Source organism: Cryptomeria japonica, chromosome 3 (genome assembly GCF_030272615.1).
Source record: "Cryptomeria japonica chromosome 3, Sugi_1.0, whole genome shotgun sequence".
In the NCBI taxonomy this organism is placed as follows: domain Eukaryota; kingdom Viridiplantae; phylum Streptophyta; class Pinopsida; order Cupressales; family Cupressaceae; genus Cryptomeria; species Cryptomeria japonica.
The window spans coordinates 854,820,197-854,892,285 of NC_081407.1; the positions used below are offsets into that span (position 1 = coordinate 854,820,197).

Here is a 72,089-nt window from a genome sequence, read left to right on the forward strand (position 1 = left end):
TTCAAAAGACATTATTTATTTTTATTTTTATTCCCAATTATGGCACATGTTGTAGGAGAAATTAGAAGCTTCTAGAGGAATCTTCAATACCTTGCATGTAACTCCCCTACTAGGATATTAATCAATTTTGCATGGGTCCAATATTGGAAAAGAATCTCATTCTTAATTAATTTCTCTAGATAGTGGAATTAAGGGATTTTTCCTATATATTGTATGCAAGTTTTCAAAAAAGGGTGTTGGTGATTCTTTGAAGAAAGTTTTCTCAAATAGTTTGTTTTTAGTAGTCATATTTTCATTTTTGGAGAATAGTTAAGTTTGTTTTGAAGAATTTTTCCAAGCTTGCAAGGAAGGATCAAGGAAGGCTAGGCTTGAAGATTTGGGAGGATTCAACAATCAAAAGGCTTCTCCAGGTTCCCTCTCTTTTTGTATTTGATATTTCTTTATGTAAATTTTTATATTTCAAAGGAAATATCTCCTCCTAGATTCTTTAGTTGAATATTGTTTTCTGAAAGAAATCATTTCTTAATTGTTAGATAGAAAGGAAATCTATTTTTCATTAAATAAATGCATTGATAAAAAAATAAATAAAAAAATTCTTTTCTTTTTAAAAATGCAAATGCAGATTTCTCTTTCATTGTTAATCTATTATTTAATCTATTTAAAAGAAAGAAATCAGATTCTACTTTTCTGTTTTTTTTTTTGAAATCTAGAGAAGATCTTGAATCAAAAAAAGAGGAAAATAAATCATGTTTTTTTTTCAACATCTCTATTCTTTTTTTTGAAAAACTTAAATTCTTTTATCTCTATAAATAATCTTTTTTCCTATGCATATAATCATTTGTATTTAGGAATCTCACTATGTGAAATAGCATATCAAATATGATTTCTTCTCATTGTTGTTGTATAAAATCCTTGTGGGAAATATTGTCTTGTTATTTAAATTAATTTCAGAAATCTCTCTCTGTGAATATCAATTTTCTAGAAATCTCATCAAGAATTTTATTATCTCAAAGACAGATTTGTTGAATATGATCTCTGTGAAATCAAATTTAAGCATTTACCTATCTCTGTGACCGGGGAGTGGTACTCTCCACTACCCCCTGTGGTCACTGCTATGATAGTGGCCGCAGAGGGAGTGGAGGGGACCACAGTTGTCCCCTCATCACTGCGGGCCTGTAGTCGCAGGTCCGCAGTGGTGATGGGACCCGTGGGCCCCACTCCCACTTGGCTTTTAAAAGCCACTACAAAAAAAATTCAAACTCGTCGCAACTTGGATTTTGTTAACTTTTTTTTTTAATCCAAATTTTGGTTTAATAAAAATTTAACTTAGGTAAATTTGAAATTTAATCATCTTTAGTAAATTTATAATTAATTTATCTTTAGCAAATTTATAATTGTAAATTAAATTATATCAAAATTTATAATTAGAATATTAAAAACTATTTAAGATTCATTGGGTCACGTAGTTGGCATTTTAGACTCATTAAAAGCAATTAATTCATATTAATGTGATTTGAACCAAATGTCTAAGCTAATTGCTATTTTTGGGACTAGTGACTTTATAAGTGATTATTCTCATGGTAGAAATCAACACATTGCTTAACCTTGCATGTAACTTACACTATCCTTGCTTCATGTGAATCACTCATACATTATTTGCATTTATTAATGACAAAGTTACATTTTCGTCGTCTTCATGCAAGTTACACGTTTAATTATTAATGTGCGAGTTTCATAATTGTCATTATTATGCAAGTTATATTTCAAGTTTTGAATATTAAATAATTTAGTTATGGTTTTTATTCCACGTGGTTCATCAAGTAGTTATTTCAATTAATTAAGCTTTGCAATGTCTAATTATGCACGTTCAATTCATAACTGGTTTCAAGCATGATGTTTTTCATAGCTTCTTAGTTAAGAAAACTAAGTAAAGGAAGTCAGAAAACCAAAACCTAGCAGCATTCGGTATTTATGGTGCCTCTGGGTCACGCTTAGGGTAATGTCGTCGTGTTGAACTACTGCACTTAACGCCTAATAAAGCTTGCATCAACGACATTTGTGGCATCGTCCCTATAAATCATCGGGGAGTAATAAGGGACACTTGGAAGTTAAAATCCAAGGGGTGGGTAATCCCCCTTGGATCAATAATCTAATAAGATAATCCTTAAATGATTTTACATAGGCTGAGTTAAATCATAGTAAACCCCCTTAAGGTTGATTGAGTGAAATGCTTTTATAAAAATTGATTTAATCTTGAAGAGTTGTTGACGATTTGGTCAAGGGTGACGCTTATGATAGGTATTAGGTCAAGCTCTGGTAAAGTAATATGTAATTATTCTTTCAATTCTTTCACCAGTCTTTGGCATTGATGCCAAAGGGGGAGTGTATATTATGTGAAAAATATGTATATAATCCTAGGGGGAGGATATCGAATAGAGATTATATTGCAAACATAGTCAATCAGCTCAGGGGGAGCATGTTTTAGTTGAACCGACAGGGAATCCATTTTTCACATGAGTGTTGCCATCAAAGCCAAAGGGTGAGATTGTTGGCAATTGACACTCATTGGATTCATATGTTATCATTGATGGCAACAAGATTCTATTGAAGGCATATACCGGCATTGGAGGCATACACTAGCAGATATCGACATTGAATTAATCAGGGTCATCACCAACACCGACATCGGCATCCAACACTTCATTGAAGCCAACATCAGTCTGGGATCCAAAAAGTTTTATTTGTAAAATCATCTTGTAATTATTGTTGTAATTATTGTATAGGGTCGACATTAAATATCTTTTGTATTGTAAGCCGACATAAGGCATATTGTTTGAAAAGGGTATAAAAGTCAGTCTATTAGGTCATTTTGATATATGGACAAGGAAGTAGAATAGTGTGATGTGAAGGATATGTATGGAGGTCATTTGTATGCGAAAGTTATATCATGCAATGATTAGTAGATGGTTTGTAGAGAATTCTTGGAGGAAAGGAAATACCGATAGAAGGGTTCAGGGTTTATGAACCAGTACATAACAAAGCTTTAACCAAAACTCTTTTTGGCATTGCAAATGCATTTTGTGAGTTCACCATTACTGTTTTATCTTAGCAGAAGCTTGTAGTTAGTGAGACTCTTTTGTGTTGAGCAGTGTGCTCTAGGCAGTGTGCCTTCCTGCATGTGCAAGCCCCCATGCTATGTAATATCTTTCATATGGCCAGTGAATTGATATTGTGGGTCACAAATCCCACCATGGTTTTTTCTCTGAGGTTTTCCATGTATAAAATTTTGTGTGTTATGGTGCTCATTCATGTGGCTGGTTTATTTACTTCATGTTATATGTTTCTTCCTTTACCGGTTTATATGTGTATGCTGTAATAAGGTAAAATCTTATATTACCGGCATAACACTGATTCACCCCCCCCCTCTAAGTGTTCTTGGATTCCAACAATATATATGTATATACATATATATACATGTATCTATATATATATGTGTGTGTGTGTGTGTGTGTACACACACATATGTGTGTATATATATACACATATACATATATATGTGTGTGTATGTATGTCTGTATGTATGTATGTATGTATGTATGTATGTATTTACACACACACACACACAAACATATTTCAAATATTTTATGATGATGTGAGAGAGGACCCGAGTGTATATATATGTATGTATGTATGTATGTATTTACACACACACACAAACACTAAATTTAAGCATGTAGAAGCACAATATTTTATGACGTTTTCACCCTAAAAAAAAGAAAAGAATTTGAGGCTTCTCATTTTTGAAAACTTAGACTAAAACACAAGAAGTAAGAGAACTAAAGCAAAGATCAAATGTACATGTCAATATTTTCAAATTCAAAAAAGATCTTTGCTTCATTGGGATTTATTCCTTTCCCTAGTTAAATGTACTTAACATGTTTTTAAAAAGAAACATTTTCCTTCCCAAGATGCCAATAAAATTTCCTCCCAATCCAATTCATTCTCTTGATGACAACCTTGGACTATTATGGACTAACTTCTCAAGTTGTTAGTGTGACTGACACTTTTGATTCTATGTTGAATAAAAAGTTTAGAATCTTCTATCCAACAAATTATTTTTCATGCTCTCAAATCAAAGGTACTCAAGTTTTTTTTTCTTTGTTGGACTTAGAAATGTGTTCCAGTCTCTTGCTTGCCATACTTCAAGCTAATTGTGCCTATGTTGTTATTTGGTAATGTGAATTCTATGTTGAGTTAAATTTTTGTTACAATCATTAGTGCAACAAACTGTTTGTCATGCTCACATATCAAAGGTAAACAAGTTTCATTTCTCTTTGTTGTATCAACATACATATTAATGAATTTAAGGCATTGATTCTCTATTCCCATAAAAATTACTGAGTTTTAAGTCAATTATTAAAATTTCTCTTGCATGGAAAGTCCTATTACTTTGTTGAATCCTGCAAAGTACCTTGTGAGCACCAACCAAATAAACCTAATGCCCATAAAAATATTGTATACATGAGTCATATCATTTTTTTTGTAACACCCAAACATCACATATAAATAACTTAGTAATATAAAGTTTAAATGCATTCAACAACCACCCAAATATCTTACAAAAATAACCTGTAAATGTTAAGTGTAGATTCATTCTAGAAACATCCAAATATTCCATACAAATAACTCATGAATATAAGGTATAGATTTATTTCAGAAGCCCCAAAACTTCTCACACAAATAACTTGATTATTTAAGGTGTAGTCCTTTCCTCATATACCCAAATATCTCATACAAATAAGCAATGTAGTTTAGATCCATTTTAGAAATATCCAAACTTCTCACACAAATAATCTAACAATGTTACTAGGTGTAAATGCATTCCAAAACATCATAACATCTCATACAAATAACCCAACAATGTACAGTGTACGGTCATTCTAGACACACCCAGACTTTCACACAGATAACCCAACAATATAAGGTGTAGATTTATTTCAATATGAAGTATGATTTATTTCCAAGCACACCAAAACAAACTTGTGACAATTTTAGAGCCCTAAAAAATTAGGCAAAAATTCTGTGAACTCAAATTTATGATATAAAAAATTAGGCTTGAAAAAATAGATGGTACAAAGTACATATCCATGAGGCCCTTGCTTGAAGATCCCTTATTTTCTTAATGGCTAAACAATAGAAAAAATATTATGTATATACAACTAAGAAAAGTTGTCTATCTTGACTAGATAATCAATAGTAAAACCCCTATATTATGCCACATGTAGATCAAAAGTAGACAAGCCATATGTAATAACAAATCCATTTGATTAAACCTCTTGGTAATCAAAATAACATTGAGTGGAAATGTGAGATCCCACAAAACCAAGTGCTAAATATGACACCCCCATTGAATAAGCAACACCTATAATCACGTATGGGCTAGGCACATCTACCTCCACAATAAAAAAAATAATGATATCATCGTTACCATCATTGTCACAACCAAAAGTAGAGCATAAATGTTATTTCATGTTTCTCTTGCCATCTCCATATCACATCCATTTTGTTGATGACAATCCTGGACTATTCTGGACTAAATTCTCAAGTTATTGGTGTGATTAACACTTCTAATTTTGCGTTGAATCAATTTTTTGTTGGACCTAGTGTATAGTTATTGGTCATCTAAGGACCAAAATAGGCATTCTCTCTCTTTACAATCCACACATAAAAAATCTATAGCATGTTAGGTTCATTAATTCATAAAACCACTGTGTTTTAGAAATTATATTAGCTACTACTCTCTTATTAGTATGTACATTTTAATAAGATACTATTGTATTTAAAACAAAGAAGTATAAATCAAGATTTTTAAAAAATATTAGGATTAATAAATGAATAGAAAAAATTATAGCTTTTCCCCTATAAAATGTGAGTTCAAAAAAATTTTGATCAATAATTTCGATTTGCTTTTCGAGTTTTTGTAGATTTTTTTTTACTACAAATGTGATTTTTTGGAGTTTTATGTGCCACATTTGAAAGGAAAAATAACATCCTCTGATTATTCATTCAACACAAGCTTAATCAATCAACATTTATCACTAAAAATATCTTCACATATTTGGACAACCCCAACCAAAAACAATTCTTTCTTGTCTCCTCAGTTATCTCAAATGAACCATATTAATGAGCTTTTATCTTCTATGAAATCATTATTGTTTCTCTTTACCCAAGTACACTTAGACCATGTCTCCAACATAAAACTTATGCTCAATCTTGTGTTCTACATTCACAAGGATTGCAACTTGCATATAGTTTAGCACTAATATTCATGCACCCACCATGTCATAGTTTTAACACTTAATGCCCCCTTCGTGAATTCCCCTTCTGTATTTTATCATGTATCTTTCTCTCTCCATCTCTACTCTCCATTTGTCTCTCTCTTCATCTCCCTTTGTCCCCCTCTTTATTTGTCCTTATATTTTTATCTCTCTATCACTATATATATATATATATATCAATTTTTCTCTCTCGCTCTATCTTCATCTCTACCTCTATCTTCCCCTCTCCCCCTCTATCTTTAGACATCTTTCTCTCTCTCTCTCTCTCTCTCTCTCTCTAACTAAATGTCCAATGAATTAACCTCATCTACTACACAAACGTATGGATAAAAATAGGTCAAAAATTTCTTAGATTGACATTCGACAACTCTTCAGTATCCATTGCACACCAAGATGCTATTGCTAATATATTTATAATTGAATATTATATTGTCAAAAAATAGAACCTAGGCTAAGCTATCAACTCTTATCCCCACCATACATGCCCACTCCACCATCCGACCCTCTCCCCTAACAAATCCTAGATCATTAGTTCTCAATTCACTCAAACTAATACATATAATATTTATTTATCTATTTAAAAATAAGATAAGAAGCACCATTTACAAGTTTTCATGGATCACTCAAGGAGGAGGATAATCAATAATAAAAAATACATTCTATTTTGACTAGAAAATCATTGACTTTTATACTAGAAAAATATACTGTAATAAAACCCCAGAAAAATTTGAAAGTCTTAGGTAATCAAAGATGGTTTTTTTTTTAATGACATGGATAGATTTTTTTTTTTTTTTTCAACATTTGCAAGCCAGTTCACCTGCATCGTCTATGCTTCTAGTTCCACATTGTGCATGCACTCAGCCCACAAAAACACATTCTTAAAACATGCTGATCAAGGGCGTCTGAAACAATCTCTACCCTTTTGAAGGATATCCATATCTATTGGGAAAAATGTAACCATTTTTGTATGAGGGCAGATGGAGCTAGGCTTGGCTGGATGCGTTAGGGTTGCAAGTTTGGCGGTGGCCTGTTAAGCAGACTCACGCAGCCAGAATGCTGGCAAGTATTGGGGAGTTTGGCTTTACGCCTGCCTATTGCATTTACTTGTAAGTTTCTAAATCCTTTCCAACATATTCTCTGCATAACCTGCAATTACTGTTTTCCATGGAAGCGGCATAACATGGCGATTAAGCAGATAAGGTTCTTCATATACCTTAAATCGTTGATTTACATCTAAAATATATATATCTTTTGGTATTGAGTTTTATTTAATTGCATTTGCTTTAAAGTTCCTACACCATTCCCCAATCCCATTTTATGCATATCATTATCCCATTCGAAGCTCTATGTTTACGCAGGCTGATTTTCTGTCATTAAATATGAGATATTTGTTGAGGATTTGTTGTACCTCCCTTTGTCATGCTACATACACACTTGTGTAGTAATGTTTCCACATGACTTCAAATCTTGTAATAGCTCTACATATTGTCTAGGGCATTGTTTTTATAGCTATATGAAGGAGATGTTACTCACATGATACATAGCCAACCGAACCTTTATTTATTTATTTGGATTGATTTTGCTGTATAGACCGTGACCATTTTTTTTTAATGCGCAAGCTTGGAATTTGTTATACTTCTTGGGAATATGAAGCCCAACGGTCACATGACCATTCAACTTCCCCAAACTATTCATTTCACAGCTGAATGTGATTGTATAAATAACTGAGTGCAGTCATGTATGATGTAATTTTGGATATCAGTTAATAGAAGTTATTCCCTGCTTGCGAGTGGACGTAGCCATTTTTATGGTGAACCATGTAAATAGTTGTGTTATATGTTATTTGTGTTTGTTTTAATTTGATTTCTATTGTTTTGTGTTCATTATATGTTTTTCTCTGCTCGATTTAAACTAACAATTGATATCAGAGCCGTGGTTGGCTTGAGCAAAGATGAAAGAAGAAGAAGGTAAAATTCATAACTTGTATGGTATCATGTGCTTTAAGCATCGTGTACATTGGTGGGATGGCTGGAGGAAAGAGGGGAACTTAGTTGAAGAGGAGGATCCAACAAAAGAGAAGGATGTTGGGATTCTTATTTGCTCCTCTCTTGATCCAGCTTTGGCACTTATTGGCCAAACTGTTAATGGTCGGGAAGTTGTTGGCATTTGTGTGGTGAAGGTTGAACCCTATGATGGCTTGGTTGGAATTTCTTTGCAGAAAGATGCTGGAAAAGAAGTTGTTAAAAGATTTTGGGAGGAAGAGTGTATGCCATCGGAAACCCAAGTTGAATCTGCAGTTGATTTTGCCTCTCGGGATGAGGAGGATGCAGATTGGAGTGAGGTAGCAGGGCAAGAAAGCTTGGGATTGATTGTGGCTTCAGAGGGCTCTGCAGATGGCATGGCCTTAGCTAAGATAACGAGGCACTCCCATGAAGACTACGAGCCCATGGATTTGGATGACGTAGTACAAGATAAAAGATGGTTTTCTGATTTGAAGCAAAAGCAACCATTGACAGGAGCAGAGGACAATGGGCATCGCTCCAAGCGATTTCAGGCGTCACAAGGAGAGAAGGGAGATATGGTTCACCAACCTGATTAGATGGATATTGATGATTGTGTCGACGAGGATTATGAGTAGAATAACGAGAAACCTTTGCATGTTTTTGTGGAGTCGAGAGGGATTTTGATGAATCCGCCCCTCTTGGGTCTGGAGGCTGCTCTGGAAAAGGTCAAGCCTAGGGTCATGAACGAGTTTGTGGAGGAGTTTTTGAAATTGTCCTATAGCGTCGAGTCTGAAGCAAATTCTCTTGGGAAGGGCGTTGTCACATCCCATCTCCATTGTGGCGCTTCCCCTATGCCAAATTTGGGTATGAATACATGTTGGCCCTCAGCTTCTCCCACGTTACAGTTTGAATCTACTGTTCAGATAGGTTTCCCTTTCTATGAAGGCGGGCCTCGATACAGTCCTAAGCTAATATTTAAAGAGAGAGGTAACAGAGAGAGTGAGCAACAAAAATCTGGAATTGGTAAAGTGATGAGATGTTCGGATTCTGCCAAACTGCAGAAGTTTTTCGAGCCCTTGGAGATAGAAAACAGTAAAGATTGTGGAAACAAGGTTCAGTTACTAGAGGAAGGGATCGATAATCAGTGCAACAACCCTACCGGCATTGACAGTCTAGTTTATTTGATCACCAATCTGATAAGCCTCATCTGCTATAGAAAATGCGTCTTGTTTGGCGTCACCAACATGGAAACGGCCAGCCAAATTGTGGCCAGTGATTTGTGGGACCTAGAATGGAGCCAAAGGGTCAGGGCAGTTGAAGAGGCATTAGAAGCTTTGTCGGTGGTGAAGATTATAACATTATTTTTCTTATTCTGTGAGGTGTTTTTGGAGAGGGAAGTGAGGTGTTGCAAGGATAACAGATACAGTGTCCTAGGCGTTCTTGCCACCTCTCGTCCATTTCCTATCGATTTCCCATCATTATTTGAAACTGCTGCGTCTGCAGTGTTAGAAGTGTCCATTGGTGACAAGCCGGACCGAGCATATGAAGCCACATGTATTCAGAATTACAGAATTCGTGGTCTTTTCGAGGTCTGCACATTTGACCATGTGGCTTGAATGGATGCTTTTCAAACCCAAATTCGTGAGTGCATGCAATCGGATGCAAGATGGAAGCAGATTCAACATGAATCAAACCACAGTAGCTCAGTATATTACTCTCTTCTTTTGGGGGCGAAGCACTTAGACGTTCTGGAGTTGATCATCGACATTGCAGGACAAAAGGCCCAACGGAACTTGTTTGCTGTGCAGAATATTGAGGTCTCCACCTTCCTCGATATTTTCGTTGGCATCTCCATCCCTCGTTCACTTTTCCATCCCAAGGCTGCCTCATCTGCGTTGGAAGATTTTGCAATTGCTAAATACTATGGTGTTGCTGACTCGGATGATAGGCTAGAGGTTGTTGAGCTCGGAAATGATGCCAAGAAGGGGATTACTAAATTGTTTTCAATTCTGAAATTGGTGTTCGATCTGGCAGTGCAAGGTTGTGACATGTCTGGCTGAGCCAGAATAAGAACTGGAAATAATGTGGAGATGAAAAAGAATTCCCTGTGTTTGTGTGTGGAGAGGGTGAGAGGGGGGAATATTTCTGCAGTTGAGGTACATAAGGGGATGTCCACACAGATGGATAACTCAAAACTTACAACACATGTATCTGAAGTGAGTGTTTCAGATATTGGCACTGTTGTTTTGCTGAGTGTGGAGGATTGGTCTACATCTCATGAGGTTATGGAGACCACAAAGAAGGAGATTATGCGTTGGGTTGCGAAGATCCCTGGGCTGGAGAAGCTATATGTGGATTATTTGGTTGTGGTGGATGCTCCTTTGGAGGAGAGGACCTTGCTGCAGGGGTGGAGTCATGCATTGGTTCCCGACGAGGAAAAAAATCTTGGAGCTGTTGTTAGCTATGCTAACATTGCAGTGTTTGTGGAAGATGTCAGTTTTTTAGATTTTCTATTACGGGGGAGCAATGGAGCAGGTGGTAATGATACAAGAATGTTTTTTGAACCTGCTGGAAGTAGTGTTCCTGTTTATGGCTTACCGGGTGAAGTAGTCAAAGAAGATGTTTTTACCTCCGATTTAATTTGGAGAAGATTAATTCGCAGTGTTCATGAACAGTCTCTGGCGAAGTTAAAATCTTCCATGGGCCTGGTTGCGATATGAGAATTGAAATGGAAGCAGGGATGTCGTTGTGCATGGCTGTGCCAGTTGGTCTTCACGGGGGAGATTGCTGGGAATATGAAGCCCAATGGTCACATGACCATTCGACTTCCCCAAACTCTTCATTTCACAGCTGAATGTGATTGTATAAATAACTGAGTGTAGTCATGTATGATGTAATTTTGGATATCAGTTAATAGAAGTTATTCACTGCTTGCGAGTGGACGTAGCCATTTTTATGGTGAACCACGTAAAGAGTTGTGTTATGTGTTATTTGTGTTTGTCTTAATTTGATTTCTATTGTTTTGTGTTCATTATATGTTTTTCTCTGCTCGATTTAAACTAACAATACTGTCCCATGATGTTTTCTATGTATCCATGGGCAGATTCTCTGCACAGTAGTTATTCTTTAATGCTGGGCCATTTAAAAAATTGAAAATATTATCATTGACAATTTAAGAATGTATTAATTCATATTAGTAATGTTAATACCATTAATAATATAATGATTAATCATGAATACTTTATATTTTAAAAAGTGAAGTCTGTAGTTCTTTAGTTTCCAGTTTAAACTAGTCTCTCAGATATGTATGAAAATATAATTTTTACAGTTATGAAATTATTGTCATAGAGCTGAGGCATGCGTTCATTATATGGCAGTTTTATTCCAAGTAATTTTGTGGTTTCTTATCTTAGAGATGAATTAATAATAGAAGTATATGTAAAATGTTCAAAGTTCCAGTGAGTTTTGCAAACTAGACAAACAAAACAACATGCATGCCAACAAGAAAACAACACCAACAAACAAAACAACATGCATGCCAACAAGAAAACAACACCAACAAACAAAACAAAGAGGCATTAAAGATCACCACAACTTTAATACAACACCCAATACAGACATTCGTATATATAGGATTAATTTCTGACTTCAAAACTTATACATTTTTCAACATATTTCTGAAATGATAATCGATATATTACAAAGGAGTAAAGGATTCCTTAAATGAGAGATTACAAGAATCTTTCCATAATGGAAACGATCGACAACTAATAAAAGCAAACAAGACAAAGAAACAAAAAAAAGTTTCTAAATACAGTCCTAATAACTAAATTGACCATTATAAACTGAATATAGCAATATTATTCTAAATACCCTCCCTTAATGGTGAAACTACTAACTACACCAAGTTTGTCCCAAAATTTTACAAATTTGTCTGGACTCAAGGACTTGGTAAGAATTTCTGCAGTTTGATCCTTGTCGGAACGTACTGCAACATCATTGATCCATCTTTTACAAGGTGGTGTATGAAGTGACAGTGAAGCTCTACATGTTTTGTATGCTCGTGGAAGACTGAATTTTTGGCAAGCTTGAGCACCCCTTGGTTGTCACAAAACAAGGGTGAATGACTTGCTCGAGACATTCTCATGTCAAAAGCATCCTTTGAAGCCATACTGCCTCACATGCTGCTTTAACAGTTCCCCGATACTTTGCTTAGGTCGAGGAAAGAGCTACTGCCTGTTGATTCTTATTGGTCCATGTGACTGCACTCATACCAAGACTGAAAACATTCTAGAAGTAGACTTTTTGTCATCAACAAAACCTGCCCAATTTGAATTTGTAAAACCAATCAGCCAAGAATCTTTGCTTCTACCGTATAGAATGCCAAAATCAAGTGTCCCTTTCACATATCTCAGTACTTGCTTCGCTGCAACCCAATGTTTTGCCTTAGGGGCTGTCATGAAACAAGAAATGTAACTCATAGCATAACTTAAATCAGGTCTAGTGGCTGTAAGATAGATGAGCTTGCCTACTGGTTGCCTAAAATTTGACACATTGACCACTGGTGAGTCTGATTTGGTTGAAAGTTTTAGCCCTTTCTCCATAGGTGTAGACAAGATTTTGCAATCTGTCATTTTGAACTTGTCTAGCAAACTCTTGACATATTTAGATTGAGAAATGAAAATACTACCACTTGTCTGCTAAACTTCTACACCTAGACAATAATGCAGAAGGCCTAAATCTGTAATATAGTAATATCAAAAGCTTGACACAAGTTCAATTTGATTTGGTCAAGCAAATGTGATCCACTACCAGTAATGATAATATCATCCACATAGATGGAAGAAGAATGATGCCAATACCAGTGCTTTTGATGTAAAATTTTGAATCTCAAGGACTACGTTGAAATCTCTGTGCATCCAAATACTTGTCAATATTTATGTACCATGCCTTGGGGGCTTGCTTTAGGCCATAAAGAGCCTTCACTAGTTTGCATGCTTGATGCTCTGTGCTTGCAACCTGTTGTGACGTTTTCACACATCGCCCCATTGCAAATGGGGACCCCTGTTTTTTGCTTTTTAGGGTTTTTTTTTTAGGTCTTTTAGGGTTTTGTCAGTTGGCTTTTGCATTTTTGAGTGCTGTCAGGGAAATCAATAGGATAGCAGGTCCTGCTGGAGTGAAGTCCTGATCCTGAAAATTTGGCTAAGTCTGAAAGTCCTGATCCTGAAATTTGGCTAAGTCTGGAATGTCCTGATCTTGAAATTTGACTAAGTCTGGAAACTGAAAAACCTCAAAAAACTAGATTTTGCAATATAACTCCTGGAGGTCTCAAACCACTCTCAAACATCCTGAAAGTATATATGGAATATAACTTAAAGTATAAGTGACATTTCCTTCTTATACTTAAATGTTATATTCCATAAAAATTATCTTGATAGAGAGTTCAAAAAGTCAAATTTCGCTCCTGTCCTTCACTGAGGATCCAGAGCGAATTTCGCTCCTGTCCCTCTCCAAGGGACCAAGGCAAAGCGCTCCTGTCCCTCACCAAGGGTCCAGGGCGAAAAGGCTTATTTGAGTCATTCCTGACCTTGTTTGGTCAAATTGGAACATCAAAGGCATGGTGGAGGACAAAATGAACGTGATAGAGCATCCGGATTTGATTAAAAACAATGAAATGATGAAGTTTTTGCCTAGAAGGTCAAAAGTGCTCCTGTCCCTCACTGAAGGACCAGAGCGCTTTTCTTTATATGCACAATTTTAGACCTTTTTTGGACATTAACTTTTATTCATAGCATGAAGTAAGGTGAAATCTTCCCTAGCAAAGGAATTTCGAGATGAAAAGTGAAAAGATTTGGCCTAGAGGGCAAAATTCGCTCCTGTCCCTCGCTGAAGGACCGGAGCTTGAATTTCAAAATTTGCATTATCCTTGCAAGATTAAAGTGATTTTACGATTTGAAGAGGTCAAGGGAGGCATGTTTTGTCCGTTGAATATAACTTGAGTGGACCACAAAGGAGGGAATCAACCCAAAAGACAATAATCGCTCCTGTCCATCTCCAAGGGACCAGGGTGAAAATCTTGGGAGAGCCTATTTTGCCTTGAGGAAACGAGTTAAGCATGCATAGAATGAACAATGGGGATCATTGCTTACCCCACAACATGAATTGGCAATTTAAAAGATAAAGATCAAGGACAAAAGTAGAAAATCGCTCCTGTCCCTCACCAAGGGACCAGGGCGAAAATGTTCTAAGGCACGCTCCTTCTAAAGATCAAGTGAATTAAACTCAAAGTTCCAAATAAAAATGCCATTTTGGACGCCAAGGATGAGGTTTTGAATGTGAAAGCAAGGAATGCAAGGCTTAAAATGCAAGAGCGCTCCTGTCCCTCTCCAAGGGACCAGAGCGAGGTTATTTATATTCGTTATTTTTTACCATGCTTGGGCGTTAATATCCTCCAAATCGCATTAGATGCCAAGTTCGCTAAAAACTTCGAAATATTTGAAAAAATTAAATTAAATTGGCATTTAATAAATTGATTTTAGGCCTTAAAAAAAATCGAACTTTTATTGTGAAGGCATTTAAAATTAATTTTTATTAAATTAAAATTGAAAATGGGGCGCTTGAGTTATCATGTTTTATTATTTTATTAGGTCGGCCTCTTGTTTTTGCAAATTTATTTATTTTTTGGCCTATTTTGCCAAGTCGGCCTATGGAGAGATGTAGAAGGTGAGCGCTCTATATATTGGAGGTGTTGTTTCACAATTCAAATCATTCAATCATCCTTTCAAGTGCGAAATTGGAGAGCAATTTGAGTAGCGAAATCCAGAGGAGTGGAGCGAATTTCTACTAAGTGTGGAGAAGCTAGTGGAGGGCGAAATTCATCTTGAAAGCTATTGGAGAGGCGAATTTCTAGCTAGATTGGAGGATAATTTCCAGATTTTTTGAAGACATTTGAAGGCGAATTTCCAGATTTTTGAAGAGGCTAGTGGAGTTTATTCTTTTTCAAACTAGAGGAGGTGTACTTCATCCAAGGAAGGACTATAAATCTTGCCCAACAAAATCCGGTCCTCTTCCTTCATTTTTCAAGGTTTTGTACTTAAATACTCAAAGGGAAGGTATGAAGAATCATTTTTTGAAGTTCTTATTCAAGACTTATTATGATCCCATTGCAATTTTGTAAAGTCTAAGTCTTGAAGATCCAAATTCCATTCATTATTAATTTGAAAATGTGTAGTTCTTGATTTATCATGACTTTTTTCAAATTAATATCTTAAGTTTTACCGTTGAAAGGTCTTAAATTTCATGCTTTGAGGTTTGATGCTCAAAAGACTAATTTTAATATTTTGTGTAGGCATCAAATGGAGATCCTGGAGTTGTAAAATCAAGCCAGATCAAGGACGGTCTCCTCCAAGGACGATCAAGCAAGGACAAGGGCGACCTCCTCCAGTCTAGCATCAACAAGGACAACCTTCTTCGATCCAGCATCATCAAGATAAGGGCGACCTCTTCCAATCTAGCATTCCAAGGCGAGGTACATCAATCATCCTGCACATCAAGGACACAAGAAGTCAGAGCAAAGGGTTCGTTGAAGAAGCAGATAGTTCCAGATGAATTAATTAAAGCTAGCTTCTCAACAACATCAAGTTGAATATCTACCAAGTTACAAGTGTCAGACGAGGTGGCATCCTAGTCATCACTTCTCCAGTCAGTGTGGTCCACCTCAGCATTTCCAGATTCAATGTACCTAACTCATGGAAGGTGGCACAAACTCTGATGTACCTACCCCAGCTATCCATTGGTGGAATTTTCTAGAGAGGACATGTGTCCAAGCAATACAATTTTATCATTGGTCAAGCATTAAATGTTATGTAATGGTTGTAACAAACCCTAATTAGGGTTTTCATTGTTGAATCTTGGCCATTGATCTCAAATTGATCTAAGCCATCGAATTGTATTGAGGGCACTATATAAGCCCTGGCATTTCATTTTGTAAAGGCAGTTAGAATATAGTTGGAAATAGTTAGAATATAGTTGGAAGCAGTTAGAAGACAGATAGAGAGTAGTTAGAAGGTGATTAGCTAGTTGATAGAATAGCAATTAGAGTAGAGTAGAGAGAGAAGGCAAAGATTGTTGCCAAGATGTTGTTGTAAAAGACTTGTAACTTCATTGAAGAAATGGTGAAATTTATGGGTCGATTCGACAATTTGCATGGTCTCTATACTTCTCGTATTTGATTTCATGTTATTAGATGAGTGGAAGAAATGTGCTTGATTGATGGTGGAATTCGTATATCCATACTACTAGCAGTTTGTTGATTGTAGACTTGCCTTGTGTAGTCAACTGGAATCATTCAGCTTAAGCTTAACTTCAATTGTCGCTTCTTCATTGATATGCATCAACCTGATGGTGTCTATGCCTGCAGTGATGATTTGAACATCATAAAGCTTTCCTTCGAAGATCGCACTAACCTTGTGGAGATGGTCCTGGGATGTCAAAACAAGACTTAGTTAGAATTTCATCAAAGATCATTCATTGCTCCTACATTCTTAGTATTAGAATTAGATCCTTTCCTCGCCCTCGTCTTTTTTCCTTTTTTTAAATCAAAGCTAGTGAAATCCTATGTTCCAGCAATATTCAAAGCAAATCAGAAGTTCAGTCATCAAATGTAAGTCCCCTTGTGATTCCAGCAAATCACATCATACCACAAAGAGCTTATCCACACGTAGAGATCCTACATCGAAGAACCTTGAAGTCATTCTGATTGATCCTTTTCGCGATATCTTCAGCATTCAGAGACTTTATTCAAGAGAGGATAAGGTACCCTTGGGTATTTTATTCTGTGTTTGATAGTGTACAAAATACACGTCAACACAACCTTAGAACCTTATGGCTGCATCATGTGTACTTCTTCCTCCAAATCTCCATTGAGGAAGGCACTCTTCACGTCCATTTGATGGACTTTCTAGCCAAACTGAGATGCAATGGCTAGAACAAGATGGATGGTGCTCATCTTTGCTATAGGAGCAAAGGTCTCCTCATAGTCTATGCTTTCTCTCTATGAGAATCCTTTAGCCACCAACCGTGTGTTGTATTTGTCAAGGGTTCCATTAGCTTTGTACTTGACTTTGTACACCCATTTGCAACCAATAGGTTTTCTTCCTTGGTAGAAGATTTGAAAGAACCCATTTATTGTTCTTCAAAAGACTATGATTAGATTCCATAGTCTTTTCCCATTTAGGTTTACCTTATGCCTTTGAATATTTCTAGGGCTCATAAACATTTTGAATGTTGGCCATAAGAGAAAAGTTCACTGTACTTTGCTTGCTCTTGCCTCAGGATGATCCACCTTCAACCAGTCTATTATCCCAAACATCACCAATGAGCTTTTCCCACCACTTAGGTTGTAGGGTGTAATGTCCTTTTTTTTGGGAGGATCCAAGATCTTGCCCTAAAATCACAAATTTAATTGAAATAAGGAATGTAATATAGTTATCAACATAAGCCTTGATTTAGTTCACCATGTTAGATAATTTTTGAAATATAATTTATAATACCAATTATTTCTATTTAGGGTTAGGGATTTTAATCAACAGTTATAAGCAATTATCTAACAATAATTATCTTACTGTATTTAGATAAATCATACAATAATCATCCATGGTTCCAATCTCATAATTAATCATATTTACGGTTTGGAGAGGAAATCCACAAAGGGTTCTCGATTACTGTTTAACTCAATTAAGCCCAAGAGCGTGCAATGCCAGACCAAGACAACTCCCCCCTTGGCCCACAAGCGATAGGAGCATCCCATGATGATTCCATCCCTTGGGGTGGGCTACTTAGTTTGAGGGAACCGGGGTCATAGAGGAAGTTCGTTCAGCCCAATTAAGCCCAAGAGTGTGCTGCGCTTGACCAAGACAACTCGCCCCTTGGCCCACCAGCGGCAGGAATATCCTGTGATTATTCCATCCCTTGGAGTGGGCTACTTAATTCGGGGGAACCTATGTCTACCACCTCTCCCTAACATATTTCCTTCCATTCCCATATGATTGCTTATGGAGACAGATTAAGAGCATAACGAGTTTATTAATATCTAGCAAGAGATAAATAAATAGCATAGATGTATAAGATAACATTTGTCCACATTGCATAGATTAATCATGCATATCAAACATATACTCAAGGCATACCACCAAGGAACAAGAATGCTACTGCCTGCAATAAGTAGTAACCTCTGATCTAATCTATGGTCTGATTGCTGATATATTATGAATTGATCTGCTTTTTATGAGCACCGATACTAATTCAATTGCTTTCCTTGATGAATGCAGATCCTTTGTATAAGAACTTCTGCTCCTATTCCATTTTCTTCGATTGCTTCTTCTCTAAACCTGCTTTAGGTCTGCTCTAGAGTGTTCATGTTCATATGTTCTTTATCATCATTCTTTTCATATATTTCTTCTTAGATTTTCTGGTAAGACTGCCTTGAATTGACTTATAAATTTGCCTTACTTCCCATGATATTCCCTTTTCTGTTTCTTCTCCTTTTCGATATCCTCTTCTTAAATCAAACTCAGATTTTAGAATTTCTGATCAATCTCTGTTTTTTTGCTCTGCCTCGTTGTCTCATAATCCTCTTCACAACTCTTCTTATACCCTCACCAAGTTAGGCAACCTTTTTGGAGGGAGATCATGCTTCCAAATAAGATGACCCTTCATTATTTTATACCCTTTAAATGCATCTTTTAATTGCAGATTTGGGTGCTTCATAAGGGGTCAACCCCACTAAATAAATAAAGGTTTATTTAATTTGCAATGTAAAACTCCTAGTTTGGGCGCTAAATTCGTAGGGTCGGCCCTTCCTATTGGTTGGTCCTAAGCAATTATATTTATTATCAGTTTTGAGTCGGCCTCCATAATGATTTGTTATTCAATGCCTAGGTTCAACGTTAATAAGCGTTGTGATTTGATAACCAAGGGAGCAATTCCTCTAACATGGTGGGAGTATGATGCCAGATCGGCCCTTTACCTTGCAAACCACTATCATTATTATTGATAAGGGCCACGATCTGAGTTAGGGACATGACATAGGGTAGATGCATCTTCTTCCAAATTAGGATGATCATCATGACTTGGGCTGCCTGGAATGAAATCATTTGGATGCTGATCTAGGTTGTCTTGAGGAAAATTTGCTGGGTACTTGCCTAGGAGATTCCAAAAGGTTAAAATCGTTAGAATCCCCCCTTCAGGTGGAGCTAAAGGAAGCGGAACAACCAAATCTTTAGCCTGCAGAGGCTGATCTTCAGGACTTTTGATGTTAGAGGAGAGCTGAAAAGGTTCACTTTCTTCATCAATTACAACATCCCTGCTGAATGTTAGACGATCAGTATCCACATCAATCAACCAATAGGCCTTATGATTGTCACTATATCCTGTAAGCATTAACTTTTGACTTTTGGAATCTAGTTTGTTTCTCTTAGCATCGGAAATCCAAACGTATGCAGTGGAACCAAAAACCTTAAGATGGCCGATTCTTAGTTTCCTCCTAGACCAAGCTTCCTTTGGGGTCATCTTCTTGACGACTTGTGTGGGAGACCTGTTAAGAAGGTATACTATAGTGCAAATTGCGTCAACCCAAAACTTCTGTGGAACACTCTTGTTTTTTAACATACATCGAGCCATGTCCGTAATAGTATGGTTCCTCCTCTCAACTACACCATTTTGTTGAGGGGTATAGGGTGTGGTGAGCTAACGTTTGATACCGTGTTTAGAACAGAAGTCAATTAATTTGTTTGAACACCCCCATTATCTGACCTAAGAGTGATGATTGGACATCCTAACTCTTTTTCAACTAAGTTTTTAAACTTTTGAAATTCATTAAACACATCTGATTTTGCTTTGAGGAAAAACACCTACATTTTCTTACTGAAATCATCAACAAACAAGTGAAAATACTTGGCACTAGTAATGGATGCAGTATTCGTTGGTCCACAAACATCGCAATGAACCAGTTGAAGGACCTTCAATACTCTCCAAGCTTGTCCTTTTGAAAATGGAGTTCGATGCTGCTTCCCTGCTTTGCAAGCTTGGTGCACACACCTTGTGTCTACTGTTGAATCTTAGGTAAGTCTTCTACCATTTTCTCTCAAGCCAACTGAGAGAGATAAGATTGGTTGAGATGCCCATAACGCTGATGCCAAAGAGTACCGATGGAAGAGCTCTTTGTAGCCAATGCATGTTTTTGAGACTTGCTAGTATCAACCAGTTGATACAACTCATGATCTTCTATTCCAATTGCAATCGTTTTCTTGGATTCCTTGTCAACATTATGACACTTATGTGCATTGAAGGTGACATCCAACTTGGGACAGTGGCGCATAATCTGACTCACTGAGAGCAAAGTGGGCTCCATTCGTGGAACATAGTATACATTGAAAAAAATGAGATTTCTCTTGCCATAAGTAATCTGAATATTGCAAGCCTTATACTTTGTAAACCAATCCATCTTGTGTGTAAAATGATGAGATGCTCTAGAATTGATATACCATGCAAAAGACTCTGCATGATTTGCTGGTCATTTGGCCTTGAACGCATAGAAGGCAGGCTCTTGCTCTAAATGCTCTACAACATAAGCCTTTTGTTGAGACCCTCCCTAGTTAAATTTTTGATCAGCCAACCTCTTTATGCAGTGCTTCTTCATATGACCAAGTTTACCACAATAATGAGATGTGATATTTCTTCAAATTCTTGGAAGTATCATAAGATTTTCTTTGTTCTTTTTGTCGAGAGGACTTGCCTTTGCCTTTGTCTTTGTCAACAAAAGCATGTTCTACACAGACCGTATTGTTGTTGCTACCAAGTTGCTTTTTCCATCTGTCCTGTTGTAAAAGCTTGTTGCACAGATCATCAAACTGCAGATCAACATTGGTAGAGGTGATTTTGAGAGTTTCGATAAAGTGCTCATAGGATTGTGGTAAGCTTTTCAGTGTGATAACCACCATATCCTCTTCTTCCTTCTTGCAACCAATGGCCTCTAATTTATTGCAAATGTCTTTGATCTTCATTAAATGATCCTGCAAAGACATCTTGTCATCCATCACAATTGAGAACCACATATTTTTAAGGAAGAAAGCTCTTCTTTTATCTGACGTCTCTTGAGATTCTTTAAGTGAGTCCAAATTTTTACAGTAGTCTTGCCAAATGAACTTTTGGAAGCATCTCATTGGTGACAAATTACTTGAGCAGCATAACTGCTTTGTGATTACGCTCATAAAACTTGTCTTGGTCTTTGCTTGTAGCTGTTGGACGAGTGTATGTACCAAGGACAATTTGGTCAAGGCACCGGTACTCGAAAATGGTGAGCACCTGCTGTTTCTAGGTATTATAATTCTTGTCATTGAACCTTTGTCTGCCTTCCAACATAATGTTAGGTGATGAAGCCATCCCTCCTACTTCAATTTTTATTGATTAAAAAATCGTTTAAAAGTAGAGGCTGAAAGTCAAAAAATCGTCAAAAATTCTGCAAATACTAGAAGCCTTGTTCTGAAAACCCTAGGTTCGCGGCTTGACATAAGCAAAAAACTCTTGAAAATGCCACGATTTTTGATAAAAATTCATGTAGAACAGAACATCAGGCTGCCATGATTTTTTTTTTGACAAATCGTGTGATTTTTGAGTTTAAAACACTGTGATTTTGTAGAAAGACACCTGCAGATTTCCTTTGAGGAAAAAACACAATTTTCAGAAAGAAAGAGCCCGCAATTTTGCTTCAAAGGTCAACGCGGTTTTCAGCAGAGAAAAATGATGCGATTTTCAGACAAAGCCTGCAATTTGCACAGAAAAAAATCAACTGGATTTTACATAAGAAAACCCTCGATTTCAAGCAGAAATAAATCCCATTTTTTTTACAAAATTGTTCCATAAACTTCTGAAAAACTTTCACAAAATTTTCAGGTAAAAAACTGCAATTTTTTTTAATTAAAAAATTTGCCAAAAAATTCTTAGAAAAACCTCCATGAAATGATAATTGATATATTACAAAGGAGTGAAAGACTCCTTAAATAAGAGATTACAAGATATCTTTCCATAGCGGAAATGATCAATAACTAAGAAAAGCAAACAAGACGAAGAAACAGGGAAAGTTTGTAAGTACAATCCTAATAACTAAATAGACCATCATAAACTGACTATAGCAAATATTATTTTAATAATTTCTTCACAATTTTGTCATTATACAAGCTGAAAGTAGAGAAAACTGCTCTCATGTCATTATGAATACAAGAAAATCCGTTTTGGGTTTTACTCTACTTTCTAGCTTTTGAGAACATTTTAAAGTTTTAAATTTCATTAAAAAAATGTGAATTATATGGTTGTTTTCAGACTACCCTGTTTTGCTGCAATCAACATATTTAGAGGACTCTAGTGAGCTAAGTTGTAGAGAAAGCTGTTCCCCTATGTTTAAAAATCATGCGAAACATTTTCTGGGTTTTGTTCTTATGTCTTTCCCCTTCCTAAAACATTGAAATTTTGAATTTGGCATAGTAACCTAAGAGTTATTACTATTTAAGCGCTGCCTTCTTTTGTTGCAAATCAGCAGTTTGAAAACTAATATGTGATGCATGATGGAAATATGGGATTAAAAGTTTAGAAACATTTGGAAACTTTGAACTGTATGATTCTTAGTGACCCAATGAAGCAATAGTCTGCAAAAAATCGCGATTATACCCGATTAATCCTGAATCCTGGAGCTAGCCGATTTATTCCCCGAAAAAATCCCGATTCATGAAAAAATCATTGACCAAGCATTGACCCAATTTTCAAAGATTTTTTGCATTTAAATCACATTAAAATCATGTTAAAAAACCCCCAAAATTTCAAAAAAGTGAAAAAAATCATTGTAAAAATTTGTAAAACCCTAGAAAAACGCGTGAAATTACTAAATTGCTTAGAAATAGGGTTGCTTTGAGACAAAATCAGAGTCAATGTGGAATCAACGTTGAAAAAGTTTGTTATTTTGTCCATTTTCGGGGGGTTCATCATTCCCCACACTTCACTTGTTCAAACCCACGAGCTCAATGACCCAACAAAGGTAGAAAGCCCACGAGCTCAATGGCCCTGTAGGGGTTTGAACCTCGGTGGCTACCTCACCAATGGAGCTTTTCTACAACACTAAACGTTCAAAGACATATTTAATATATGTAGATATAGATATATGATTTTTAATTTATAATTGATATAGTTAATTTTTGCTCAAACAAAGACATACAGTTCATTATGTGAGCAATATATCTAAAGTGCTCCATGAAAAAAATCTGAATGACAACAAACAAGCTTACTTAGTTGTAATAAAAGAGCCTCCAACACACAATCATTAAAATTTGTCTCTACCTAAAATAGTAGTTGCAAGCTAGGTATTTGCCAAAATAGTAGTTGCAAGCTAGGTATTGCCAAAACCAGTGGCTTGCTTATCTTTTACTTCATCTAAACAAATGCCTTTTGTTGAATTGAACACCATATAAAAGATTTACCAATTGCCATCAGGGAATATAAAGCATCGCAACTATGGAATATGATTTGATAAGCTTTCTCAAATATTGAACTACCCCTAGACAACTCCTTGCCTTAATCACAACGAAAGTCTTGGATCACTTCAAAATGGTTTCCACTTTTACTAAATTCCTAACGATTGTTGGATCTCTGTGATAAATTTTGATCTCAGCTACTTCATAAACTTAGCTAATCTTTGATCTCAGACTTAGACAACTATTTGGTGTATTTGGTGACTGCCCTTTAAAAAGTTAAATGAATATGTGCCTATTTAATCAGCAATATGAATATACTAAATCTATTTTCTACAATTCATGGGTCACTTCAAAATGGCTTCCACTTTTACTAAATTCCTAACAATAGTTGGATCTGTCTGATAAATTTTGATCTCAGCTACTTCATAGACATAGCTAATACCCCTAGAAAACTCCTTGCCTCAATCACAATGAAAGTCTTGGATCACTTCAAAATGGCTTTCACTTTTACTAAATTCCTAACGATAGTTGGATCTCAGTATGATAAATTTTGATCTTAGCTATACTTGATAGCTAATCTTTGATCTTAGACATAGAGAACTATTTGGTGACTGCCCTTTTAAAAAGTTAATTGAAGATTTGCCTATGTAATCAGCAATATGAATATAAACAACAAAATCTATTTTCCACAATTCATGGGTTAAACTCTATTTTATTTACTCTATATCTCTATGCTATGGAAATGCCCTTAAGTTTTAAAAAAAGAAGTACTTCATGTCTATTTTTCTACAAATTTTTACAATTTTTTAAAATCCAATTTCTTACCCATTTTTTCAAAAAAGTCTTATACTTTTGGTTTGCCAATTATTTCCCCAAATGATTTTTGTTACTATGATATAAAACATTGCAATTGTGGAATATGATTTGATAAGCTTTCTAAAATATTGATTTAACCCTACGAAACTCCTTGCCTCCATCAGAATGAAATTCTTGGATCCCTTCAAAATGGCTTTCACTTTTACTATTTTAGACTTAGTTAATATTTGATCTGACTTAGCCAACTATTTGGTGTATTTGGTGACTGCCCTTTTAAAAAGTTAACTGATTATTTGCCTATGTAATCAGTAATATGAATATAAACAACAAAAAATTATTTTCTACAATTCACGGGTTAAACTCTATTTTATTTGCTCTTTATATCTCTATGCTATGGAAATGCCTTGAAGTTATTTAAAAAAATAGTTTTTGTCTCTTTTTCTACAATTTTTTTTTTAAATCCGATTTTTTGCCGATTTTTTCCCAATTTTTCCAAAAAATCTTATATTTTTGGTTTGCCTATTTTTTCCCAATTTTTCAAAAAAATCTTATACTTCTGGTTTGCCGATTTTTTCCCTAAACGATTTTTGCTACTATGAATTTCAAACAAAGGCATCATGTGACTAGGGTAAGAGTTATTCACTAGGGTGGTTTTGGTGATGATCCATTGTATAATCTCATTAGAGTTGTACATTGGAGATAAGTCATTCATACTTATATGGGTTGGTTGCACATGAGGGTTGTGTGTGTCCTCTAGTTGCTTAGAGGATACTTTTAGGAGATCCTATATATGTGACAATCTCAACCTCAAATCTTGTTTTTCTTATTATAGTGTATTGATTAAATATGGATTATAGACATTGTTTTGATCAACCTAGTTGTGTGAAGTCCTAGTAGGCAAATATTATGACAATCTCAACCTCAAATCTTGTTTTTCTTATTATAGTGTATTGATTAAATATGGATTATATACATTGTTTTGACCAACCTAGTTGTGTGAAGTCCTAGTAGGCAAACTATGACAATCTCAACCTCAAATCTTGTTTTTCTTATTATAGTGTATTGATTAAATATGGATTATATACATTGTTTTGACCAACCTAGTTGTATGAAGTCCTAGTAGGCAAACTACGAAGCCTCTGATCTCATTACATAGGCAAGGCCCTCAAGGGCTTGAGGCATAAGTCTGACCCTTAGGTCATGTCATATATCTTGTTTCAAATTGATTCATTATCAATCTCTTTGTTATAATATAATTGCAGGATATGAGTCACGATTGTTATTAGATTGTATCAAGTGTGGGTGAATGTTAGTTATGATATCCAATAGACATAAATTCTTTCGTTGGGTCTATCCTTGTTTTTAAATCAGCTATGACGTATCATATCAATTATCTCACCCAGCTAAAAATTTATGAGGAGGTTAGATAACTGGATGGTTAGTTGTTGACATGTTCTACCAAGCACATGCTTTGAAAACAAATTTTTTGTGAGTCAATAAAGTGTTATGGTTGAAATTCGCTGTTTTGTGTTGTGTCCTTGATTGTGTGTCTACGGCACTACAGACCACACATGTTCCATTTGTTTATATTTTTATGCAACCGTTTAGTACATGGATGTTTTGAGAGTTTTATTATTTTGGCCATCTCAAGGATGCAATTTTCGTTCTTATATTTTTTTGGGATGTTATGACGGTGTGATTGTTTGAAAAGAACTCATTTCTATATTTAGTTATATTCTTAGTTACCTTGAATATTTTGAGGGTGTAATTGTTGAGCAACATTTACAGTCAGTGTTATTTTAGATGCCCCTTGGATTTAGGTAGTAAGTGTGTGGAGGGTTACCTTAGGATATTCTGAAGGATAAGTAGGGACAATTAAATGGAATGGTTATGCTTAAAAGAGTATTCCTATGAGAATATTTACCGCTTTGCAATTAAGATGACTCCTTTTAAAGCATTAATTGTTATGAACCTCCATTACACACATATTTGATAATTTATAGAGGAAAATGTGATTGCAATAATTAAATTTGCCAGAAAAAATAAGAATGTTTGTACATTGTTATTAGATAATTCGATGATGTACAAATAGAATGAGGAAAATAAACTCACATTGGAAAATAAGGTAAACATAAGCTATAACCCAAATTTTAGGGACCATAGAAGATTTGTGCAAATGAATAATTTATCTATACATTCTACATGTTTCAAATAAAGGAAGAATCCATTATGTATTTTATAATTCTTATTTGAAAAAGTATACCGGATTGGAAGACCTACCATTGATGAATGAAAACTTGTTGCTAGAACTGGAGGGCATAATTGGGCGATATGCGAAGTGAACTAGAGGGGTTTCCTTGTAGAAAATACAATGTGAACTAGAGGGGTTTCCTTGTAGAAAATGTGATCTAAAAGGATGAAGATGTCTTGGGAAATCACCGTGAATTGATGTTCTTAACTTCTTATTAATGATCCTTGTCATGTTTTATTGTAGAGTATTTTAGTTAGGACTCTGTTATGCGATTTCATGGTCTTTAATTCAATTCTCAGGAAGTAATCACTTATATGTACAAGAACAACTTAGAATTTCATGTGTGGTGGGAAACTTTGGATGGGATGTCATCCATCCCTTTAGGAGAGTACATTTTTATCTAAGGTTTTCTTCACTTGGAAGAAATCTATAAGAGGGAGATTCTGTCATTTTCTTAGTAACATTATAGTGCTAGTAATGTGTTAAAGTTTATTTTGTTATTAGGTACACAATCTACATATTCTTCTCAAGGATATATATTTATTAATGTCTTTTGCAATTTTCATTTGGTGTCTTTAGGGTAATATTCTCATTTTAAGCCATGTAAAAGTCCTCATCCTTTGTATTTCCTCCTTATTTTGAAATCAATCTAAAGCTACTTTCTAGATGTATATGTCCCAAAAGTTCTGTTATGAGTTTTGTAGATTTTGAAATAAATTTACATGCCAATTTAAATTGAAGCTTTCTGTTTGTAGGGATTTTTATATCATTTTTCTTTTCTAAGCTCATCAATTTAAATTAGATATGTTTATCATTGTGATTTTACTAGCAGATATATCCAAAATACATTGAATTTTGAATTTGTTGAACATAATAGATAGGTGACTTCAAACTATACCTCTTGACATCTTTTATATGCATGTATAATATATATGCTAGTTTAATTAAATATACACAAATTGTTTGAATAATTTTACTTACATTCAACTTGTACTTTCACTGTAAGTCACACCTCTTAACATAATTAACTTAAACTATTTATAACACATGATTAATTCTCTTACAATTAATAAATAAATTCAAAACACTATAAATTGTAAGTCTTATTTTCGGAATAAAGATAACCAAGAAAGTCTGAATCGAAGAGGACCTTAAATTTCTCTAGTATGCGTCAGCTATAGGATCATCTTGTTAAGAGAATTAAAGGAGGTAATTGAAATATAAAAAAAAATCATTTACCCTATGAATTAGTAGATCTGGCCGCTTATCTGTTTGTGTGTGTTATTTTGTAGTTTTATGAAATGAGCGAAAAATAAAGACACAGAGATTCAAATGTTAAAACGCTTTTAAAAGTACAGTTCTTTGTAAAAAGGAATTCAACAAAATCTTATCTAAATCTAGAGGAACCAAAAGATATGTGCAGCCATCATTATATAAAAATTAGTTTATTCGTACCCAGGAAAAACATAAATTCTTCTACAATAGTGGCAAATTTTGTGGTTTAGTGGGTTCAGATGACAACATAGTGGCAGAAGGTGAAATAGTATTCCAGTCAAAAAATGAATAGTAAAATTACAATTCACCCATAGCTCATAAAAAATAGCTAATTCTCTCTTTTTTCATTGAACCTCCTCCGCCATATTGTTCCTCCCACTGAAGCAGTCGCTGCATATATGCTGAATCTGGCGAAACGCTAGCACGCACCTGCAACATGATAAGGCTGTCAGAATAAAAAATGAACAGAGGGTGCTCATTTTGTAAACACGAGAAGTTTATTCAACATCAAACTATTAGCATTTCAAAAAATAACCTGTTGACATGCATGTTCCATGTCGCTCATATTCAAAGGACGAATCTCAACACTCCCACTAACTAATGGCAAAGGTCTCCTCTCTGCTATTGCTAATGCCTTTTCCTAGGAAAGATTTCATTACAACCAATATTAGTATGTTTTTTTATCAGAATTATGAATCTGAAGAGAGTTTTGAAAAGGTCCCAAAATCTTATATAACAAGGACAATATTAATATGTTACAAACATATAGAAGAAATATTACTAATTAATTTCTAAAGCTCCTATATTCTCAATATCTTGATGCGTTTCGGGAAACTGATGCCACTAAACTATATATGCATAACTTCTGTGGATTAATTATGAAAAAATGTTACTAATTAATTTCTAAAATTCTTATATTCTCAATATCTTGATGCGAGTCTGCAAACTGATTTCACTAATATATATGCATAACTTATGTGGATTAATTATCAAATCTCACTGAGTAGGTTGTAATTTTTTTTTAATTTAGATATGAAAAAATGCTGCATTTTTAAATGAATACATCTTAGCAAAGAGTCAAGAAAAGACAAGTACCTGTTTTTCTTTTTCCAAAATCTCTTGGATAGGGCGATATGCAGCTGCAACGCACAAGTCCTACAAGATAAAGCATAGGTATTAGGAGGCGTAACAACTCTTGAGCATACTTCAAACATATATATTTTATAGAACCCATAATATAGCACACTACCTTTAGGTCGCAGCCAGAATATCCCTCTGTCATTTTTGCAATTGCATCCAGGTCTACATCCTGTGCCATTTTCTCTTTTCGAAGTATTGCCTTCATGATTTTTGCCCTATTTGGTGCATCTGGCAAGTTTACCAATAGCCTGCATTGTGAGTAGGCAGAGAAATCAGTAGCACAACAACAAAGAAAAAAAAACCAATTTTATAGTACTTGTCAATTAGAAAAAAGGTCACATAGTGAAGTTGAATAAATTAGTATAGATATTTTAATTACGTCTATTTAAAAAAATGTTGAGAGATATCAATTTCAATTTTTAAAAAAAATATCATGTTTATTATTAAATATTTCTATTTTATGTAATTGACTATCAAATTTAAAGTAAAAATTGAGGGTTTTTATCAAAAACAAACACTATTACATTCCACCCCTTTTTACCATTGTAAAATACATCTTGACATTAATCATCTTTAAAAACATAAATATAGAGTTCTCATGTCATAGAGAATTAACTTCCAACAAAAATGCCCACCTCCTAGGCATCCTTCTAATGACAGCTTCGTCAAGATCAAAAGGTCTATTAGTGGCAGCAAGAATTAAGACTCTCTCATTTTCTTTGGTGCGCAATCCATCCCAGTTTACCATAAATTCATTCTTCATCCTGCGTAGTACCGAACTCTCTTCTTCACTGTTCCTTTGACTCAACATACTATCAACCTGCGGAGACTCAAACCAGAAAGAAAGTCAGACACAAGATGCAGTGATAACATCTAGCAGATAAAAAAATAGTCTGAGCTGCTACTAGAGATCAAATATGCACCTCATCAATAAATATCACTGTTGGAGATATTTTACTTGCTACTGAAAACAAGGCTCTAATGTACTTCTCAGATTCACCAAACCACTGTAGCAATAAAACCAAAAAATTTAATTCAACGAACCATTCAACAGAGCCATCAATAAATTTCAGGTAGCCGTCATGAAACATATTGACACTATACCATTGATGAAACAGTTGACATTGATATATTTATAAAATTTGCACCAGCTTCAGTTGCCACAGCTTTGGCAAGCATAGTCTTCCCAGTCCCTGGAGGACCAAAGAGTAGGATACCTTTGCAGGGCTGCAATGATTTTAAAAACAATTAATATTCGTATAGATATCTTAAATATATCTAAAAAATGTCACAGATATTTTATTTACTTAAAAGTTAATTTATTTTATTTCTGAATTGTTTTATTTATAATATGTTTAGAAACATAAATTTTATGTGTTGCTTATTTTGGAAATATTATGTTTGAAGTGATCAGTTTTCCACAATCCATCATGCTTCTTGTTGTTCTTTCTGGATTCGATTGTGTTTGTATTTTTTTGCATCGACGTTTCGGATGACATTCTGTGAACCATCATCAGGATGATAGAGACCTCAAGGATTAGAAACGTCGATGCAAAAAAATACAAACACAATTGAATCCAGAAAGAACAAGAAGAAGAAATATTATGTTTATTATTAAAAATATTATTTTGACTTGTAAATGACTATTGTGATTGCTTCTGGTTTCAATTGTGTGTTTGTTTACATCAGAAACTAGAAGCGATCGCAACAACTAATATGGATTGTGGAAAACTAATATCTTTAATGTAAATAACTGCCAAATATAAGATTAAAGAAATGTTTTTGTTAACATGGTTATACCATCACACTTCACTTTTTGTTTGCATTGATTTACAAATGTATGCACGTACAGCAAAGCAATTTGAATTGAAGCTAACCTTTGTTAATTGTCCTTTAAAGAGTTCAGGTCTTCGTAAAGGAAGCATCACAGACTCATTAAGCGATTCTTTCACATTTTCCAGAGATCCAATGTTCTCAAAATTCACTCCAATATCACCTGGTGGTATCACATTCTGCAGGATCTTCTTCTCAAACTTATTCTCAGTGGCAATCTCCTAGAGAGCATAACAAAAGTTTTAAGAAAGATAACAATCTCGTAGATAGCATAACAAGAGTTGTAAATAAGATAACAGTTTTGTTATGCTAGGCAAAGTAGGATACTGATATTATAAATCTTACCTTTTGTTTGATCTGAATAGCCTGTGGCTTATTTTGAATTTTGTTTAATTTGTTCAATCCGTATTGAAAACTGGGATATCAAGGGTTCATAACAAATTCTCAGTTCTAGTTCAAAATGTATAGTTGACCATTAGAAAAGTAAGTTACGCAAATATTAGAAAAATTACCTCTCGCTAGAGATTGCAACTGTTTTCAATTCCCGGTTTTCAGGGTTATTCATTTGGTAGTGACTGAGAGCCCAATAGCAGATTTTAAATGCCTCTGAAACACAAAGATACGGCATACACTATAAAAGCCATTATCTTTTCTAAATTGTCTTTTTTCAATCAAAACAATTACAGAACTTTTGAGACATATACATCCAGGCTAATTATCGATAATAGCTTCCACAAATCTTTGTTGTAAAACAGGTAAGTTGTTAGATAACATCTATAATCAATAAGAAATTTAGAAGCAATCTTTCAATACACGCTGGTCGTAGGTTAGATTCTTCTGGATCTACCCCGCATGGCAAGAAGGCAGTTGAGTATTAGGACTTCATAGATCCCGCCAGATATAAATTCTTTCTTACAAAATATATCCACAAAACATTAAAATACATGTATTTTTTAACTTACCAGAAAAGGCAAGAGACTGGCCCTTTGAACACATTTTTTCGATTCCATCAAACTCTAGGTTATACCAACAAAGGGCCTGCAACAATAAGTGGAAGAGAATTATTAATGTTTAGGTGAATGTCTAAAAGGAAGACGAAAAAATGTTTAGCATTAGAACCCACCTCTCTGAATACTCGCTGATTTTCCTTTGCTTTGAGTGATTCCTCATCCCGCTTTAATTTAAATTTCCAATCATTGAGTTCTTCACCCTGCTGGATTTTTCATATATATTTTTCAATCTAAAACTTGAAAAGAAAAAACATTATGTACGAAATATATCCAAACAAACATTTATGTACCCAAGGTGGTTCCACAGTCACTTTGTCCATCACTTTGTTTTTGAGTAAAGAAAGTAGCTTCTCCATATTACCCTGCAACATTAAGATAAACACATGTGTTTAATCACAAATGCTTATATAGCGTGCACTGTAATTACAGAAACAGAAGCTTGCAGCAATTATTGGCTAGAGAAATGTTTAATGATCTTTTTTTAAAAAAGGCTTTCTTGGGAAACAATATATAAATTTTGACAACTATGGATAAGTTGAAGCATAGTTCTACTCAAACATGAAGAAGTAGAAAGCACAAATAATATGAACTCAAAATGACAGGGAGGGTGAGGGACAATGAGGATAAGGGGGTCATAGTGGCACACAATTAAACACGCACAAAGCACAAGGGCTCATATAATTCTAAATATTTGCTTCAATGCTTTGAATTTGCCATTCAAACCTCTTTTTATACTAGTACTACTAGTTTTACCATTATAGTGGTGCAATTAGTCTTTGTAAATAATCCTTTTTTCATGGATATAATTGGCACAAATTTGCAAGTAGAAAGTGGCATATATGCACTCACTTGCTATTTACCCTGTGTTAAAGGCGATCCATTCTTAAACCTTGTACTCACTCAAACATCGGGTATCAGGCCATGAAAAAAAGAGGTAATCTGGAGCAATTATATTACCTTTTTCTTGTCATCTTGAATGTGTGAAAAGATAACCACAACAGAACCCATCAGTGTATCCAACTCGCTCTGCAAAGCAATCCAAACATTTGGATCGTCTTTCCACTTTTCAAGATCTTTGATGAAAAGTATAATAGGACCATTTCTACTTTCACATCTGACAACCTGGAGATTAGTTTGGGATCAGCTGGGAAAATTCAATGAGTAGACTCAAAGAATTGCATATATCATGGAAATATGTGTAAACCACAAGCATACCTTAAATAGTGCATTGATTTGCAGCTTTATGGACGGCCAGTCCATCGTCTCCCCATGAGTAATTTCGAAGAGAAGTTCATCTTCTGTTTTGAGAAAATTGTAAATCAATATTCATAAAATTTAATACATCATAACCCCAAAAACCTGACATTAGAGGCTCACCACTACATATAAAACCGTGCTCTGCTCTGCATAGGCCGTTCAGGTCAGTGCCCCCTGGAATTGGCTTATCAAATCGTATACCAATTTCAGTTAATTCTTCTGGACCCATTAAATATATTGATCCTCTATCACCACAAGATGGACCCCTGAAAATCAGTAAACAAGAGCTCGAATTGTATTAATATCGAGGAATGCACTAGATTACTAAGACTACCATCTGATACTAACATTGTTTGAGGTGTTTGTGTGCTTTGTGAATCTCTTGCCAATTTGAAAGCGTCCTCTATCTATATAAATAGCTTAGGATGTTTGGAACAGTGAAAGGAAATATCCACAATCTAACTGGCATTAGACAAACTCTTTGAAATTCTAATTTACAGTTCCTGAAAACCAATCAATTTTCAATAAGAGTTTAAGTATTATAAGACTCAGATGGGGATATACCTTGAATTTTGATATGAGCCAGCATATATTACTCTGCCACCTGAAAGTATAGAAAAATACTCATTTAAATTAAGCAATTCTTAAAAACTCTCAAATATTAAATATTAAAACAAATCTCAAATATCTCAACTCTCAATACTTGTATCAAACTTCAAAGCTATCTAATGCTAAAGAACACAAAATTACTTTTACCTTGCTCAAAATTAATTTTACCATCCGTTGGGTCTCTTATAAAGCTGCTTACCTTAACCTAAATGTTATTTTAAAAATACATTACTATATATACTTCTAATTTAAAAAACAAATAAATAAAAATTCAACAAGACAGTATATTCAAAGACCAATATTGTTTTGCAAACCAGTTGTAATTGAATACTATTTTGCACTCACTATAGAGCAGACTTACAAATTTTCATGTGAATCTTCTTGAATTTTAAATATTAGGCTTCCATAAAGATAGAGGAAAACAATTGAAAAAAAAAAAACACTCCTGTCCGCTTTACCCGAGGCATTGCATCATTTTCATACATCAGAGATTTTGCATCAAAATGATTGGCCAACCCCTTCACTAGCATTTCTTGATATATCTCTGAACCTTCATAACAAATAGAAGAGATGTGAGATACATAAATCATGTTTTCAGTTCAACACAATCTCTAATGAGTTACCAGGAAAAAGTGGATAAACATTCATAACATGGGAGAAAGTCCCAAAAATGCTAGCTGAGAAATAACACACCTGCAGGGCCAGACAGGAACAGTGTGAGGCATGAAGGAAGCCTTGTAGTAGTTTTGAGCAATTGGTTCCATTTCAAATTTTCGTATGTGGATAAGATTAGTTCACTCTTTGTGTTGTCACTGTGAAGAAAACAAATCTTAGCATTTTAGTCATTGTTGGAAAGAAAGAGGAAAGAACCACTGAATTTAACACTGGAATTATGCTCTTAACTATATCGAGAATTAATGTTGACTCTTGAATATAAGAACATATGAACACCCAGACAATCCAAAATAAGCAGACAAGATAAGAAAAGAAGACAAAAGGAAATCCAAAATTGAAAGTATTTTTGACTAAGGTAAGCATTTTTTATCTGAATTATGAACCGAAAACAGATTTTGAAAAGACCCTAAAACCTTTTACAGCAAATCATGAACCAACCAACGACCAAAATCTATAATGTTGACATCCACAAAATTGCTTCAATTTTTCTTTATTTAATTCAAAATACAGATGAAGAATCCATCTTTGACAGCAGATCATTTGATTTATTACTTTCATTCTTAGTCATCTGAAAGGCACTTATTGTGGAAAAAAGAAAAATCACTAATTTCTAATGAAAACATCACAGAGGAAATGTCTGAACAAATCTTCATACCTTAAATAATAAGGAAATTTATCCAGTGACACTTGAGTCTCCTTCCCGGTTACAATTGTCTCTTTTATTATCTTTTCATAACAAGTTTCAACTTTGTGCTCCCACTCTACTGTACTATCTACTGTACTATCTTGCTTCTGTTGTTCAGTTTCCATGGAAGTAAAAGGATTCTTTGCGAGTCGAATGCCTAGTGTTGGAAAAGTGCATCAATTGTATAAAAAAAATTCTTCGAGTTATATATTGGTTTACTCATTTTTATAAAAGAGTGTCGGCATTATATACTTTGGGAAACTACCGACCAAACAATTAGCTTGCACTTTTTATCACAATCTTCTATTTCTTAAGTTTTTAAAAAAGTTTAGGTGTCTTTATAAATTGAATTATTTTGTTAATTATTATTGTAATGTGAATTATTCTTAGTGGATGATGAAAAACATTTGTTTTTATTGTGGTCCCAATCTCTCTTTTATTGTTTGTTTTATAAATTTATCTGGTTAAGCTTGTTCATGTTTTTTTAATAAATTTTGAACTTATAATAATATAGATAGTTGTTTCTATTTTTAGGGATATATTTGATATTGAGGTTTTTTTTTTAGGGTCTTTTGTATCTGTGTTTCTTAGTTTGGGTGGTTTGTTTAATTTTGAGGCATGTTGATAGCCATTTGTATTATTTGAGGATAACTTATAATTATTTACTTCAGTTTATATACACACTACATGGTTTTTGTTGTGACTATCACAATGCATTTCTAAAATTTAAAATTTTGAGATTCTAGTATTTTGATTTAAAAAATCGAGTATTTGTCATAACTGTGAGATAATATTTTAGTTTTTCTTTTCATCCATCATATTATAATATGTATTTATTGCATTATCATTCAATGCCACATATATCTTGAGTATTCACGCCTCATCATTAAAAGGATATATTTTTCTATTAAGAGGTCATTTTTTTACAAAATTTATTAAAAGTTTTTAGCATTAAGTACAAATTTCTTTGCACATCTAAAACCCCTTTACTTTGTGAGTGCAAATTACATCAAAACCTTGACCTCTTTCCACTTTGCATTTGTAATTTTCTTACATTCCTAAAACCACAAAGGTGGCTTATTAATTTATAAACCACTTTGAAAGTTCAAATTTGGAGGTGTGTCATTAACGACATGCATGTGAATGAGAGTAAGGCTCAACCATTGAGGCAACAGTGTGGATTGAAGACACATGACAAAAGCAAAGTGTCGAGGATTAGCTCTAAGACAAACCAAAACAGTAGAGAGAGGCTTCAATAAAGAAGACCCTTAATTAAACTTGGGCACAATTGTGGCAAGGCTTGAGAAGAAATCCACAATCTTTTGCCTGCGAGCTTCATCAAAGAGATCCTCGTTGTTTGAATAGAAGATATCATGGGCGCATAGTCTTCATAGGTTACATAGGATTTGAAGAGGTTCCATGCATCCATATTTTTTTCTTCTTTGCCCACCCATGAAAGATTAAAAACTTCACCTAAAGAGCCTAAGATCAAATCAATATTTATCCCACCCAAAGCTTGAGCTACATTTGGCCAATACTGACCAGACACCAACTTATTACCCACAATGCAAACTCAGTTTGGAAATGGGACTATTTGGAGCAATGGGGTGAAGAAGAACTCAAAAACTTGATCATCGTGGATATGAGAATCATCTTGACCAGTGTTGTGCTCGAGGATAAGAGAAATTGCTTCCCAAATTGACTCATCCTCAGAATGGAAGAGTCGATGGCATTGCTGATCTAGGGACTCATCTTCACAATTGCATGAAACACTAAAGGATGTCGACATTGCAGAGCGAGTGATATATATGTTGAGATGCACAATGATGCTCAAAATGGAGCCAAAAGATCAGTTGTGAAATCCTGAGCTAGCCTGTATGATTGACAACCACTGAAGGCGTAAGGAAAAGGCAAGAAAAGAGGCATACGAGCCTTGCTTGCAAGAAAGTCAAGGAGATGCACACATGTGTAGATCGTATCCATTCAAATCCACCTTTCCTCATAAAAACTCTGACTGACTACACAAAGAATGGTAAAAACCTTAGGAAAGCTTACCCATTCAAAGAGTGAGACCAATAAACACATCAATGTAGCCCCTAAAAAAGTGTTTCGATAGCACAGGGGCTTGCAAACTACTGAAGTAAGGAACTAATTTTTTTTACACGAATACAATTAGCATGGGGGTGTGAAGGATGAAAAACAACCTCTAATTTGAAAGGGCTAGAATAATCTTAGGGATACTGCACTATGCATGATGAGATTCTCTAACAGAAGCATACATTGAAAGTGTGATCAACAAAACGTACTAGTTGAAACTCCAGGTAAGGTGACCAAAGACATAGGAACCTACAAGTTGGCTGGTGTTGCCATTAGATTGTCATTGATGTCAACTTTAAGAGGCAAGCAATTGAGAGATGATAAGTGCCACATAGTGCAACCCAAAGAGCAAGTGTAGTTGTAGAATTGTATAACACGAAGCTTATCGACTGGATTGCAGAATTGCATAACATGAAGGTTATCGATGTTAAGGAGGTGTGTATAATACAACAGGTTTTCAATGAGATGTGGAAATGGGGTTGAATTCACGTGGATAAGGTTTTGTATAATGCTTTAATATGTCCCATCGTGTATTGGATCCATTGGGATTTATTCATGCATGTTGTAGATTGAGAATTGCAAAGGATCCCTAAGGTTGCCCCCCTGTAGTTCTGCAGTATAAACTTGGCAGAAGCTTGTCACCTCGTGGACGTGCGGGATAAGTGGCAGCTCCCGCCATCCCGCGGTTTGAACCGGTGGACAAAAAGTTATCCTGCTAGCACAGAGAATAAGAGAATTGCACCCCTCGCAAGCCTGCGATTGGAACGGGTGCCTGCGGGCGCACAGAATAAGTGACGCCTCCAGAATACTACAGTTGTACCAAGAGAACAAAAAGTGACATTGCGGGCGCACAGGATAAGAGATTTGAGGGCCCCCGCCATTTCGCAGCTGGAACTCATGAGGAAAGGGTGACCTCGTGGGCGCACGAGAAAAGCTATGTGAATGCCCACTATTCCATGACAGGTTTAGCTGAAGTAAAAGGAATCTACCGGGCGTGTAGGGTAAAGGCGTTTCACTATTCCGCGACAACAACAAGTGTACATAAGGCAATCCAGCGGGCATGCGATAAGAAGACAAGGTGAAAGCTTAATGCCTCCCATTGTTCGACAACTTGGAATGGGTGGACATAATACATCTCGCGGGCGAGTGGAAAAGACCTTTTGGCGTCGTGTCATTCCACATCATGCAAAGAGGGAAGAAAAGAGACTCAGTGGGTGTGCGGGGTAATCGTGAGATGTGCTAACCGAAGCAGACCGATTGTCCACATGGGCATTGACCAAGTTTGACCCACCAACGTGGCATGTACATAGCGAATCAGAAGCCACTTGCCGAAAGGATGAAACTTTATTTTGTAGACTGTTTTGAAGATTTTGACCAAGTTTGCAACCACATTTGCATGTCGATAAGGAAGATGACTTACGTGGCAGTTGACCAGACTTGACCGAGCGACTTGGATGTCGAAAATTAAGACACGTGGATTACAAGTGGTCAAAAATGAAATCTGATATGCAGAGGTTGGTGCTTACATAGGCGATGTTTGATTTTAATGAGGTGATTATCTATTTCATCGGGACAAATTGATAGAAGATGGATAAAGAATTAATGGTGAACCAGTTGCAATAGATTGAAGGGCTTGAGGTGATCGACAGAGAGAAAATCAAATCTGTGAGACAAATTGAGCTTACTAAAAATAGAAATCTAGTATAGAGAACATTCATAAAAATAGAGAAGTGTCAAGAAAAAAAATCAAATATGCTATAGATCGAATCCCAGAGACAAATGAATTAATTTTAAATTGCAGATTTGGAGAGAAAAACATTCTTCGATGCAAAGATAATTGTGCAGGGCAACAAAATATGATTTGACATAAGTAGTTGGGTTGTTGAGACAAAGATAGAGGTGGAAATAATTTTTTTTTAACTAAAAGTGTGTTGTTGAATGTGCAACAACTGAGTGAAAGAGGACTAAGCTGTAGAAGTGAGTTAGACAAGAAAGTGAAGAGAACATTCAACAAGAGAAGCAGAGATAGAGAGAAGTAGAGACAGAGAGAAGAAGACAATCAGACAAGGGAAAACATCAGCAAGCAGAGAAGTTGTAAGTGTTATAGAACACATTTGTAACAAGGTTTTATCATTGTATTGTATACTTTATATTATTGTATTTCTTTGAGTGGGTGCTCAGAGCAGAGGTAGGTGCTCTAAATTAGGGGTTGGTGCTCCTTGAGTTGGTGTTCAAAATCTTCAGGGGTTAGTGCCCTAAACATATTGTAAACATTGATTTTATTGTGAGGTTGGATTGGAGCAGTAGATTCCAACAGCTATTCTCACCGAGGTTTTTCCCACATTGGGTTTTCCTCGTAAATCTAGTGTTGTGGTTTGGTTTGTGTGTGTGTGTGTGTGTTCTTAATTGAGTTTTAGTCTTAAAATTTGCACACACAGATTAAAAGTTCTATAATACATTGATTCACCCCCCTTCTTAATGTCCATTTGTGTTCTTTAGCTAGGTCATAGGATGCCAATAGCTTTGAAAGTTGGGCATCATGTGAGGTGGTGAGCAAAAGAGTATCTTTGGAAAAAGCATTGAAGTCAAAGTAGTTGGTCAAAATGGGAAGACCAAAACCTAAGAGCAGACAAACAAAAAGAAAGTTAAATATGCTCAGCATCATCCAAAACAAATGAGGAAAGTAAGGGATCCATTATAAACTTAGGATGATTGAAGGATTCCTCCATGACAACTTGGGAGCAACCCCTATTTGCCAGCACATCTACAACCTTGTTTGCTTCTTTGAAGCAATGAAGGAGATGGTAATAGTGAAAGAATGGAAGACAATGCCAAGCTTCTTGCAGGATGTAATTAATCTTCTAGTTAGGAGCTTCTCTTCTCTTGAATGCAAAGATAATAATCTGGGAATCCCCTTCAATGATCAGATGCCTCACCTTATACTTCATTACTAGTTCAAGACATGCAAGTGCTGCAACAACCAACCCCATGGAGCCTCTAAGAATACATCGCACCCCTAAATGCCAGGGTTTCCTTTTAAAGCCCCATCAAAGTTCAATTTGATAAAGTTTTTATTAGGGGGCTTCCATTTGATTTCTTTTCTATTAACTTTCTTAGGAAAATTGTTAAGCAAACTCCCTTTGAATGGGAGATATAATTTTCCATTATGAGAGGATCCTATCATCCTCAAATGAATAGCAAGAGTCCATTTTCTTGTGTTTGGTTGTATATTCATTCAATGATTTTGGAATTGATTTTTCAATGTTCAAGAGAACGAAATCCAAAGATTTTCTTTCATTCATAAAGACACTTGTTATTTTCCCACTAGATGTTCTATATCAAGATTGATGGTGCAACCTTCCAAATCACAACAAAGAAAGAGTTTTGGTGGAGAAGAGGCCATGATTCAAATACTTCTAACAAATGAGAATGGGGAGGGGCACTCCAATGAAGTTTACTTGTAGCCATAACTAGCAGGATTGAGCAAAGGGGTAGGTCAAAAGTAAGTGATTTCTAGTTTCAGATTCTGAATTACGTAGCATAGTTAAATATAGGAGCAATCCCTAGACAAGAATCTCTATCGCTTGTTAATATACTTCCTTTCAATGCTAACCAAGCAAAGGAACTTGCCTTATGAAGGTCTACATCTAACCAACAAAAGGAAAAACATCTTGCCTTTGCAAGTCTAGGATTTCTCATAATATTGTATCCTTGTTTGATTGAGTAATTACCTGAAGGAGAAGGAGACCAAATATTGCAGTCTTGAGAGTCTTTAAAATGCACAAACCTCCGATTGAGTTCCCTTTGAAGAATGATTATTTGATCTGCACGAATAGGAACAAGAAAGAGGTCTTTTTGGTGAGCTGATCTCAATCCATTATAGTTTTTAATGATAAAATAATCACTCACTTTGTCACCCCAAACTTCTTTGAGGAGGGCCTTTGATTGATCTAATGAGTCTAGATTGTTTAGGGGAGGAAAATCATTCAAAGAGTTCTCCCAAAAAAGGTTTTCCTCCCATCATGGATGACCCAAGTTAAGAAAGGAAGAAAGACCTTTCTACAATCAACCATGAAGTTCCACATTTGGGACCCCAAAGGTGGATTTAGGGCTAGGTCATTAGAGTCCAAATATTTTGATCTCATGATTGTTTCCCATTTAAAGTTGTGGTTGACAAACATTTTCCAAACCAGCTTTGTGCCTAAAACCATATTTCCGGTTCATATGTGGATACCTAATCCTCCAACAAATTTGGGTGAACATACCTTCTCCCAAGATAAAAGATGGCGTTTTTCTTTGGGGTCTTTATTACCTTTCGAGAGAAATCTCTTGAGCTTATATTCAATGTTAGGTAAAACTTCCTTAAGAACAGGAAGATGATGTACTTAGAGATGGTGGCCAAGGCAAATTTGATCATGAGGAGTTTTCTTGCTAGGGAAAGCCAAGTGTTTTTCCATGATGAAACTTTATTCTAGATTGAGTTTGAAATTGAATCCGAAAAAGATATTTTGTTTTTCCCTACAAAGAGAGGAATGCCAAGGTATTTACTTGGGGGCAATTCTTTTTTGGCTCGGTTACTTGGGAGCAATTCTTGTTTGAATCCAATAAATTATGATAACATCTAGGATACACCTAAAGAGAAATTATGAAAAAATATTTTTGATTTGGCAGAACTATTTTTCTAATTAATAGAATTAATCAATTAATTAAACTTAAATAATAGTGATGGCAATGGAGTTCCAATAGGATTGTAAAGATATATTTTAAGTTTCTAAACTATTATTGATGAATTTGCATTTATGAACAAAATAAAGAATGTATTAAAAGAGAAAGTAGAAAGGCTTCATTCTCTTGTTTCATTTGATATCCTAGCCATGAAATATTCAAATGAAACAATAATACAACATGGACCTAGAAGGAGACGACGAACTCATTTTTTTGTACTCTTTAAATTGATAAATCCTTGTCCATTTCAATACAAATGGATAGCTTATTAGAGAGGTAATAATTGCATTAGATGTTAGATTTATTATTAGCATAACTAAAATGAAGACAATATTAGAGGTATGATAGCCTAATGATGAAGAGTATGGAGAATGGATTGAGGGATATAGTAAAAGTTACTAGTTTCTTTTATAATCTTTTTATTATCTCAAACTTAACCAATTTTGGAATCACATAATATGGTCAAAATGTGAAAGGGAATGTCATATAGGATGATTTTCTTTGATGAGTTATGATTTTTAATCTATTCAATATGATAAAGGAATCAATATATGATTTTGTAGACACCTAATTTTGATTAATTTAGTTAATTGAATTTGGCTATCCTGAGTGTACCTTTAATTAAATAATTACACATTATTTAATCTATTAGTGTTTCTTCCCTCTAATTAATTATTTAACAATCATAAATCATTTAATTAATTAAATTTGACCCTTTTATTTTATTAAATAAATCAAATGCCTACTTTTATTATTTAATTCACTTTTGTCCTTTCCTCCTAATATTCCCTCATAGAATTAAGTAATTCTATTTCCCCACAAGTCTCCTAACTCTAACCCTTCCTCTAGCCTAACCAACCTAACTAACCAAGAGGTTTAGTCATCCTATCCCTTATCCCTCATCATATGTGTGCATTCCTAAAATATCCCCAATTTCCTAAAATTTGGGAAATGCCTTTGAATTTGGGGGAACCAAATTCCCTAAAATTTGGGAAGGCATCCCAAATATATCTTAAACCATGGAAACATCCTCATTTTTGGGGGAACCAAATTCCCTAAAATTTGGGAAAATATCCTAAATATCAAAATCATGGAAATATCCTCATTTTTGGGGGAACCAAATTTCTTAAAATTTGGAAAAATATCCCAAATATCCTAAACCATGGGAGTATCTCTATTTTGTAATCTCTTTTGGAATAGAACCTTCCTATTTGGGTGTCTCATTCCCAAATAGGCATGTGTCCTCAGGGGCACATGCCATTCCTTCAAATGACACATGTCCTTCTTAAGGACACGTGCCATTTGCATCCATGACACATGCCCTTCTCAGGGACACGTGCCTTCCTCTCATACCTCTCCATCTCTCATTCTATCCTATTTAAACCCCCCATTTTCCTTCATTGTTCATCCACTTTCATTTTCATACTATCATAATGCAAAATTGTTCATCCACTATCAAATACATTGCCTCATAATGCAGAAATATTTACTCATCTTTTACTCTTCCACACCCATTTAGCATAGCAGTTTTCATCCCATCCTAACTTAGTTTCCACCTTTCATTCACTATCATGAAGCAAAATCGAGTATTTATTACACAACAAGCACACATCAAATTAGGGGACTATCAGATTGAGGGATAATCCAGAATTTGCAGTTTAGTTGCGTCTATTTTCTTTATCTAGTTTTCTTCCTTCTTAACGTCCTAATCTTGAGTGTGGTTGAAATATGTGTTTATTGATTGTTTAGTTCATCTTTTCAGTCTCTTTAGTTTACATTCACAATTTTTTGCATACATATTTTATCTAATTATTCAATCTACATCTTAAATGAAATATACTTGATGTATAATTAATATTGTTTATTTATTCATTACTTCCTTAAGAGTACATAGAAACTATATGTATCTCATTCTAAAATCCTTTGCTTAGATATTGGTGGATGCTTTACAGTCTACATATTGTAATGCCTCTTCAATATTCTACCAAGAACATAGTGATATATTTCAAGGTTGGGTTTATCTAGAGTCCATAGTTTAAGAAGAATTGATTAAAGTCACCTCAACCTCTTCAAAATATTTTGAGTGATAATTGATATTTATTAACAGTTTCTTATAGAATGGTTTGATTATCCATTTGTTTCTAACCATTAGAATTTGTATGTTCATACGATCTTATAAAAACACCCTTTTAAGGTATTCAAGGCTTAAAGTGTAAGAGAGAGGACATTCTCTCATCTTTGGGATTTTTCATTTAGTAATTTTTATACGATAATTCTCCTTGATAAATCCATTGAGGCAAGAATTAAATTATTCAATGAGTTTCTTAGGGACTACCAAGAATATTGAACAAAAGATATCCCTAACACTTGGCATCATTGTTAAGGACAAGCGAATCTTGATTTAAATTTTGCATAAATTTACAATTCAATTTATTAATTTGTTTAGACTTGTGATTTTGTTGTTTGTAGTCAAATTTTTCTTTCTTGTTAACTTAAACAATAATAAATAGCATTGGGAAGAAATGAAATTAAAGTTTCCATTGTGAATGTGTGCATATTTTAGAATTTAGGTTTTTGAAGGAATTTATCATTATGTTTGCATATTTATTCAAAATTTATGCAAAGGTGTAGGGTAATAGTTCTTTTTAGTGATTATTTTTATGATTGTTTATGCTATTTATAGTCTAGTAGGTCACACCCTTAAGAAATTACTACTCTAATGATAATTTAAAGGACCTATTTTTGAAAATAGGGATAATCATTTTATCCACAACTATTAGGCTTAAATTGATTATGAAGAATGTAATGAAGAGGTAAGGTTTGTGGAAGAATACACATATGATACAGATAACCAACAAATGATATAATGTGCATCCAAAGACTTTCCTTAAATGAGAGGCATGAATATGCATACCCAAGGAATTAAAGGAATCATAGGTAGTATAATAGAGACAAATTCACAACTAGGAGGTATTTTTTGATGATAAAATTGAAGAGGAATAATATATAAATAACAAAAAATTATTTTGACTAATTGTATAATAGGTTCTAAAGGGCACTTGAAACTCTTTAAAAAATATTGTCTAATAGAATAAACATTGCAACATAATAAAAAATCAAAAGCCTATAGTGAGTCACAAAGAAGGCAACAATAACCAAGAATGAAACACTAAGAAACTATCCAAATGACAAGAGAGGCCTCATCAAGATTGAATTGTAGAACACCAACAAACAAAACTAATAAAGGAGGTTTAAAGCTAAGTCTGACCAAAGAGTTATTAGGAGAAGCTTGATCCGAATGGGTCATTCTAAGATTAATTGAATAATCAATCTCATCCACCAAATTTGGAATATTTTTTATCCTTAAGGGGGGATCCATTTAGTATCTCAATAGAATCCTCCACATATGAAACCATACCAAGAGTTAAAGAGGAATCATGATCTAAAGGGCTCACAGTGTCTTGCCTGTGTCTTATCGAGGATCCCTTGAATTTTCAATGAGACTTGCACTAAAGAAACCCAAAACATTTCCTATAAAACAAGTGTTTTGAGAAGAAAGAAGTGAATCTTAGAAGCTTAAATTGACTGGGGAAATCTTTTAACTAAGTTATGGTAGTGATATCACACCAAAGATGAAGACTTAAAGTGAATAATCTACTCCCAAACACCCATCTTGGAATAAAACTTAATAGTTTTTGGTAGAAGCTTACCAATCTCAACACAAACACTACATCTAGAGAAAATTAACTATTTCATGTCTTTCATGATCCTATATATGGCTAAAATATAACCAATAGCATAAGCAATACCTCGAAAGATCTCTTCATGCAAGAATTCTAGGGAAGCACTAGGAGCCTCACCCAAATAGGGACTCAATTGATCTTTTCTTGGATGCATCAAATTTAGTTGTCCATGTTTTAAAAAATAAGACATATTTTCCAAAGAGCCATGGCCCACCAAGTATGACACCTTTTATATCCTCAACATTTTTAAAGGAGAAAAGGAAGAAATTGTTAGGCATTAACAACCACATGTGATCAATCAATGACACTCCATCTTGTTGAAGCCTGGATACAAACAATATCAATATTTGATTGGAGCTATGAGAACCTCCCAAAGAGAGTGTTCTCCATATAATGAATAAATTTATCATCTAAGGACTTTGGAATCCTAATCAAGAGGTAGGAGCCCACTGGAGCAAGTGGGTCAGGGAGAACAATACTCCCATCCACGTTAGCTTGTAAAAAAGTGACAATATTTGGAATAAAAATAGAGATAATCCCCTCACATAAGGAGGAAGAGAGGGGCTCCTTCATAGCAACATCCTCATAACAAGGGAAGGCATCACATCCTTCACAACAAGGGTATATGGATATGAGTGTTGGCAAATGTACACTCCAATGAGAAATTATCGGTGATTGAAGGTATTGTCATTGATGGCAACCTTACAATCATATGACTCCGACAAGCACCGACACCGGTAGACTCTACATCGACATACAGTTCACCGACACCCTGGCCGACAGGATTTTATTTATTGTATTTTGTAATTAATTGTAATATCTTTTTGTAAGTTGACAAGGCGTATTGTAATAAGACTCATATATAAGTATGAGATCTTAGAGAACATTTGTAATGAGGATATGTAGATGGATATCATGTGCGAATATTCAGGCAGATTGTCAAGTAAGGTTTATGATTATTGCAGAGCTTAAACCAGTACTGAACCTGGCATAGCAGATGCTGATCCGAAGTAGTACATGACATTGGATTTTCATAATCCACTTTTGTAAGTCAGTGAGACTTCTTTTTGTATTTAAGTAGTGAGCTTTATGCAGTTGGCCTTCCTGCATGTGCAAACCCCTATTGTAACAATAATATTCACTTATTGGCCAGTAAGCGAATATTGTGGGTCACAAATCCCACTGAGTTTTTTCCCACACCGGGTTTCCTCGTTAAAAATATTGTGTTATGGTGTGCTTTCTATATTGTGGTTGTTGTTCTTATTTACTGCATTAATTCTTGTTTATTGGTATACTGTTTTTTGAGATGCAATTCATTTAATAAGTTAAGAAAATCCATTAACCGGCAAGATACTGATTCACCCCCCCCTCTCAGTATCTTTTGGAATCCTAACAATTGGTATCAGAGCCCGGTCCTCTATTTTCAAAAGCTTAACAACTTGAGGAAGATTTTGACACCAATACAGATGGAAAATCTAAGAAAGCAACTAGAAACATCTCTTGCAGACTATGATGTAGAAAAGTTGAAAAATATGAAACTTGAAGATGATCTGAAGATTGCACAGGAAATCATTCAAGGACTTCAAAAAAATCTCACTATTGCTGGGAACAAAAGAAGATAACTTTCTAAGAAGATGCAGAGTGATGATGATGAGAAAGAAACTCTTAATGACCTTGTGAACAAGCTGAGACAAGAAAACAATACAATGAAAAATGAGATGCAACATATGACCATGAGATTTTGTAAAGACATTGAAGATAGAAAGAAGAATGAAGATGACTTTGTTAGAAGACTCGATGATGCTAGAAATGAAAACACAAGACTCAGTCATGAAAATGATATGTTGAAGACAAATTTGATGCATACACAAAATGACAGAACTGAACTCATGAGACAGAAAGGAATCTTGGAAAATGAGTTGGCTACTGCAAATCAACACAAGGAGAAATTTAAGAAAAGTTCAGAAGAACTTGATGACATGTTGAAAAATTAGAAACCTAATGGAGACACTAATGGCCTTACTTTGAAGTTGGTGAAAGCTCCGGCACTACAAACAAACATGATCACAACAAACCGGTAAGACAACATAATGCTTACAAATTCAATGGGAAATGCTTTAACTATAACAAGTATGGTCATAGAGAAAATCAGTGTAGATCTAGAAACTATCAGAACACCAATGCACCCACTGGTCAATGTTCTAAATGCAACAAAGTTGGACACAGTTTAGAAAACTGCAGAATGAATGGAAGATGTTATATTTGTGGAAGATTTGGACACTTATCTAATCAATGTAGAACACATACCGGCATAGGATATGGAAAAGCTATTTAGAAAAACAATGTAACTTGTTATGCTTGTAACAAGATTGGACATATTGCAAAATTTTGTAGAAGTAAGGCATCACCGACAAATAACAAAGGACCCAGTTTGAAAGGTAAAGAAAAGGTTGAAGAGGTAAAGCAAGAATTTTCAAAACAATGGATTAGAAAATTAGATATGAATGTTAGTGAAGCTATTCCTTCACCGGTAGAACAAAGTATCACTCCACCGGTAGGAGATTCTTCATCTAACTGAGAAATAATCCTTTGGGGGTATGGCAACAAATTGAAAAACATGCTAGATTACCCTCGGTTGATGATGAGAAGTTGAAATACTTCTTTACCGACAGATGAGTTAAGTTTTCACTTAACCGACAGACATTAAATGTGGCTGTTGAAGGAAATGACACTATAAAGCAAGTGTTTTGGCTCTTTTTTCATTCACTGAGAATTCAAATTTCCTAAGAGCGCGAAAATCCCAAGCGAAGGTGTCCATAGCGAGAAGTGAAGCAAATCATCCAAGCAAATCATCCTAAAGGCAAATAAGGGTATTTATAACTATGGCTTCCTCCTCTGCACCTGAATTCATTGCAAACCCTACTGTGATTGAAGTTATTAAGCGCCCTAGACCCGTGTTTAAAATCATTCCTGAAATTGTGAAGAAGGATGATACCCTAGGAGCATTTTCAAAAATACCTAAGGGAGTAGTTTATGCTGAGGATCCTAGAATCTATATACATTGTCATATTGAGGAACTAGGAGCTGAAGAAATAATGAACATGTATAGAACTGTAATTTGTGATGAACATGGAAATGTTAAATCGGAACACAAGATAGTGGAAACCCTAGGTTTTGTGGACATTCTTAATATCCCTGATTTTCCTAAGGATGTGATAAGGATTGTCTTGAGCAGAGTACATGGAGAGTTCTTTTGGTTGGATTCAATTCATAAGATTACCAAAGAGGCAGTTAGGGCAGTGACAGGCTTACCTTCCACCGATAGCAGGCCTGACAAAACTAAAAAGGTTCCAAATGACACTGTGATGACCCTAACCGGTGCAACTTTTGACAAAAGATCTCTGAGAGTAAACAATGTAAAAGATATCAATGTGAGATTTGTTAGCATGATTATTGGATACAAGACTACACATGCCAACCGACTAAACTCAGTCTCTAGCTTATGTATCAAAAGTGCATATGACATGGTGAATAACAATGCAAAGATTGATATATGTGAATGGCTAAAAGATGAACCGATAGACAATTTGAAGAAAATTAAAGGAGATAAGAAAGGGACTTTCAGATTTGGCAACCTGCTTGTATGTTTAATGTTGTACATTACTAAGGAAGTTCTCGGTATTGGCAGAAAAGACTTTGGTTTTGATATACCTGTTGGAAAACAACTTCTAGACATACTAAACAATATGGGAGATGACAGGGAGAAAAACATAAATGAACATTTTCAAGCATTGAAGGCTAGAATGAAGACTAGAATAAGGCTATCTCAATCTATTGTTGACAAATACCAAAAGGAGATATGCTTTGTGATCAAGAAAGATAAAATTTGGATGGAGGCAGTTGTCCCTAGGACTATTTGGGTTACAGAGATGGGATATGAGGCAGATGAGAACATAGTTGAAACCTATGCAAAAGACCTCTTAGAAGCCCTTAAGGAACCGAAAGAAAAATTATTTGGCAATACTGAAACCATAGAAAGCAAAATCCAATCAGAGAAAAGGATTAAGAAAACTAAACAGATAGTCAGGAAAGAAACAAGGCAGGCCAAAGCAATCAAAGAGGATATATTGAACAAAACTGGTATTAAGGAGAGTGAATTGGAAGGACTACAACTGGAAACACATCTTTCATCGGTTGCTACTTCCTCAGATAGTGAGATACCTGCTGAATTCAAAAGGATAGAAAGAAAGAGAAAACCCTCACCGGTACCCTCACTTACACCCAGAAGGACAAGACAAAAACAACAGGCAGTTAGGCCTTCGACTAAGAAATTGACCCCAAAGAAAAGAAAAGTGAAACGGGTTATTCCTCCTTTTGACAAACTTCTGAATGAGATAACTGAAGATAGCAAATTGACAAACATCAACAAGTTGTATAACACACTTTCAAATGATGAAAAAGAAAGTATAGAGAATAGTGTTATACTATATCTTGATATCTATAAGAAATTTTTGATGGAAATTGTTGATGATGTACCAAATGACTTGTACAGAAGGCTAGAAGCTAGAAGGGAAGCTATTGTGGAATTAGATAAAAAGATCAAAATAGAAAAACTACTTGCAGTTCACCCAGTGAACTCAACTCAAGAGATTGATGAGATGATCAATGAGGCCAACCGGACTGTATTCTCAACTGGTCACCGACATGTAGCATTAATGGCAAGAAGAATTAATGAGATATTAGAAGACACTGCAGATAAGTGGGATACATTTTTTGTTGAGAAAGAAAAACAAGAAGAGCTTAAGAGACCAAAGACTTTTAAAGTCTATCAAAAGGAAAAAGATAAGGATAAGGGGAAAGGAAAGGTAGGATGACCTCCAAGCATAAAGATAATTGATAACTTGCCCCCACCTCCTTCTGATACTCCACCGGTACAAACTATTGACACACCACTGACAACAAAGAGTATGGATACACCACATGAGGATGCCAACCCTGATTCTGAGGTGTTATACACAATGAACATTGACACACAAGAAGTCAATATTGTGGTGGATAAGGAAACAATTGACAAGAGGGATGTGGCAACAGAGCCACCGACATGAAATATTGCAGTTGAAAACACTGAAATTGGAAATGAGCAACAAATTGAAATATCAAATGATCCCCTGGATACAAGAATTGCAGATACCACTGGTACACACACTAATGTATCTACTGAGAAACCTACAATTGATATGACTGAAAAATCTACTAAGTCACCGACAGTAGACAATACAGAGGTAAACAAAGAGGAATCGATAGATAAATCAGAGTTACAATCAGAAAAACCGATAGTGGATAACACAGTAAAATCATCAGAGGCACAAACAGAGACACCATCAGGAGAGAACACAGAGAAACCGACATAACAATAGGTTCACACTGAGAAAAACATTGAGAAACATGTAGTGCAACAGGCTTCTTCACAGGTACATACTCAGACAGTGCCACCGGCTACATCTGACAAGCCCAAACCTCTGGTAGTATAAATGCAAACTCAAACAGATCCTCTAGAGAAAGAGGAAATCAAAGCTATTATTACCACCAGCGGATTGCAGATTGTGAAGACAGTTGGATAGTCATCTGGAACATCTATGACTGAATTTAGACCTACTAATGTAACAGAGGTGTTATTAGATTCAATAAAGAAAATAACAGAGTGTAATGCATAGGCATATAAGGCTATTGATGACACTTTACCAATTTTGAAGATGATAGCTCCAAAGTGTAACATAGAAAATAAAGATTCTTTGAGCCAATTAGACACATTGTCTAAGTATATAACTGACAACCTATTGACAATTGATCAAATCAATGAGGAGACATTCAGAGAGAAAATGAACAAAGAGAAGGAAAAGTTCTTTGAGGAAACAGTCAAGAAAAATAAGGAACATATGGATACCTTATTACCAGTATTAGGGAAAACAATTTTGGACTTCAAGAAACTGTACAGAGATACTTGCAAAACAGACATTTTGACAAAAAGATATAGATAAAGAGATCAGCATAGCCCAAAAGGAAATCAATGATATTGCTGACAACTTGATAGGTTCATCGGATTCAATATCGGGAGTAGAATAGGAAATTACTGGATTTGAAGCAAAAATAGAAAAACTTGAAAAAGATAAGGAAAGATTAAGGTTTAAGGCAAAAGAACTGAAGTGTAGACTAAGTCCTAAAGTGGATATCCTCATCTCTTTGAGAAAGGAGATTTCTGAGGCTCTTGTTCCAGGACTTAAGACACCGGAAGAGAAAATGCACTTTCTCACCGGTAAAATACAGAGGACTGAAGCAGCACTAAAAGACAATGAGAGATTCTACAACAGTCTAAATGTTGCTTTAGCAGAGTTATATCAGATTGTAACCCACCGGTTACTAGGATCATAACAAGAACTCCACTTAACTGACATTGAATGAAAACCTTTATCATTGATGCCAAAGGGGGAGTAGTAGAGGATGAGAAAAAGGATATGACAGAAGAGATCACCAGATTAGGGGGAGCACCCCTTTTTGAGCAGACAATTTTGATAACACAGTTTTGACAAGTTTTGGTAAGATAGTTTTGGATACACTTTTTTGGCTTTTTCTCATGAGTGTTGCCATCAATGCCAAAGGGGGAGATTAGTAGAGGATGAGAAAAAATATATGAAGATCACCAGCTCAGGGGGAGCACACATTTTTGAGCAGACAATTTTGATAACACAGTTTTGACAAGTTTTGGTAAGACAGTTTTTGGACAACAGTTTTGGATACACTTTTTGGCTTTTTCTCATGAGTGTTGCCATCAATGCCAAAGGGGGAGATTGTTGGCAAATGCACACTTCAATGAGAAATTGTAGGTGATTGAAGGTATTGTCATTGATGGCAACCTTACAATCATATGACTCCGGCAGGCATCGACATTGACAGACTCTACATCGACATACAGTTCACCGGCACCAAAAAGATGTTCACCGAGACCTTGGCCGACAAGATTTTATTGATTGTATTTTGTAATTAATTGTAATATATTTTTGTAAGCTGACAAGGTGTATTGTAAAAGGCTCATATATAAGTATGAGATCTTAGAGAACATTTGTAATGAGGATATGTAGATGGATATCATGTGCGAATATTCAGGTAAATTGTAAAGTAAGGTTTATGATTATTGCAGAGCTTAAACCGGTACTGAACCTGGCATAGTAGATGCTGACCCAAAGCAGTACATGACATTGGATTTTCATACTCCACTTTTGTAAGTCAGTGAGACTTCTTTTTGTATTTAAGCAGTGAGCTTTAGGCAGTTGGCCTTCCTGCATGTGTAGGCCCCTATTGTAACAGTAATATTCACTTATTGGCCAGTACGCAAATATTGTGGGTCACAAATCCCACCGAGGTTTTTCCCACACTGGGTTTCCTCGTTAAAAATATTGTGTTATGGTGTGCTTTCTATGTTGTGGTTGTTGTTCTTATTTACTACATTAATTCTTGTTTACTGGTATACTGTTTTGAGATGCAATTCATTTAATAAGTTAAGAAAATCCATTAACCGGCAAGATACTAATCCACCCCCCCCTCTCAATATCTTTGGGAATCCTAACAAGGAGAGGGTAAAAAAATACCCCTTCTAAGAGAACCAAGGTCACTCAAGCTAGATCTAGAGCTCATAGATTTAATAGGTTTCTAAAAAAACTCCCTTTTCATTTCATGAAACATTGAAGCCTAGTGCTCTTGAAGAAAATTTTGTTGAGCCTTGATCCATAACTCCATGAGAGACCCATCCTATATTATCTCCTCCCATTGGCTCTTCCTTCCAGTCATCCTCAAACTCTTGAGCTTTCATAAGGGATTATAACAAATTGTCAAGGATCATTTCCTCCTCAACATAATCAACACCTAACCATTTGCCTCATCATCTTTTCAATTGCCATCATCATCTTTATCATCATAAAAAAGCCCCTTATTTGCTACCAGCTATAGTGTCATGAATTGTAACCCATTTTACAATTTCATACTCTTTTTGAGCCTTTGCTTTAGTGTGCCTTCTCCTATATTATTTCAAGCCTATTTAGGCATTGTCACATCCTATTATTGTCAAGTACGTAAATTAGGACCTAATTTAGCATTACAAGCCCCAACACTCATGAATCCCCTTTTAAAGGCCTTATTTTGGTGGGACTATGTTCAACTTTGAACATAGACCTTTTTGGGCACCATAGACTTATTTAGCCACCATAGTTTCTATGAGCGACCTACCAAATTCCCCAAAACTATAGGCATTGTTAGTCTTGGTCTTCCTCTTTTCAAATCCGGTCTCAATTTTTGTACTTGAGCATTGGAAGTCAGCCTAAATGAGAAAATACCTTGACAAACCTATATAAGGCATCATTCCTAATTCATTTACACATCTAGAGATTTCAGTGAAGAGTCCTAAATTGCTTCATTCAAGACTAGATCTAAGTACAAGGAGCATCAAGCTTCAACAACTTATATTCAAGTATGTTTTCATGAGTGATTTTGTTATGATTTATTCATGTTATTGCATCAACACTTGGAGGACTTGTCTAAAGAGAATTGCAACACCACCTTTATTAATCCTAAGTTAATATCGTTTAAATTTAGATTTAACATCTACCCTATCAGGGGTAAGCTCTCTTCTTCATCATCTTAGATATATTGGAGGCAAAAACACCAACACGAGGTTTGACTTAGGCAAGCCCCTATATAGCACAAATTTTCCCTCTTTGTACAAGTTACATATCCAACAAAAAAAAGTTGTAGATTGACATAGAATAGAATGAGATGAATAGTTTTCAAATTTGAACATGCGAAACCCTAGGTGTATGCCAATTTGCATATGTGACCAATGCTTCTAAATTTTGGAGGGAATGATCTACATAACATCTTGATCCAACATTTAAAGTTTTAGCTAAACAAAGCACCTTCAAGTTTAGGGTGCCCAACACACTTGGCCGACACTTTGGCTTTAGATTTCAGTACAAATTCCTTTCTACATCTTATTTCTAGATATGTACCTTTGAGTTGACTTTCAATTATGCATCCTTATGTTTATGCCGAATATTGTCAATTTTGTATCATTTTATCTAGTCATTACATAGTCATATCAAATCAAATCAAACACAAAGTGGAAATAATTAGATAGTCATTATCTCAACTAGGGGAACTCAAAATTATTTACACTACCTAAGAATAAATACCCTTATATAGACTACCTACGAAAGATTTCAATTGATAGGGGATGTTGTAAGGAAGGTTTTGGGTCATGCATTACTCGTGTGTCACTAGATGAAAAGGTTTAAAAATTCCCATTTAGATTAAGGTTTTGAAACATAAGTAATGTAGTGTGATATCCATATTGTTGTCGCAAATGAATATATCCCAAAAACATGATATTAAAATTTTTAGTCCTTGGGAATTCCAATGTTGTTGTTTTCTATGTGAGAAGTGTCTATGTAGTAAAAAATATAATTAGACTTATATAATATAAGAATGTAGTATAGGATACCGTTGAACTCCTTAGTGTATTTGGTACATAATAGATAAGAGGGAGAGAAAATGTATCAATCAATGTGCTAATAGTATTGACTACTAAATTTGATGAAACACATGTTTCCCTTCCATGCATAGTAGGGATTGAAGTATTGACAAAACTAACTATTTTAGATAATAAATATAGTTGTAATCAATGAATATTTTAGTGGCTAATATTCACAAATCGGCTAATAGTTGAAATTAGGGATTTAATTTTTGGCTAATCGTATAATTTATAAAGCAAATTGAATTGCCATACTTTTATAAAATTTTATTTTAGTCCTATTTAAACTACCAAAACATTTATTTTACTAAAATTTTAAACTAAAACAATTACCTCAATATTCAATACCCAAATATATTATATTCATGTAAATTTTAGAAGTTATAGTATAAAATGGAATAAATTTTCTAATAATATTATATTATTATTGATTATGTTAGAGACATAATGGTTGATGTTGTATTCCTTGGGGTTAGAATGTGCCCACTTTAATGGTGTAATTTGGAACTAGGGTCTCACCAAGTAGGTTAAGACCATCAATTAGCCAAATTAACCATTACATTAAAAGGAGGATGAACCTTCAATAGATCTGTGTAGGGGAAAAAGCGACACTAAGCAAACATGCCCTAATCTCACTTTCAACCACACACTTGTGGAATACAAAAGAGCCTAGAGGTATCACACAATTGGCTACTTCTTTTTGTGGAAGAGAGAGCCACGGGCTACCTATTAGGATTTATATTCCTTTGTTGCAAATGATAGATAGAATGATGCAAGTTCAACTATTAACCCTAAAGTGTAAGTATGAACTAGTAGCTTTGAGCACAAGATTGTAGAATTGAGATTTAATGATGAACAATTGTAAGGATAAGAGGAGAAATGTAAATGTGTACCTTGAATGGATTTGATTCTGCAAGATCTGCCACTGAAGCCGGAAGCTTGAAATACTGAAGCTGCTACCTTTGAAACTGCCAAAATTCACTGAAATGGACAAGGACCAGGGCACCCAGCGCCTCTATCCCAGGGACCAGGCGCCCAACACCCCTGTCCTGGCAGGACCAGGGCGCCCCACACCCCTGTCCTAGCTTTTTGGGTTGGAATTTGGTGTGAAGTTCTATCTCGATCCGCTCCCGTCGGATCTGCAACTTGCGACATCCTTCAAATTCGAAAATCTGCACTTATATCTGAAAAGGGTTTAGGGCGGCAATATAGGGTTTTGCCTTAGTCAAACCCCCGCTTTGGTGATTTCCACCTCCATGAATAGCCAAGTTGTATTGTAAAAGTAGTGTGTGTGCAGACCTTGTGTGTGTGCAAGATCCTAAAATGCAAGTAAGCAAACTAGAGCAACCTAGAAAGTAAACCCTAATTGCTTGTAAATGATAATGTAAATGCTCCAAATCAAGATGCAAAGTGATCTAAAGCATGAATACAAATGATATAATGAAGCTTATGCAAAGACATGAAAACAACATGAAATCATACCCAACCCCAAGGGAGGGGTACAAGCCAATCTTCAGTCGGTGATCCCTTATTGCTCTTCAATGTCTTCAAAGCCCTAAATGGATGAATGAAATTGATAAATGCTTGATGGATGGATGTTGAATGTTGTCGAAGTCTCCAAAGATCTGCTCTTTCGCTGCATAGAAGGCCCTTGAAACCAAAAATCTCATTCCTTTCAAATGAAGAAAGAGAGCTCTTATATATGAAACCCTAGGTCTTAATTTCAACTTTTGGCCGACCTAGAGATTGAATCTCCCACCAATTTCTTGGGGTTAAGCTTTATTTTATGATTGGATTGCACTCCTAAAATTTCGGGAAAAATGTTCGGGACCATGTGCACTCCGGGCGCCATGGTCCCGAAAACTTTTCACCAAATTTTCAGGGCCGTCAGATATGATGATTTTAGAGAGAATCCCGAAGTTACAGGTGATTTCGAGATGTTTTGACCCCCGAAATCAAGCCCCCAAGTTCAAAATAGGACCTAATTAGGGTTTTTGATTAAATGATGTATTAGAGGAATAAAATGAAAGGGGCACACTTTAATGAAAAGGGCCCAACTTAATGATGATGAAATGATAAAATAGAACCTTAGACCTAATTAATTTAATTAATTAAGTGCTAAAGGGGAAATGCAATGCAAAATGCAAAATGCGCCAAGGCGGGTGCTAAACTAGGTGTGAAATTGTACCACCCTAGCAAGTGCGTACAATTTACGACGCTACAGTTAGCCCCCACTTTAGCGGTCATATGAACACTACGTGCATATGCAAGCTAAAGTACAAAAAAGTAAACATTATTTGAAAAAGGATATATCCATAAGCTATCGGACGAAGCCCCCAACGGTATCTGCAGTACACAGTTAGGAACCGCACCCTACAAAACACACGTTAGATCACAAAAATCACCTAATGCTTACTAAGGAAGGTGATGAAAATTCGAGGGTAGCTATATGCCCCCCCTTGTTTCGGCTTGCTAATTTTAGTGAGTTGAAACAGGGTATCATGTTTACCACTTCAAATTGTTAAAGAATATTGATGACAAATGCTCACAAGAAGATTTGATATGAGATCAAAAACTAATGGAGAATCATTTGGTAAGAAAGAGGACTAAATCTCAATTCCAACACAACAAAGAGTGTGAGGATTTGAGAGTTCTCTAACACAAGATGAAGGATGTAAATGGAAACAAAATGCAAAGAGAAGAAAAGAAAGGAAAAAAGCATGAATACACACATTGGTGATCCATAAGAAGAATAGTGAGAGAGAAAACATGGACTTCTCGCCCCTAGATCTTGTCTAGGTGATCCATGGGAAAAAGGACATGGAAAACTAGCCCCTAGAGTTTGTCTAGGTGATCCATGTAAGGGAGGAGAGTGAGAAAGTCTAGCCTTATGCTGCTAGTTCCACTCAACCTCGTGCATGTGTGTGTAAGGGAGGTTAGAAGCACCTCATAGGAGTCTATGCCCGAGTATGCTACAGCCTGTATATGTATAGTACAAAAGCGTGACATCTCTCTCTAAGAGTTTGTGCTCTGGTTCCGAGAATAATCACCTTGCATAAAAGAAAAATGGAGACATCTCGCTCTAAGAGTCTGTGCTCTGGTTCCGAGAATGACCCATTGCTCAAAAAGTGTAATGTTTATGTCATAAGTAAAGTAGAACAAGGATACCTACCTTCATCACAAAAGAAGATACCCTAAAAATGCAACAATGTCATAGATCCAAGCAAGAGAGTTTTGCACTCTTTAAGCCAGGATAAGATAGTTGAAAAGGGATATCTTGTAGTATGTGTAAAGGAGATCCTTAGAGGAGAAGAGATCTTTGTACAAAAGACCCCTATCCCTGAGAGGAATTGTCTTAGACAAATATAACATCTTCTAGAATAAAACAAAGAAGAGAATAAGAATGCAATACTTCCTTCTTTTGCGAGGTGAAAGTGATTCTTAATGAAGGATGACACTCTTTTTAACCCAATTGGGAGAGAGAACTCATTATGGATGTATTTTACCAAGTGCAAAAGAGGTTGTAGTCAAGGACTTACACCTCTTGTGAGAGAGAATCCTTGAACAAACAACAACAAATGCATACAAGGAATAACATCAAATGATAAAGTTCACAACATCCACGAAATAGGAAAAAGTGGATCCTTAGATAAAAATAAGGAAAGATAATTGCCTCCCAAGGATAAGGAAAATGAGAAGGACTTACACAATCTTCTAGGGAGAGATTTAGACATAAGAAAAATGTACTACATACTCACATGAGTTCATGAAAGCAAGACATTAGTGTATGTAAAATGCTCCTCACAAGAAGTGGGTAGGATAAGAAAGAGAATACACATCTTCTCCCATATCTAGGAAAAGAGAATTCTAAAGCAAAGATGATCAATATTTCCACACTATTACCCCAAAGGGAAATTTTAACCATAAAAAGAAGAGATGTGTGAAATCACTCTTGTCCCCATAGGAACAAGATAATTAGGCTATTATGTTGCTTCAAAAATATGATTGCACTTGAAATTGTACCATCATGAATGACAATGAGCCCCCAGTAAATGAGCTACCAATGTCACATAATGATGAGCAACATAATAGCCATTAATGTTATTTAAAGACATGATAGACTAAATGAGGTATTTGAATATGACATGCTAAATGCTCAACTATAAGTGAGATCAAAAACATGTATAAAATTATAAAAATTGAAGAAGAAAAGTCACAAGAAATCTTAGAAGAGGGATGAGTGTAATTTATTAGAGCCTTATCCCTGGAGGAAAGGACTTTATGATGAATAGGAGATAAAGATTCATAATTGGATTTAGAAATTTGAGGGGAGTCATAAAGATATTTTTTCATCGCCAAGATTTCCTTATGAGGGGAATGAGAGTTGGTAGAAGATGATTTAGTTGAAGTGAGATCATCATCACTACTAAATATAGCATTCACATTGAGAGATGGTCTTTTAGATACTTTGGTGGGCTTAGAAAGATTATATCCAAGTCCAAATGAATATTCATGCATGTTATGTTCTAAAGGAACTTTAATTCCTTGTTCATTTGCGCCACAACCATTTCCACTATAGCCACTCTTAGCCAAAATATGAAAACCACGACCATAACGATTAGCCATTTTAGAAAGAAAAGGTGGTTTTTCATAAGACAAAGAATCAAATTCTTCAGAATTAGAGGTGTGAGGAGAAGAAGTTTGAGGAGCGGCCACAAAATTATTGCTCATAGGTTTAGGTAAGATTGATTGATTTTTAGTTTCTTCCTTCTCTTTAACTTTAAGCTCTCTAGGAGGAACCCTATACTCACCTACAAAGGTGGGATTAAAATCAAGAGATCCCCAATCGTCTTCTGTGAGAACCTTCTCAGGATCAAAAGACTTTTCATGTGTAGATTCAAGTTGAGAAGAATCTTCTTCAGGAACTTCAGACTCATCCAAAGAATTTTGATTATCAGAGGGTGATGATTCATCCATAGGTATCTTGTTTAACGAGTCATCACTAGAAGAGGAAGGCTTAGAAGAACTCCCTTTGGAAGTAGATGTTTGCAAACAAGCTTGAAAATTAGTATCACCTATCAAGGTATATGTCTTATTATTATAAATAAATTTAACTTGTCTATGCAATGTAGAGGGGACAACTTGCATACTGTGAATCCAAGGCCTCCCTAATAACAAGTTGTATGTTAGATTTCCCGACATAACATGGATAGGAGTAGGCAAAGTAACAGGTCCCACTGTGATGGGTAAGGTGATAATACCTAATGAAGACTTAGCCACATTATCAAAGCCTCGAATGGGATGAGAGTCAGGCTCAATAAGGGATGTATCCACATTCATCTTATGCAATAGATTAATGCTGCACACATTAAGGCCAGAACCATTATCTACCAGTGTTCGTCTTATAGCAGTGTCATTTATGATAACCACAATCATCAAGGGATCATATTGATGTTGAATTTCACTAGTAGGCAACTCATCTTGAGTAAACACAATTTGAGCTTTAGGATTCATCACAGAGTTAACCAAAGACACTATATTACTAGATGTATTAGGTGGAGAAATATTCAAATCTTTCAAGGCATCTTGTAACATTCCATGATGAGCAGAAGAAGTTTGGATCAAATCCCAAAGGGATATCTTAGCAGGGGTAGCTTTAAGTTGTTCTATGAGATCATATTCCTTACCAAGAACTTGTGAAATACGAGGAGCTTGAGGAAGAATAGGTTGGGAAGGAGGAAGTGAAGTTGGGATAACTGGAGGAGGATTAGGTTGCCTATTGTTTCTTGTGTTATAGGTATGAGCAACTACATTATAACTCTCTCTAGTCAGTTGCTTAGCATACTCATAAGGGCTCTTAGTAGAATAACCTCCTTGCACAGTAATAATAGGTTTGTTAGGAGTGCAAAAAGAATCATTAGCATAACCACCTTGAACGACTAAGATAGGCTTATTTAAAGGTTGAGAATTTTGAGAAGGACAAGCACCTTAGATAGTGAAGAGAGGTTTGTTAGGTGTTTCATTCACATGTATCAAATTGATTGAGGATGGTTTAGAGGAATGAACAAAAGTGTTGGAAGAATTGTTGATAGTCTTCTCTTGCACTAAAATCTCATCACAGATTAAATCAATTTTAGGAGAGAGACAAGGGGTAGGCATTGATGTTCTAGTAGGCAGAGTAATACTAGGAAAGGTCATATCATCCTCTATCATCAAAGGATCTACATGGGGAATAAACTCTCTAGGAGAAGGATCAACATTACTCTCCAAAGTCTCACTTTTGAGAGGGAGATCTTTGAAAGAGATGTTAACCATCTTGCTTTGAAATAGGGTATCCTTATGAGTAGAACCAAGTTGAGGAGAGGGAGATGCTTTATTTTTAGAGGGAGAATAATTAAGATTCAAGGAAGGTGAGAAACTATCAAGGGAGTTTTCAATCTTGATTTCATCCCCTTTGGCTAGGGTTCTCTCACGAGGTAGAGAATAATCTACACCTTCTTCTAATGGTTCATCCCAAATAGTGAGGTTGTTGAAAGGAATGTTTGAAGTATTGTCAATTTCAGGAGAGGAGATAACATTGTTTATTAATTCCTCATCCTTAGGAGGGAGAGCATCAATAAATGTGTTAAACTAATCCTCTTTCCTCAAAATATGTTCAATATGATCTTTAGGGGAGAGAGAGTTAAGGAAATTGCTTATTATTTCATCTTCTTTCTCTAAGGAATGCTTATGGGTAAGACAAACTTTAGGAGAAGGGTAAGCATTTATCATTAATTCATCATCTCTAGTGGGAATTTTGTTGGAAAAGGAAATGCCATCACTAGGAAATGTAGGGATAATGTCATCTTCTTGCACAAAAGGATCCTCATGAAGGGAGTGTTTTTTAGGAGGAACATGAATATATTTCTCCAAAGATTCATGCTTAGGAAGGAGATCTTTGAAAGAAGTGTTCATAACCTCTTGTTGCACTAACATGCCCCCATTGGAAGGACCAACTTTAGGAGAAAATAAGTCAATGTCCATCAATGCCTTTTCACTTAGAGAGGCATCACGTAGGGAAGGTGAAGTAACATTAAGAAAGGTGTTTATGATATCATTCTTTTCCTCTAGGATAGCTAAATAGGAAGGGCACATTTTAGGAGAATTGTCAAGATCGCTCTTAAAGTCTTCATCCTTAGAGCATGGGAGAGTCTCAAAGGGATTGGTAGCAACTCTTTTAGGCACTAAAATGTTGTTATAGATGGGGGGAGGTTCTTTAGGAGAAGGAAAAATTGAAACAAGGGAAGCTAACCCATTATCACATCTATGAAATGAATGCATCATGACAACAATTTTCCTCTTTCAAATGATAACACATGCAAAATAGAAGGAAATGTTTAATGCAAGCACTTAGAATGTAGATTTAGAAAATGAAATTTATGATTCAAATTAGTTCCTAAATCAGATTTGAAATTATTGAGCCCAATTAAGCTATCCACAAGTTCAACTTTGAATTGAAAAATTAGGGTTTTAGCAAAAATTTCCTCTAAATTTTTTGAATCTTGCAAGAAATTAAAACTTGTAAATACAAATTTGAATTTGAAATAGCATAAACACTCAAATTTGAAAACATAAATCAGAATTAGAGAAGATTGGAATTCACGTCGGGTTCACCAAAATGTGTAGGGGAAAAAGCGACACTAAGCAAACATGCCCTAATCTCACTTTCAACCACACACTTGTGGAATACGAAAGAGCCTAGAGGTATCACACAATTGGCTACTTCTTTTTGTGGAAGAGAGAGCCACGGGCTACCTATTAGGATTTCTATTCCTTTGTTGCAAATGATAGATAGAATGATGCAAGTTCAACTATTAGCCCTAAAGTGTAAGTATGAACTAGTAGCTTTGAGCACAAGATTGTAGAATTGAGATTTAATGATGAACAATTGTAAGGATAAGAGGAGAAATGTAAATGTGTACCTTGAATGGATTTGATTCTGCAAGATCTGCCACTGAAGCCGAAAGCCTGAAATACTGAAGCTGCTACCTCTGAAACTGCCAAAATTCACTGAAATGGACAAGGACCAGGGCGCCCAGTGCCCCTGTCCTGGTAGGACCAAGGTGCCCCACACCCCTGTCCTAGCTTTCTGGGTTGGAATTTGGTGTGAAGTTCTATCTCGGTCCGCTCCCGTCGGATCTGCAACTTGCGACATCCTTTGAATTCGGAAATCTGCACTTATATCTGAAAAGGGTTGTAGGGCGGCTATATAGGGTTTTGCCTTAGTCAAACCCCCGCTTTGGTGATTTCCACCTCCACGAATAGCCAAGTTGTATTGTAAAAGTAGTGTGTGTGCAGACCTTGTGTGTGTGTGCAAGATCCTAAAATGCAAGTAAGCAAACTAGAGCAACCTAGAAAGTAAACCCTAATTGCTTGTAAATGATAATGTAAATGCTCCAAATCAAGATGCAAAGTGATCTAAAGCATGAATACAAATGATATAATGAAGCTTATACATAGACATGAAAACAACATGAAATCATACCCAACCCCAAGGGAGGGGTACAAGCCAATCTTCAGTCGGTGATCCCTTATTGCTCTTCAATGTCTTCAAAGCCCTAAATGGATGAATGAAATTGATAAATGCTTGATGGATGGATGTTGAATGTTGTTGAATTCTCCAAAGATCTGCTCTTTCGCTGCATAGAAGGCCCTTGAAACCAAAAATCTCATTCCTTTCAAATGAAGAAAGAGAGCTCTTATATATGAAACCCTAGGTCTTAATTTCAACTTTTGGCCGACCTAGAGATTGAATCTCCCACCAATTTCTTGGGGTTAAGCTTTATTTTATGATTGGATCGTGCTCCTAAAATTTCGGGAAAAATGTTCGGGACCATGTGCACTCCGGGCGCCATGGTCCCGACAACTTTTCACCAAATTTTCAGGGCCGTCGGATATGATGATTTTAGAGAGAATCCCGAAGTTACAGGTGATTTCGAGATGTTTTGACCCCCAAAATCAAGCCCCCAAGTTCAAAATAGGACTTAATTAGGGTTTTTGATTAAATGATGTATTAGAGGAATAAAATGAAAGGGGCACACTTTAATGAAAAGGGCCCAACTTAATGATGATGAAATGATAAAATAAAACCTTAGACCTAATTAATTTAATTAATTAAGTGCTAAAGGGGAAATGCAATGCAAAATGCAAAATGCGCCAAGGCGGGTGCTAAACTAGGTGTGAAACTGTACCACCCTAGCAAGTGCGTACAATTTACGACGCTACAAGATCCAACCTCAATTCTATTAGGAAGAGGATTGAATGTTGATTGAGGTCCTATTTCCCCTTTTGTTTAAGTTGAAATTGTGTAACTTGACTTATGTTTGGAAATTTTGAATACTAAATCTATTGAAATAAAATGATGAAAACTTGAAGTGTTGCATAAACCAAATAGAGCTACAAGATCGGATTTGAGCAATAGAAGAGGATCAAAGTCTTTACCTGAAAGTTTGGAAAAATTGTCGACACCAGGATGCAGCGCCATGGTCCTCAATGAGTGCCATGGTCTCTCTATAGTGCCATGGTCTTGAGGTGTATCCAAAATTTCTGTATGAAATATCCCCCTAGGATATTTGTTCTAGATTTTAACCAAATGATCCACAAGAAATTTAAACAACAACTTGCATACAATTTTTTTCAATACCCCATCAAATTAATGAATAATCAATAAATTTTCAGACCGAAAATAATAGTTTTGAATTTTAGAACATAAACATGGCATTAAAATCCTCAGTAGAACATAAAATTACCAATCCCGACCACAACATTCACAGTCGGATTGGACAACCAACAAAAAGCATTTGAAGCATATGTGAGTCACTTGCGTGATAACTCCAATTGACAATGGGTTTCCGTCCACTGTCTCCAAGCTCAAGGGTTTGCATCCTCAAACCTGCTGAAAACTAGAGCTTCCTAGAAACTCTCCAGAAGTAACAATATCCAAATATTAGCCAAGCATATCAAAATGAGCCTCTCCAAGTTATTTAATAGCTCAACTCTGTAACTCTTCGTTCGCCCACTGCCCGTCTCTTGGAATTCCCTTCTATTAATTAAGTGACTTTACTTTATAATTTCATGTTGATATAAAAAGTCACTTTAATTTGCTTAAATAAATAATTAAATTAAGTTGTCTTTAAAGTTATTATGTTTAGACAACTTAAAATTAATTATTTAATGGATTTTCTTAATGTCCCAAAAAGGAAACACTACAGTCCTCCCTCCTTAAATATTGCTTGTCCTCAAGTAATCATGAATATGCATACCAATACTAGGATCCCAAACCATCCTCGGGAATATTGTTCTACTAATCCACTGTGCCATACTGATTAAAACATTTGCATACCCATGGTGAAGCAACGTATCTTGGTTCATAGGAGTCAGTGCACCAAACATGTCACTGCCTGAATCCCATATCAATATGTAGAAGCTGCTATAAGTAATGAAGGAGTTTGTTATCCAATCACCCTGAGGTAACCATCCATGCATGTAGGACTACCAGAAAAAATGAAGAGTACCCCCTCATACCTATAAACTAACACGGAAGGATACCAAATCTCACTGCCATAACTCTGATTAGCAACATAAATGATTTCAAACATGTCTTCAAACCAATGCCAATCAAATAAAAACAACCCACACTCCATCTCTATCCAAAAGAAGCACCCCTCAACACTCCCAAACCACTGAATCATTGGTGTACTCAATGAAAAATCAAGAAATTCTACTGGATCCCAACTAGAACAACCACCCATCCATAAGAAATGAAAGAGTATGAAGTCGCCAAGAAACACATATACAACTGCCCTATCAAGAGAAATAGATGTCAGTCTCAAGAATGAGGTGTGTATGCCTTCACTTCCCAACATTAATAACTCTTGAAAGTCTATTTCACTACAAGTGTCATCAATAAAATCAACTTCTTCACCTATGGATTGATCACCATTAAATAAAATTTCTGAGCTGGTAAAGTCTTGCTTATCATTATCCTGAAGCATGACTTCTTTTGAATTTGAAAGCCCATAAGTAAAAGTTGTCCCATGACTAAAACCACTCCGAAATCTGCTTATATACCTTGTTGCCACAACCATTTCATTGCTGCAAATTGTTTTTACATCATCAAAATTTATGGGTTTCTTTCCTTGCTGGTCCATTTGCTCTTCATTGTTATCATTTGTATAACAAATGGCAGGAACATTGTGAATTGTTTCGTCCCTACCAATAGTATTGATCCCTTCAATGATTTGCATAATCTCCATGCTCTTAAGATTAGCTTCTTCTTCCTTAAGTGTTGCTGTAGTAGAAGTTTGATTTTCTGATTTGGATAATTTATAATGCATCATACTTTGCTGTAAGCAAAGCTCATCCACCTCCTTCTCCTTATTTTCTGCAAACTTAATAGCAAAATTTCTATCCTTGAGAAATTTCAAATAATCTTTCATCTTTCCTAATCCCTTTTTGATGGTGTGAAGGTGTGTACTATTGATTTCAATTGCCATACTTTTTTCCGTTTCCTCAATTTGGATTTTCCAAATGAGGTCTTGAATGAATTTTTGAGTGTTGTCTTCTATTGTTAGAACTTGCACAACTTCATCATTTGAAACCATAAGATACTCTTTTAAATCTTGCACATCAAGAGGTTTTTGATCCAATTGATCAAAGAGACCCGAGCTGTCCCTTATTAAATTTTCTGATTTACTAACTTCTGTAGCAGCCATATCAATGATCTCACAACAGGTTTCCATGTTGTCTTCAAGAAGGAAAGGAGGGACCAAACTATGTTCATACAAAGATTCATCAAAAGAACTTGTCTCTTCACAAAAATTATCTATGTTGATTTCTAGGTCACCAACAAAGAGTTTTAAATGCTTCTCACTTGAAGCCATCGTTTCTTCCTTCAAATTATCCTCCTTAACTATTTGAAAGCCATTGTCTTTTTTGCTATCATCATGCCCAGTAAGAGATATATTCAAGACTGTAATTTTAGCTTGCTCCTAATAAGACATGGAAGCATTCTCATCTATAATTCTGCCCTCATTACCACTTGGTTGTAATGCATCCTCTTCCTAATTAATCTCACAAATATGATCAAGCATCCAAGCCTTCTGACATCTGAAACAAATCTGCTCCCTTCTCATTTGGTTCTTGTGCTTTTTTGGAGATCCTAAAACCTATAAACTCTTGGAGATTACTTCATTTTTAGTCATTTGTTCCTTGAACCTTTTAAATTTTTTGCTCAATCAACCCTTTAGAGAACTCATAAGCGCAATGTGAGACAACCAACTCCTTTCTCCAAATAACTATCAAATCTAATTGCAACTGCCTACAGATATCATCATCCTCATCTAGGATCATGGACAATATGTCAAACATTTTTTGCCTTCACTTTATCTGAATGGCGTTTTTTGATTTCAACAATGAAACAATTGAACATTTGAAGAATCAAATCTTCACATTGGAGATCCAACATAAGGTTGAAAGATCTTGTCCTTGCCATAATTTCTAAAATTTTAGCCCTCTTACTAAAAGTAAGGGCTTTGACATTATATAACCCATATAGACTCTCCACTATCATCTGTAGAAGCTCTTTCATTGTATCATCATTACAAGGTTCTCAGGGTGTTATAATCCTCACAATGTCAGATAAGCAAGAAGCAACCCTTAACTTAATCTCATCATCTCGATGCCTTAACCACCTGTGTTGTTTCAAGGTAGTCATTATAGGAGACAACTAACTATATCAAATCACGAGGTGACTACTCCACAATAACCAAAAATTCTTCTACCCTTTTAAGAGTATCCAAGACCTCATTCCTTGATGTTCACTGAGCTCACTGCCTGCTAAGTAGAGTGATCTTGCTAGTTGTTTAGTGTCCTCTATTGCCATGGTTTAAATTGAAAATAAAAAATTTAGAATCTTTTCTCAATAGGTTGGTAGGAATTGTCTTAGTAACCCCAACTCAAAATTGGCCTAACTACCTCAAACAACGCTCTAAATTTACCAAACTTCACAATGTTTCTGGAATAACTTCATATTTCAAGAACCACCCAGTGAAGGTGTTCTTCCCAAAGTAATGATATGACATAAGAATTATTACTCTAGTTATGACAAGAGGATGCCGCCAACACCAAATAATCAGTGCATTATAGATTGTGCCCAACAGTCGACAACTACAACAAATACCATTCTATATTGATGAGCTCATCTTCAGATATTTCCTCTACTGTTTATTAAGTTCATACTGAGTTGGAATTCCATCAGATAATTGGTTCTTAATCTGATGATTCCCATCTTGAGGGAATTTTTGACGTTTTGTTGTTTCCTGATGCGTTTTTTGTTTCCTTACATTCTTTCATTTACATGCTCATGGGCAATAAAATTTTCAGTCATTTACAAATCTAATGATCATTGATTTACTTCCCATTACAACTGTTAATTATTTGTATCAGAACATCTAACAGTTTACTTTGGTCATTGATTCAATTTTTTTCAGCATTCATAAACACAATATGACTGTTCTTTTTCTTTGAAGACAAATTGTTTCTTTAATTCAATACAAAAAATTCAATTAAAAAATTGCAAACAGTTGACTGAGAACCTGGAAATTGCCATACAACTATGTATTTGTTAAAACCACGCCCTCCCTGGAGATGTCCACGCCCAGTCCAAAGATACTTCACACCCAATAGAGAATATACCCACACCCAGCTTGGTAGAGGCATATAGTGCCTAGCCACAGAGTTTTGACCACTCCCAACCAAGTATCTTTACCACACCCAATTGAAAATTGATTCACAAACATGTTAAAAAGAGTACAAACTAACATTCGATGGTGTACAGGCTAGCCGCAATAGGGATTGTTCACACCCAACAACCTTATTGAGATCGTAGAAGGCTCTTTATGTTCAACGCTTGATGACTGGTCTGAAAATGGCAAAATACAAACTTCCCTATGTATCAATACTTCCAAGACAACCAATTGTAACAGTTCTTCGCCCAACATAAAGTATTTTCATGCACAACAAGTAACTTAATCGCCCAATTATGGATACGTGCTCAGATATATTCTTCCCCCAACAATAAAATTCATGACTTCACACGCCTAGCTAAGGTTCACGCTCCTTCAAAGTATTTAATCACCGTGCTTTCAACAATGAAAACATCTTTGCACTTAAAGTCTCCAATGTTTGAACTCATAATAATGCCTTTGCCATAGTTGAATGACACATAAACAATGTAGTATGATGTCGATAATCATGACTTTAGAAAATTCATCCCATACCTTCTTCCTACGTTCGAAAACTGATGATCCTATCACCCTCCAAAAATCAAGCACTGTGGTAGTTAATGTTGAGGGGCTCTTGGTTGGCTGACTGAAGTAAATTATGACCCGGTGATGAAAAAACAGCTACCATACAACACATTGTTAATATCGATTGGTTTAGGATCCAAACTGGCCCATCGAATATTTTTGAGTTTCACCAAATGCTTATAATATTTAGCCATGTATGCTAAAATTATATTTCTATTGGTAAATTAAGTGTCATGACTTAGGTCTAAAAACCAAGTGTTTGGTTCTTCCTCCGTTGATGTTCTTTCTAAAGTAACAACAAAGATTAATTTATAATCACCTCGACTATTCATCTAGTGAACAATCTCACATTTTTATTTGCAACAACTTAAGGAAAAAAACAACTCCGCATCCAAATAAGAATTTTGGACATGAAAGGGAGTCAAACCGACTTTCCAAGAAACCATAAACGAAACTACTCCTGCACATACGATTTCTTAATAGACTGTGTCTCGTATTCCCAAATAATTTCAAAGATAGCTTCTCACTCAGAAAAATGCATTTCAACAAAGCTCCATTATCTTGATACACTGTTAGCACTAGAATAATTTAGGCGTCTAGGGAAAAATTAAAATCATGTTACAGGAACCCACAAAAATCAAGTTCCAGCAATCCCATTTGCTCTGACGATTCTCAGCTGGCACCCACGGTTTCAGACCAGTCGCACAATTCCATGTAATACCTCTAGCCGTCTAATACCTCTCTATTGCCTCCAAGTTCTGAACCAATGGTTGATTTGGTTATATATATATATTTTGGGAATTTTTCTAGGTTTGAATACCTTAATTTTTGCACAATCTTCCTTAAGGTAGACTTTAATTACGAAACTTCAATCTTGAAACTCTCTAGGCTGGCAGGAAAACCAACTCTGATACCACTGAAATATCCCCATAAGATATTTGTTCCAGAATTTTACCAAATGATCAATAGAAAATTCAAATAAAAATTTGCATGCAATTGTTTACAATACCCCATCAAATTAACAGATAATTAATAATTTTTCAGACTGAAAATAATAGTTTTGAATTTTAGAACATAAACATGGCATTAAAATCCTCAGTAGAACAAAAAATTACCAATCCTAGCCACAACATTCACAATCAGATTGGACAACTAGCAAAAAGCATTTGAAGAACATGTGAGTCACCTATGTGATAACTCCAACTAAAAATGGGTTTTTGTCCACTTTCTCCAAGCTCAAGGGTTTGTGTCTTCAAACTTGCTGAAAACTAGAGCTTCCCAAAAACTCTCCAAAAGAAACAATCTCCAAACATTAACCAAGGATATCAAAATGAGTCTCTCCAAGTTATTAAATAGCTCAACCCTATGACTCTTTGTTCGCCCACTGCCCGTCTCTTGGAAATCCCTTCTGGGTAAGTGCACAAAGATGGTGGTAAAAAAGGGGGGTATAAGTGGACATTTTTTTTTTGAAATCAGGTGAACCTGAACTTAGAGGCAAAATTTGAAAGTCGTCGACTCAAGATATGAAGATAATCATAGAACAAATATTGTAGTACTCCGAATCTAGTTTCCAAACTACTAAACTTTTTCAAAATTGGATAAGATTAAGGGGGTCAAATCCTTCGCGCATGAAAAACTGACCCTGTTTTTTTTTCTTCTGAAAAACATATCATAGTGTCTGACGTGCGCATCAAAAAAGTCATAGTTAGATTTAGTATTTTGACAAATCCTTTGGCAGAAAGATAGTTAAGAGTGAGCACTAGAAGATGTGTATTTTTTTGTAATTTTTTATTGAGTATTTCTTTTTTAATGATTTTTCCAATCGAGCACATCCTGAAAATTCGGTACCTGTTCGTGTGCGAAGCATAAGTTGCACTAAACAAATCGAAAATACAATTTTTTTTTAAAATTTTTTTTTTAAAATTTTTTTGTAAAGAATCAAGTGCACTACAATAATATATAAAGTTTTTTAAATTTGGATACGTATATCAAAAGTTATTCAAAAAATGGTGCACCTATGTCTGTGAGAACTATGGAGACACTAGTAAAAGAAATTCAATAATAATATGTTATTGTTGTTCAAATTGAAAAAAACTTATATGGTTAGAAAGCTCAGAAGATGGGTGAAAATATGGTGGCAATTTTAGAAATACCCACTTTATGAAGTGTAAACCTAATGATGACAAAGT

At 35.3% G+C, this 72,089-nt stretch overlaps 1 protein-coding gene and 1 long non-coding RNA gene across 2 annotated transcripts; one reads left to right on the forward strand and one right to left on the reverse strand.

Annotated features, from left to right (window-relative positions):
- The first annotated feature begins 7,067 nt into the window (after positions 1-7,067).
- LOC131051178 (uncharacterized) lies at positions 7,068-31,560 on the forward strand. Its single transcript, XR_009107091.2, has 2 exons — positions 7,068-7,444; positions 31,241-31,560. It is a non-coding gene; the product is annotated as an uncharacterized LOC131051178 (long non-coding RNA).
- Positions 28,391-35,613, reverse strand: LOC131051177 (uncharacterized). Its single transcript, XM_057985567.2, has 21 exons — positions 35,381-35,613; positions 34,744-34,862; positions 34,509-34,600; positions 34,198-34,255; positions 34,006-34,045; positions 33,562-33,707; positions 33,400-33,482; positions 33,142-33,306; positions 32,475-32,546; positions 32,298-32,387; positions 32,137-32,212; positions 31,687-31,780; positions 31,520-31,589; positions 31,219-31,395; positions 30,446-30,568; positions 30,265-30,348; positions 29,977-30,161; positions 29,451-29,589; positions 29,297-29,356; positions 28,737-28,841; positions 28,391-28,630 (listed from the first exon to the last, which is right to left on the reverse strand). The coding sequence occupies exons 1-21, from the start codon at positions 35,533-35,535 to the stop codon at positions 28,517-28,519; spliced, it is 2,247 nt and encodes a 748-aa protein (XP_057841550.1). The 5' UTR covers positions 35,536-35,613; the 3' UTR covers positions 28,391-28,516.
- Between the last annotated feature and the right edge of the window lie 36,476 nt (positions 35,614-72,089).

What these genes read in the sequence shown, in the direction of transcription:
- LOC131051177 (XM_057985567.2), bottom strand. Translation starts at nt 35,535, where the DNA reads ATGGAAACTGAACAACAGAAGCAAGATAGTACAGTAGATAGTACAGTA. An exon ending in GCACGGTTTTATATGTAGTG is followed by an intron (nt 33,483 to 33,561) that starts GTGAGCCTCTAA and finishes TTCTCAAAACAG; the next exon opens with AAGATGAACTTCTCTTCGAA. An exon ending in AAATCAATGCACTATTTAAG is followed by an intron (nt 33,307 to 33,399) that starts GTATGCTTGTGG and finishes ACTAATCTCCAG; the next exon opens with GTTGTCAGATGTGAAAGTAG.